Source organism: Mobula hypostoma, chromosome 1 (genome assembly GCF_963921235.1).
Source record: "Mobula hypostoma chromosome 1, sMobHyp1.1, whole genome shotgun sequence".
NCBI lineage: Eukaryota > Metazoa > Chordata > Chondrichthyes > Myliobatiformes > Myliobatidae > Mobula > Mobula hypostoma.
Window position 1 is genome coordinate 37,284,775 of NC_086097.1, and position 72,089 is coordinate 37,356,863.

Genomic DNA, 72,089 nt, shown 5'->3' on the forward strand with positions numbered 1-72,089 from the left:
AACTAGAGATCACGACGGAAAACAAGACGGGGAATATAAGATTAAAATATCAACGAATATGAAAGGAAATCGTCAGAATTCATGGATATATGAATCACGAAAGAAGAATGAACCGGAAGGGGGCCGTAGATAAACTTCGCAAGAAACATAAGTCCCTGGAGCCAAGTCCATCGAGCGATTTCAACTCTTTCCCGTTGGCTGAATTTGTTATTTGCTTCAGTTTCCGCTGTCTTGTTCTGATAAGAATCGTTTTCGGTTCTATCCCACTGAAAGACGCAATCCAAACCCAATCTACCATTCTCAAGGTCTTGGTGCAGGGTCTTCGCCCGAAACGTCGATCAGTCCCTCTTCCTCCACAAATGCATCTTCACCCGCTGCGGACCTCCTGCAGTTTGTGTTCTTGCTCCAGATTCCAAGCACTTGCAGTCTCTCCCCAAACCTGACACAAAATTAATCGGACCCCTTCAACGTAAACTAATTTGTCAAAGGGTCATTACTTACTTTTTACACGTATATTTATGAGTAAATAAGAGTAAAAAAACGAAATGTTCAACCATTCCAATATGATTTACAAATTCATTCGTTCTGAGTTACACTCTTGATTTGCCTAGAGTTCGCAAAGTCCACAATGTAATAATTAATATTAGCAAAATGTTATTATCCTTCTTAATTGAAAACAATCTTGAGTACCCATAGATTTATGGAGAAAGAGACATCCTATTAGCTACGACTTTCTCTCCCGGAAAGTCAGGGAAATTTAATTTCAGCTGATTGACAGTTTCCATAGAAACGACCAGGTCTTAATCTGTCTGGACCCACCCTCGGGAAAATTTGACCAATCACTAGTAGAGAGGACGATCCGATCCTACAGCAGAGTAGGTCGCCGTCACGTTGAAAACACACAGATCCATCCTGGGAGATAGTCATCTGCATGGGGGGGAAAACCTGATCGGCTAAATTTAGCCGAGAAAAGAGCGCTTTAGGGCGTAACTTGGGAGGGTGGGGGGGGGAAAGGAGAATCATGTCTTCCGCTTCCAGCGAAGTCACCAGCACACTTGAGGTTAAAGAGGAGAACGGCAGCCTGCAGCCAAAGATCAATGTATTGGGCTCTCCAGCCACTCTGGAGCCTGAAGTAAATGCACTGTCTGCAAGCCCGGAGATTACCGAGCAGGTTCCCGTTGAACTTTTAAGCAACCCCGCGTCCGCTCTGACTTTCTCCCCGGAGCAAGTGGCGTGCGTGTGCGAGGCTCTGCAGCAAGGAGGGAACCTAGATCGCTTAGCCCAGTTTCTCTGGTCTCTGCCTCCCAGCGATCTGCTACGTGGCAACGAAAGCATCCTAAAAGCACGGGCTTTGGTGGCCTTCCACCAGCACAGATACAAAGAACTCTACAGCATTCTGGAAAGCCACAACTTCGACGCGTCGTGCCACACTTCGCTGCAGGACCTGTGGTACAAAGCCCGGTACACAGAAGCCGAGAAGGTCCGGGGCCGGCCTTTGGGGGCCGTGGACAAGTACAGACTGCGCAGGAAGTTCCCCTTGCCCCGCACCATATGGGACGGCGAGGAGAGGGTCTACTGCTTCAAGGAGAAGTCACGCAACGCGCTCAAGGAGCTGTACAAGCAGAATCGCTACCCTTCGCCAGCAGAGAAGCGCAACTTAGCAAAGATCACGGGGCTCTCTCTCACCCAGGTCAGCAACTGGTTCAAAAACAGGCGCCAGCGGGACCGAAACCCGTCGGAAACGCAGTCGAAAAGGTGAGGCAGCAAAACTTTCCCAACTTTTCCCAGTCAGGGGGCGCTTCCTAAATGCCACAAAATGGCGCTTATCTTGTCCATTATTTCCTACCTCAAAGTTACAAAGGATCACGCCGAAGGATCGTTGGTGGTGTGCAGTGTGCCTCGGCACTACCCCAGTCTTTATCCCCGGCCCAGCCTGCGGGCCAGTGGGCAGTGCGGGGCCGCCACCGCTGCCTCCGAGAGGAGGGCTGCACACGAACTGTTAAGGGAAGTGTTCTGCTTAAAAAAAAGAGCAGGGAGAACAAAGAGGTCATTCGTTTGTTGTGTGTTATTCTGATTTTCTTCCTCAAAGACAGAAAGCACCGAGTGTGTGTCCACGCCGGTTATTTTGGGTGTTTTTGAAGCTGCTTTGCAGCATGGCCGGGCTCTTGGCTTTGTTTTGAAACCTGAGTCTTTCCCATTCGGCTCGAATTTCAGCCGAGTTCACTTCTCGGCAGCAAGTTTGCTGCTTATTCTTCCATCGAACTCTTCCTGCACCAACTCGCACCTCTAGGGTGCTTCTCCCTTTTCCACTGTTAGATGGGGGATTGAGCTGATTCTTATCTGTTTACCCCTTTTTTTTCTTTGGGGGTGGGTGGGTGGGGGATCTAATGCAGTGTGGCGGATTCGTTTTTCCCTGCTGCATGAAGTTGTCGAAATGCTTTTGTATTTGAGGGGTGAGTGCGCACCTGGCGGAGGTAGTGTCGAGCGACAAGTTCGAACTGTATTCTTTTCAAGTGGTGATGTAAGAAACTGCTGCTGGGCATTAGTAAAGTAAACGAGGTAAAGCACGCCTTTGTACTCGATCAGTGCAGCCTTCAGTTGTATAGGAAAAGTCAAATTCCACAAGTAAGGAACCGGGCTTCTGACTCATCACCCACTATTGTCTCCTATTTTTTATTGCTTTTTCACAAGGTACCTGGTGCTAAACAGGCACACATGGACGCTTACGTGAATCGTCGGTACGATTTGGTAAAGAACTACTCAGTTGCAACTTTATTACGTTGTAAGACCTAAAGGTCATAGGAGTCTTTACTGAGTTGCACTGTCGGGGTTGTTTGATCGCGATGGCTGGAGGAAGAAAGCCGCCGCTTCGAAGGGAGCGCTTGAAGTATTCTAAGGTGGTATTTATAGTGCAAACTGCAAGTCCGAAAGGAGGACTCTGCTAAAACGTAAAGATTAAATGGATAATGGAGCATTGGGGATTCAACAGTGATCGCGCATCTTTACAATTGTGTTTTCAACAGACATTTGATTTACTAAATATTTTTAATAATGTTAACTGAAAAGACGAATCCGTAACATAATAAGAATTTGCTAGAAACATACCAAGGAACAGGAAGCATTCCTAAAGAATGTTTGTTTACAGGGTAATTTGTGGTCTTCAAATCATGAAAGTCAGTTGAAAGCTTCTGTACGCCCGTAATGACATAGGTTGTTCTATTTATCACTGTGCACCCGATGAAGAATAATAGTTCCAAATCTTCATAAAATAACCCGACAAACCAAATATCTGGAAAGCAAATTCAAGCTGAAACATAAATGTAAATTTCTGGTCCGACAATGGTGTATGATGCCCTCCGAACAAAACATTGTATCATGATTAACTGTAAAAATAGAAGCAGGCGTTGTTGCTCTTTACCAACTATCAAATACTTTAACTTTTTGAGACATTTGTTCTTGGTGCATCTCCTAAAATTAATGAAGATCTAGTGGATAATTATCAAAGGTTGAGAACTATTGGTGCAGGTATTAATTTGCATGGTTTGTTTTAATAGTCTTGTTATTTATTTTTAAAGGGATAAATACAACCATAGGAAGTGCATATCTATTGGTATTAGTTTTAGCTACTGTCATATTTTACATACTGGGAAAGTAAACGAGGAATCCAGTTTACCAGGAACATGAATGGTACCTGCTGATTAGCAGGTGGGAAGGAGGGGTCTCTCTCCTATGGTATAACATGGAAAAAAAATCATCCTGCTGCCCCTTTTGAAGAATGATCCAATCATTCCCATTTCTCTCAGTATTTCCCTGCAGGTTTGTGTAACCCCTGGGTACTTAACAATTTCACATGTTAGCAATTTTAGAATGTACCCACCATCCTGTCAGGAAATATATTCTAAATCCTAGCCATTCAAGGCACGAAGCCTTTTTGTTTATCACCTCAAGTCCTTTTTCCCGGTTACTTGAAATCCAGTTGTCTGTCTTACATACTTTGAAATCAGTCTAAGTGATTGCTAATGGTTGTCAATGATTCATTATTTTAGACACCCATAAGAACTACAGTGAGCCTTTCTGCTCTATAGTGGAAATATTCACCTTTTCTAGAAAGCTGCATAACCAACGTTCTTCATGTATTGAGCTCTGCACCATCCTTTTCATACTTCCTGCTGTTTTGTCTATAATCATTCACAATTGTGCAGACGTATTTTCAGAGTAACTTCCTGGTCATTGTGCTTCGTTGTCTCTGCCTCGTAGCTGGAGCCCGGGGCTTCAGTTTTGACATCCCACTTTCGTAGCTGGAGCCTAAGTGCTAAAGGTTTGCTATGTCATCGGAGATATTGCCTGCCTTTTAAACAAACTGAAGCCCCAGCTGCGGCTTAGGTAATGCTAAAGGTGAGAAGTTTAGTTGTCACCAGTGTCGCGCGCAAACTTTATTCCTTCCTCAACATTTACTCGAAGTTCGATCATTTGGGTTAAGAAACTCCAGGACATTTATGTTGTTATTGTGGGTGTTCATTGCAAGTAAATTGACTGCAATACACAAACTGTAATGAATCTTAGCATACTGTGAATACTATTGGATAGTTGAAGGCGGTTCCATTGAAAACTACTACCGGTTATGTCGTGTGCGGTTCACCTCCTGTGTGCTCTGCAGGGCAGCTGGACATCTGACCAACCTCCCACCGCACTGCAGGAGCTCAGGTTGGAGTTGGCCATGGCTTTGAAATTGAATGTCTCTGAATCACAGAAATAATTAAAAGTTCAAAACCTTTGGTAGTTGTTAAAAGTACATCAGTTCTATAATTGTGTGGGGAGTGAATCTTTAGGATCTGTCACCTGAGGCCCAGTCACTGCTTACAGCGATTCAACTTTTTGGAATGACTGTAGCCAAATTTCCAGAAGAATGCGCCTGGGAGACTACAAGAAGTGCAGCTGTGGGAGTCATGGTGGGCTGAGGTTGGGGTACTCTATAATTGGGGCGTTAAGGTAGCATAGCTGCTGGTGCGAAGCTTAAGGCATTGGAGTTCAATTCTGGTGTCCATCTGTATGGAGTTTGTATACTCTCCCCGGGACGCGTGGGTTTCCTCTGAGTGCTCTGATTTCCTTCCATAGTCCAAAGACGTACCAGTTAGTCATTGTAAATTGTCCTGTGATCAGGCTAGTGTTAAATAAGTAGGTTGCTGGGTGATGCAGCTCACTGGGCTGGGAAGACTGTGCTCTACCTTTAAATAAAATAAAAGTTGTATCACTCACTGAGAATGAATCTAACTACAGCCTCAGTTATTTATACATTCAGAGAAAGCTGGCATTTATCTACTTTCCCTCAGCCTCAAATGATGGCTTTGCTGATTATTCCAGAAAGCAGTTAAGAGACAACCACTCAGGTGTATCTGCAGTCACATGTAGTTCATACCAGCTTTGCATAGCATATTTTCAAGTCCTGAAAGATGTCAGTGAACCAAATAGGTTGTAGTGTCCCAGAGCCTTTCTCCTGGATACAGTTGTTCCAAAAAGTTGTATCATTTGTAAGCCATGACTAGGCCTCAGGTGACAGATCCTAAGGACCCACTCCCTATACAATTCAGACACTGATGTACTTTTAACCTCTCACTACCATAAAAGGCTTTGAACTTCTAAATATTTCTTGAGATTCAGAGATGTTCAAAGTGATCAAAGTAATTTGTGAACATAAATTTATTTTAAATGTCTGTGCAGGTAAATGAACTTAATTATAAAACACAAATAAAGAAAGATATACTCCATACCTGGTGTAAAGTTGAGGGGCTGGTTGTGAACTTCCTCAGTTTTATGATCACTATTACAGATGTCCTTATTCCAGATTTATGAAATAGTGTTAGTTTATATTTGAGCAACCAAGATGGGACTCAAGACTCTTGTAGCTGTATGTTAGTCCAATAACTGAACCACAATGCTTTCATGCCCCAGCACCACCCGTTTTTGTAACTTCTGTATACCTACACACGGCATATATACACCAAAGTATCTGTGTCCTGTGTATTCTTGTACATTTCTCTGTATCAATTTAAGTAAAGAGTTATTGTCAATCGTATTATCTTTATTATTAGTTGAAACGCATTATTTCCCAAGTCCAGTGTAAACTGAATTACGGTTGATTCTTTTCCACCTCTGGAGCCATGTTAGCAGAAAGCAGAAAGTCTTTATCCCATCATTCGGAAGTTGTTGAAGCATTGCTCATAGGATTTAATAATTAATGCTCTAAATCTCCGGATGACCTAGCCTCTCCTTTAGCCCAGTATGTTGGAAAATCACTTTATGGTAAATTTAAAACAATGTTTATTCTGATATTTGTTGAAGTGTACATTTCAAACAGATACCCTCATTATGTGGCGTATGAGATCTTTTTCTATATATAATGTATTTTTAGTGGATTTGAGTGATCCTCTGTCCTATCTAGTTATTAAAATTAAAGTTCAATTTCATTTTTAGGACCACTTGAAGGTGAAATTGATAATTTATATATTTATTTTGGGATCAGATATTATATAAAATGAAGTTGCCACTGTCCAATCCATCTGAAGAAATGAACCTGTCCAACATCCGTATTCATCCACACCCCACAAGCCATGTTCATGCATCACATTTGCTCACATATTATTGAGCAGAAATTTTAGGTGGTCACTACCAGTTTAGCTTTAGAAGTTCGATGCATGTCATTTGCAAATATGCTATCGTGCTAATGTTCTGCACTTGTAGGACAAAGGATTAAAATACTATCCAACCCTATTATGCCAAATGAAATATTCTTAAAGAATAGCTTTAAAATATTGTTCTCCTGTAATAAAGATTAATAACATAGCATGAGTAATTCTCATCTTGTTTTACAGTGAGTCAGATGGTAATCACAGCACTGAGGATGAATCCACCAAGGGTCAAGATGACATGTCACCTCGGCCACTATCCAATCCATCTGAAGGAATGAACCAATCCAATATCCATATTCATCCAGAAGGCATGTGCATGCATCACATTGGGGAACTGAAGCCCTCCCAGAGTTCCTCTGGCATACTACTGAATGGAAACCTAGTAACTTCAAATGGATCTCCCGTTTTTTACAATGGAGGTTCTTTCATTCAAGGACCCACTGGCGTCCTTGTAAATGGCCTGTCATTAGGAAATGCCCAAGCAATAAGTTTAAGTCCAGTAGCAACCACTCCAAGTGTGCTGGTTAATAATATTTCAAATGGTAAGTGATTAAAAGAATTGCTGTTCTTCAAATAAGATCATTTAAAAACTAGTCAGAAATGGCATCCTGTTCGATTATGACTTTCCAATCCAAATTAATGTGTACTCTTCCCAGGCTCTGTTAATGGCACAGAAATTAAAACTGAAAATGTACACATCGTTCCCTCTCAAGAAGAGGCACCTTCGGGTTCTACAGAAGTGAACCAAGGCCCGACGCAAGTAAGCCAGTACAGCCTTGTGCAGCTCCAGAACTCGGAGAGTAATATCCACTTGGTTAATGGAAATGTTGGGATCCCTTCACTGCAGCTGCCTGCTGTCTCTGCTACTTCATCTCAAGGCAAGTTGCACTCGCAGTTCCTTTTCTCTGATCTAGACAATGTCTATATATTTTGAACTCTTAACTCTTAAAAATGAATAGTTTGATTGCATAATGCTAAATGCAATGTATTGATAAAATTGACATAGCACTTTGTGGAGGTGGCACTATTGAGCTGAAAAGCATCATGTCTGACAAGTGTAGGCCTTATTCATTCTTTAACAGCTGACCAGCTGCATGCAAACATCATCAGCTTACTTAACTGGATTGGTATTTGGACATGTATATTGTGGAAAAATCCTTTTGAATCTTTGAGCAACTGTTTTGTAACTTTCACCTACAAAACAAAAATGCATCATGGAATTTAACTTTGCAATATAAAATTTCCAACAACAAAAAAAAAAGAAACATATGCCTGACCTGTGCTGGAAATGTGATGAGTGCAGTATTTGCATAGTGAATACCAACTGCTATACAAAAAAAAATTGGCAGCATTGCTGTTATCCAGTATGGTTCAGTCACTGAACAAGGTCACTGGGTGGAAGTCACAAGGCATTGGCAAAACCTGATTCCCTTTGGAAAATTGTCTTTACATCTTGTTCTGTTCTTTACCATTAAACTTCTATTGCTGTGGCTCTTTATGTTTTTAGAGCAGACCAAGTTTCCTTGTCTGACCTTAGATCAGAATTGAATGCACCAATAACCTTATCAAAGGTATCTGGAATCCTCTCCAGGATCTATCAGAATAAGCCCATTCTGTTCTGCATACTGGTAATGTGTAGAAAGCAAATACTCACTGCCTATTGGTTTTGTTGCTGATGACAACCTTGATTTTGGTACCTGCTTTCTGATTTATTTTATTAATCAATGAGAAGTAAGTGTCATCCATAATTTTTCTTGGAAACGAGCCATGTCATTTACAGGCAGAGCGCTAAAATGAAAGTTAAACAACTGAGCATGCACTGTTCTGTGTCTGTATTTGTTAAAACTTGGTTCCAGGCACAGAAATCCAATAACATAAGCCAAGTGTCATTTTATGGACTTAGGGGCATGAAGGATTATGTGGAGAAGACAGGAGATTGGGATTGAGATGGAAATGAATCAGCCATGGGGAAATAACAGAGCAGACTTGATAGGGCAAACGCCTATATCTTATGGTCTTACTTTGTTTAGTTCAACATGAAGGAATTGTCTTAAGAGAAATATAATCATGTACATTCACAAAACCTGCCTGTTATCAGTTTAAAAATCCAAGAAATATTTAAAAGAGCATTGAATTAAAATAATCATATTATTACTGGACATTAGCAACTTTTTCCAATGTGCAGTTGGAACCGCTTTAAATATCTGCCAGATGAATAAGTTCAAATGGATGCCAATCAATTGGAAAGGTGTAGTTGAGGGTAAGATGGACCAAACTCATAACAGTCTAGTATCACTCAAATTATGATAGTCATCTTGACTAACTTGTTAGTCTTCCAGGTACCAGAATAGATTCCTGCTCTCGGCGTTAATTTTTTTTTTCATTTCTAGCTTGAGCTGTACCAATGGTGTTAGTAATAATTCAAAACAGGACGGATGTTGCATGAACTGATCCAGCAACTTTTCCAGCCCTTGAGGCATGAATAAGGGAATTTCCCCTCCTATTTGAAATTAACATTCAATTTAAAATTTTACTCCTTTATAGCTTTTTATTTCTTTTTGTATTTCTAACCATTCTTCCCAACAAGTAGTTTTATTGATTTTTGAAATCTAAGGATAAGCATCTATTTAAGATGATCAATTTTGTTCTTCCTTTCCCCACTCACTTTACAGGTACTTTTTCCACCTCCAAAAGAGGTTCCTAGGAATAGAGGTAAATAGTTCACTGAAAGTGGCATTACAGGTAGACAGGTTAGTGAAGGATGTGATAGGTGCACTGGCCTTCGTCGCTCAGAGAAGTGAGTATAGGAGTTGGGTCATCGCATTGCAATTGCACAAGCCATTGGTGAGGCTGTGCTTTGAGTGCTGTGTACAGTTTTGTGGTCACCCTGTAATAGGAAAGATGACTGTTGTCTCTCCTCTCATTGTGGAAGGAGTGGCATCTGTCTTTCCTTTATTAGAGGGAGAGAGCGAGCCAGTGGGATGTTGAAATATTGGAGTGAACAATTAGTTTTTGATTGACTGTAGACCATGGTCTCTCTTTGGAGTCTTTGCTTTTGCTTGGGTGGTGTGAATGCTGATGTTTATACTGGAATAAGTGGGGGGTGTGGTTGATGCTGCTTGTGCATGGGAGGGAGGAGGGAGGGCTTTGGGGGCCTTACTTTTTTTCTGTCATTCACTCTTGGAGTTTTTCTTCTGTTTCGAGGATGTCTGTGAAGAGTAAGAATTTCGGGTTGTATATTGTATACATTCTCTGATGTTAAATGGAACCATTGAAAGAGTGCAAATAATATAATGAGAATATTCTCAGGAGTCTGAGTTGCAAGGAGAGGTTAGGCAAGCGAGGGCTTTATTCCTTTGAATGTAAGAGAAAGAGGGGCAACCTTAAAGAATATATTTATGAGGGGCATAGACTGAGTGTGTGCACATAGTCTTCCCAGGGAAAGGGAATTAAAAATTAGAGGACGTAAGTATAATGTGAGATGGGAAAGAATTAAAAGAAACCTGAAGGGCAACTTCCTCACGAAGAAGATGGTGCACATATGGAACTAACTGCTAAGGAAAGTTGTTGAGACAGGTCCAATAGCAACATGTAAAAGGCATTTGGACGAGTATATGGATAAGAATGGTTTAGAGCAGGGGTTCCCATCCTGGTATCTGTGGATCCGTCAGTTAATGGTAGGGGTCCATGACGTAAAAAAGGTTGGTAACCCTGATACAGGCTAAATGGTGGCAAATTGGACCAGCTTTGCTGGGTATCTTGGTTGGCATGGACAAGTTGGGCGTTTGGGTCTGTTTCCATGCTGTATAATTCCAGAAAGATGGGCTTTATTTGTCACAGGTACATCGAATCACACAGTGAAATGTGTGTGATCAAATCAAATTAGAGCAGATTGTGCTCAGGGCAGCCTGCAACTTACTAACCCTAACCGAACACCTTTGCAATGTGGGAGGAAACTGGAGCACCCAGAGGAAACCCGCGCGGTCACGGTGAGAATCTATAAATGCCTTACAGGCAGCGGCAGGAATTAGACCATAAGACCATAAGACAAAGGAGCAGAAGTAGGCCATTCGGCCCATTGAGTCTGCTCCGCCATTTTATCATGAGCTCATCCATTTTATCCTATTTAGTCTCACTGCCCCGCCTTCTCACCATAACCTTTGATGCCCTGGCTACTCAGATACCTATCAATCTCTGCTTTAAATACACCCAATGACTTGGCCTCCACTGCTGCCCATGGCAACAAATTCCATAGATTCATCACCTTCTGACTAAAAAAATTTTTTCGCATTTCTGTTCTGAAGGGGCGCCCTTCAATCCTGAAGTCATACCCTCTCGTACTAGACTCCCCCATCATGGGAAACAACTTTGCCACATCCACTCTGTCCGTGCCTTTTAACATTCGAAATGTTTCTATGAGGTCTCCCCTCATTCTTCTAAACTCCAAGGAATACAGTCCAAGAGCGGACAAATGTTCCTCATATGTTAACCCTCTCATTCCCGGAATCATTCTAGTGAATCTTCTCTGTACCCTGTCTAACGTCAGCACATCCTTTCTTAAATAAGGAGACCAGAACTGCCCACAGTACTCCAAGTGAGGTCTCACCAGCGCCTTATAGAGCCTCAACATCACATCCCTGCTCCTATACTCATTCCTCTAGAAATGAATGCCAACATTGCATTCCCCTTCTTCACTACCGATTCAACCTGGAGGTTAACTTTAAGGGAATCCTGTACGAGGACTCCCAAGTCCCGTTGCATCTCAGAACTTTGAATTCTTTCCCCATTTAAATAATAGTCTGCCAAAGTGCATAACCATACACTTTCCAACATTGTACTTCATTTGCCACTTCTCTGCCCATTCTTCCAATCTATCCAAATCTCTCTGCAGACTCTCCGTTTCCTCAGCACTACTGGCCCCTCCACCTATCTTCGTATCGTCAGCAAACTTAGCCACAAAGCCATCTGTTCCATAATCCAAATCGTTGATGTGCAATGTAAAAAGAAGCGGCCCCAACACTGATCCCTGTGGAACACCACTGGTAACCGGCAGCCAACCAGAATAGGATCCCTTTATTCCCACTCTCTGTTTCCTGCCAATCAGCCAACGCTCTATCCACGTATGTAACTTTCCTGTAATTCCATGGGCTCTTATCTTGTTAAGCAGCCTCATGTGTGGCACCTTGTCAAAGGCCTTCTGAAAATCCAAATATACAACATCCACTGCATCTCCCTTGTCTAGCCTACTGGTAATTTCCTCAAAAAATTGTAATAGGTTTGTCAGGCAGGATTTTCCTTTAAGGAATCCATACTGAGTTCTGCCTATCTTGTCATATGCCTCCAGGTACTCTGTAACCTCATCCTTGACAATCGACTCCAACAACTTCCCAACCACCGACGTCAAGCTAACAGGTCTATAATTTCCTTTTTGCTTCCTTGCCCCCTTCTTAAATAGCGGAGTGACATTTGCAATCTTTCAGTCTTCCAGAACCATGCCAAAATCTATCGACTTTTGAAAGATCATCGTTAATGCCTCCGCAATCTCCACAGCTACTTCCTTCAGAACACGAGGGTGCATTCCATCTTGTCCAGGAGATTTATCGACCTTTAGCCTATTCAGCTTCCTGAGTACTTTCTCTGTCGTAATTGTGACTGCGCACACTTCTCTTCCCTGCCACCCTTGAGTGTCCGGTATCCTGCTGTCTTCCTCAGTGAAGACTGATGTAAAATACTTGTTCAGTTCCTCTGCCATCTCCTCATCTCCCATTACAATTTCTCCAGTATCATTTTCTATCGGTCCTATATCTACTCTCACCTGTCTTTTACTCTTTATATACTTGAAAAAGCTTTTAGTATCCTCTTTGATATTATTTGCTAGTTTCCTTTCATAGTTAATCTTTTCTCTCTTAATGACCTTCTTGGTTTCCTTTTGTAAGGTTTTAAAGACTTCCCAATCCTCTGTCTTCCCACTAATTTTTGCTTCCTTGTATGCCCTCTCCTTAGCTTTAACTTTGGCTTTGACTTCTCTTGTCAACCACGGTTGCATCCTTTTTACACTCGAAAATTTCTTCTTTTTTGGAATATACCTGTCTTGCACATTCCTCATTTCTCGCATAAACTCCAGCCACTGCTGCTCTGCCGTCTTTCCCGCCAGTGTCTCTTTCCAGTCAACTTTGGCCAGTTCCTCTCTCATGCCACTGTAGTTTCCTTTACTCCACTGAAACACCGACACATCAGATTTTGGCTTCTCTTTTTCTAATTTCACAGTGAACTCAATCATGTTATGATCACTGCCTCCTAAGAATTGATCCCCACTTGGTGATCGCTGGTGCTGTAAAGCAATTATGCTAACCATTGTACTACCGTGCCACCCTTCAGTGACTTGAGCATTACAGGAAAATACTGTTTTCTATTTAACATGTCTATGAGTTGGATGAAGACTATTTAGCAGTCTTCTCAAGGGACGTTAGGTCTTTACAAAAGATTCTGTTGTCACCCTCCTTCCTTCTGTCCTATCTCTCCTAGTTCCCTTTTCCTTGATGTACGATCTTGTCCTCTGTCTTAACTTTACAATAATCCTGTTTGCTTTCCAGCATAAAATGCCCTATTTCCACTCTCCTCATATATTTGAAGGCATCATCCAGATAATTTGTCATCTCCAGGCTCAACCATTAAAATGTTTCTGCTTTGTCTCCAGTTCTCTGCAAACTGCAGCTCCTCTAAAGAATAACTTGTCTTTATCAAACATACATTCAGTTGCATTCGCTGTCAAACACTTCTTCATTGGCATTATTCCCAATGTCCTAGTTTTGCAAAATATACACGTTTTAGAAATATGCTTAGATTCATTTATCACAGACGTGATTTGACTTGCCTTGCTCACCAGACCAGGACTATTCAGTACTATCTATACCCTAGCATCCCTCTTCCTCTAACCCCACCCTCTCACCACCCCACACTCAGGACATGTGTGTTGAAGTCATTAATTTATAAGATGAAGACCATTTATTCAGTTGGTATTGCCCAGTTCAACCTTGTTTCTGCATTACCACCAGACCAATTTCTTCTCCATCTCCCTTCGAGCCTCTACTATGAGCCTCTGTCCATTGCAAACCTGTGGCACACCTGTGTCCATCCCAATCATATATCACTGAACTGTTCATTATTCAATTTCTCTTCCTGGCCTCTGGGCCTGCCAATATTTTGAATGATTCTCTCAGATCTCTTTTTCCAAATCTACCAGCATCATCATCCTCAAAGAAAGGAACTGACTCCTCCTCCTTCTGGTTTCACCTATCAACTTGTGTTGCTCTCTCCCCGCCTCAACTTTTCTTCTCCAGTCCTGCCGAAGACTCTCGGCTCGAAATGTCGACTGAACTCTTTTCCATAGATGCTGCCTGGTCTGCTGAGTTCCTCCAGCATTTTGTGTGTGTTGCTCGGATTTCCAGCATCTGCAGATTTCCTCTTGTTTGTGACTCCTCCGTCCTTGGAGGTTGGGTGTGGTGGTAGTGTTGGTGGCAGGTGGAGTGCAGTATGTCCTGTATGTCAATGTCGTTAGTTGTTCAAGTTCTCATCTCACAAATCTCTACTAGTGTTTCCCCCAGCACCATCGTTCAATCACTCAATTTTGGTTTAGTCAGACTCTGAAACAAATGTAAATTTAATAACAAAGTACAATCTGTGTGGTGAACTATTCTTCTTTGCATTTCTTGAGACCTTGCAGTTGCTGAAAATCCAGAGTGACGCACACACAATGCTGGAGGAACTCGACAGTGTACCAGCATCTAAGAAGAGGAATAAACAGTTGACATTTATCTCAATGAAACGTCAACTGTTTATTCTTCTCCATAGATGTTGCATGACCTGCTGAATTCCTCCAGCATTTTGTGTGTATTACTTTGGATTTTTTGATCTGTCTCATACCTTTGACATGACCATCTGCTTCAATCTGAAATTTATTCTGATTCCACTCTTACCTTTTTAGTGATTCCATGAACCCCCCCCGCATTGTCATAGTTGCTGCTTCTGAAGTCTCCTAGCAATTAGACTACACTTGCTTACCTTCTCCCATGCGAGCTCTTGCATTCTTTCTCTGAAGCTCTACACACAATCCACCCCACCACCAGCTGTATTAATTTTTCTGGTATTTGTCTTGTGAATCCACTTAATCAGTGTCTATTTATGGATTCCCTGTAGCTTCACCCAAGTAAATCTTCACCTATGTAAGTAGTGCAGAAGGAGAGGAAAAAAATAATAAGGTAGTGCGTACGGATTTATCGTACATCAGATGGATTCATTGTCCAACTGATGGTAGAGGGGAAGAAGCTGTTCCTAAATTGGTGAGTGCATGTCTTCATGCTCCTGTACCTCCTCCTTGATGGTAGGGATGAGAAGAGGGCATGTCCCAGGTGATGGGGGTCCTTAATGGTGGAAGGCGCCTTTTTGAGGAATTGCCTTTTGAGGATGTCCTTGTTGATGGGGTGGCCTGATGGAGTTGGCTGAGTTTGCAACTCTCTATAGCTTTTTTCAATCCTTGCATCCTCTATCCCCGATGGTGATGCAACCAGTTAGAGTGTTCTCCACAGTACATCTGTAGAAGTTTGCTAGAAACTGAAATTTGTGAAAGAGACTGAAACATTTACCTTTAGGTCCCAAGTTAAACTCCATTCCTTCTGAATCAGTTCCATCCTGCCCTTTGGATGCTGTGTGAAGAAAATTGTTAACAATCTCAATCCATTGTCTCAGCTGAGCTGAGGATCTCTTTTACCAGTCATTCCCATCGCACACTAATTTCCCTGTGACCCATTCCATCATGTATACCCATGAAAGCTACATGGTTCTTCCACTTGTCACCTTCACTAGGTGTAACACAGAAACACCAGAAGTATATATTTAGGAGAAAACTGGAAAACCCGTTTAATTAGGAACAATGTGCAAACTTCCACATAGAAAATGCAGGAGATCAGAATTCACCAGAGTTATTGAGCTGGCGAGGAAGGTACACAACTATCTTTTACCACTATATAAAAATGTACGTTCATTTTTTTATTGATTTAGTTCTTAATTTTGCTTCTTTTTTTTTTAATCTTGACTGTATCCTTTCATTTCACATGGACAGTCAAAAACAAATGGAATGAAGTGGGAATAGAGGGAGAATGAAAAGCCTACACAAAAAAATTCAGTCACCGTTTCTAAAACTATTCACTCAGTCCTTTTATTTGTTAATACCTTTCTACTTCCAATTATTTTTATGTCAAGTTAACTACAGTACTGAAAGTAGTTTAGGAAATGAAGACATGGATGGGGGGGCCAGCAAGCAAGGGAGTTTCCCTGTAGTACTACAGGACAATAAGACATAGAAGAAGTAGTAGGCCATTCAGCCCATTGACTCTGCTCAGCAATTCAATCATGGCAAATTTATTTTCCTTCTAAACCCCTTTCTCCTGTTCTCACCCCATAACCTTTGCCATTAAAACCTATCAACCTCTGTTGAAATATACCCAAGGACTTGGGCTCCACAGCCATCTGTGGCAACGAATTCCACAGATTCAACAAACCTGCTGGAAAAGCCTTCCTTATTTCTTTTATAAAGGGACATCCTTCTAATCTGAGGCTGTGCCCTCTCCCATCATCTCCATGTCCACACTGTCTAGGCCTTTCATATTTGGTAGGTTTCAACGAGACACCCCCCCCCCCCCCCCGCCGTTCAAGTACAGAAAGATAAAACACTCCTCATGTGTCATCCAGGGATCATTCCAGTAAATCTTCTGAATCTGTTCCAATGCCAGCACATCCTTTCCTAGATATGGGCCCAAAGCTGCTGTAATATTTTAAATGTGGTCTGACCAACGCCTTATAAAGCCTCAGCATTACATTTTTACTTTTATATTCTAATCCTCTTGAAATGAATGTTAACAGTGCATTTGCATTCCTTACTACAGACTCAACATGAAAGTTAATCTTCAGGGAGTTCCGCACTAGGACTCATAGCCTCTTTGCACCTCTGATTTCTGAACTGTATCCACATTTAGAAAGTAATTACTACTTTATTCCTTCTACCAAAGTGCATAACCATAGACTTCCCCAGACTGCAATCCAGCTACTACTTCTTTACCCATCTCCTAATCTGTTTCAAGTTCTACTGCAGGCCTCCTGCTTTCTCAACACTGCCTGCTCCTCCATCTTTCTTTGTATCATCCACAAACCTGGCCACAAAGCCATCAATTCTGAGATAAGAACGTAAGACATAGGAGCAGAACTAGGCCATTCAGCCCATTGAGTCAGCTTCACCATTCCATCATATCCTGAAGTTATTACCCTTGAGCTCCTTCCTTCCTAACTCCTTGTATCCTTTTTTTCCACGACCTCCTTTTTCTACCCGTGTCGTTGGTACCAATATGTACCATGACTTCTGGCTGCTCACCCTCCCTTTTCAGGATATTGCAGACGCGTTCAGAAACTTAATGGACCCTGACACCTGATGGGGCAAACTACCATCTGTTTTTCCTTTTCATATCCACAGAATCACCTTTGTGTCCCCCTAACTATAGAGTCCCCTATTACTGCTCCCATCCTCATCTGTTCCCTACCCTTCTGAGCCACAGGGCCGTACTCAGTGCCAGAGGCACAGCCGCCATTGCTACCCCCAGGTAGGTCACCCCCCCCCCGCCAACGGTACTCAAAATGGAGTACTTATTGCCATCAGATCATTAACATATAACATGAAAATAACTGACCCTCTCAGAACACCACTCGTCACCAGAAAGCCCGCTTTATTCCCTTTCTTTGCCTTCTACCAGTCAGCCAATCTTCTGTTCATGCTAGTACCTTCCCTGCAAAACCATGGCCTCTTATCTTGTTTAACAGTCTCATGTGTGGCGCCTTGTCAAAGTCCTTCTGAAAGTCCATATAAACAACATTTACTGACTTTCCTTTGTCAATCCTGTCTGTTATTTCCTCAAAGAATTCCATAAGATTTGACAGGCAAGATTTCCCCTTAAGCGAATCATACCTGATTTATCTTGCACCTCAGAGTACCCTAAAACCTCATCCTTAATAGTAGATTCCCCAAGTACCCAAAAACCTCATTCTTAAAAATGGAAACAACAGGAATTCTGCAGATGCTGGAAATTCAAGCAACACACATCAAAGTTGCTGGTGAACGCAGCAGGCCAGGCAGCATCTATAGGAAGAGGCGCAGTCGACGTTTCAGGCCGAGACCCTTCGTCAGGACTAACTGAAGGAAGAGTGAGTAAGCGATTTGAAAGCTGGAGGGGGAGGGGGAGATGCAAAATGATAGAAGAAGACAGGAGGGGGAGGGATGGAGCCGAGAGCTGGACAGGTGATAGGCAGAAGGGGATACGAGAGGATCATGGGACAGGAGGTCCCATTAACTTTGCCTCCAACTTTCACCCTGCCCTCAAGTTTACCTGGTCCATTTCCGACACCTCCCTCCCCTTTCTAGATCTTTCTGTCTCTGTCTCTGGAGACAGCTTATCCACTGATGTCTACTATAAGCCTACTGACTCTCACAGCTATCTGGACTATTCCTCTTCTCACCCTGTCTCTTGCAAAAACGCCATCCCCTTCTCGCAATTCCTCCGTCTCCGCCGCATCTGCTCTCAGGATGAGGCTTTTCATTCTAGGACGAGGGAGATGTCTTCATTTTTTTAAAGAAAGGAGCTTCCCTTCCTCCACTATCAACTCTGCTCTTAAACGCATCTCCCCCATTTCACGTACATCTGCTCTCACTCCATCCTCCCACCACCCCACTAGGAATAGGGTTCCCCTGGTCCTCACCTACCACCCCACCAGCCTCCGGGTCCAACATATTATTCTCCGTAACTTCCGCCACCTCCAACAGGATCCCACCACTAAGCATATCTTTCCCTCCCCCCCCTCTCTGCATTCCGCAGGGATCGCTCCCTACACAACTCCCTTGTCCATTCGTCCCCCCCATCCCTCCCCACTGATCTCCCTCCTGGCACTTATCCGTGTAAGCGGAACAGGTGCTACACATGCCCTTACACTTCCTCCCTTACCACCATTCAGGGCCCCAAACAGTCCTTCCAGGTGAGGCATCACTTCACCTGTGAGTCGACTGGGGTGATATACTGCGTCCGGTGCTCCCAATGTGGCCTTTTATATATTGGTGAGACGCGACGCAGACTGGGAGACCGCTTTGCTGAACATCTACGCTCTGTCTGCCAGAGAAAGCAGGATCTCCCAGTGGCCACACATTTTAATTCCACATCCCATTCCCATTCTGACATGTCTATCCACGGCCTCCTCTACTGTAAAGATGAAGCCACACTCAGGTTGGAGGAACAACACCTTATATTCCGTATGGGTAGCCTCCAACCTGATGGCATGAACATTGACTTCTCTAACTTCCGCTAGGCCCCACCTCCCCCTCGTACCCCATCTGTTACTCTTTTTTATGCACACATTCTTTCTCTCACTCTCCTTTTTCTCCCTCTGTCCCTCTGAATATACCTCTTGCCCATCCTCTGGGTCACCCCCCCCCCGTCTTTCTTCCCGGACCTCCTGTCCCATGATCCTCTCGTATCCCCTTCTGCCTATCACCTGTCCAGCTCTCGGCTCCATCCCTCCCCCTCCTGTCTTCTTCTATCATTTTGCATCTCCCCCTCCCCCTCCAGCTTTCAAATCCCTTACTCACTGTTCCTTCAGTTAGTCCTGACGAAGGGTCTCGGCCTGAAACATCGACTGCGCCTCTTCCTATAGATGCTGCCTGGCCTGCTGCGTTCACCAGCAACTTTGATGTGTGTTTCTTAAAAATGGAATCTAGTTTCTTGCCAACCACTGAAGTCAGGCTAACTGGCATATAATTTCCTGAGTTTTGCCTACACCCTCCCCCTTCTTGAAGAGTGGAGTGACATTTGCGATTTACTGCTGATACTAGTAGTAAAGAGTGAGGTGACAAACTAAGACGCTGCAGCCCCACCATTAGTGAGAGAATGCAATTACAATGTGAGAAATTCACAGGAAGATTTTCCATTTCATCATTAATGGAATAGTTGACATAGAACAGGGTGCCACGATAACGTGGCGGTTAACGCAATGCTTTTACATCGTTGGAGTTAAGAGTTCAATTCCGGCATCCTCTGTAAGGAGTTTGTAGATCCTTCCCTTAACCGCATAGGTTTCTTCCCACCGTCCAATGGCATGGCGGTTAGTAGGTTAATTGGTTAAATAAGTGGGTTGCTGGGCAGTGCAATTAGTTAGGCCGGAAGGACCTGTTCCATGCTGCATCTCTAAAGAAACAGTGTCATGTGACAATAGTCAATAACGTTGCAATGGGAGTATGTAAGCCTGGAAATTTGATAACGCAGTACTGCTTTCTTTAGTAGACACCTCTGGGTCAAAGTGAAACTGTTCTGGGTTGGTTTACGTCAATCAGAAATTTGGCTGTACATCTCCCAGAACCATTTACTGCCGCATTACCTGAAGCATTGGGCGGCATGATAGTGTGACGGTTGGTGTAATGCTTTATAGCACGAGCGACCCGGGTGTAATCTGCACTCTTTCAGGAGTTTGCATGTTCTCTCACATTCAGGTAGTAAATTGGATGAGATAATGGCAACTTGGGAGAGGCCAGAGAGTTGTAGTAGATGGTTTCCTCTCTGACTGGAGGTCCATGGCTAGTGGAGTGTTGCAGGCATCGGTGCTGGGATCTGGATGATAACGTGGTTAACTGAATCAGCAAATTTGCAGGTAGACAGGGTCATAGAGAAAGCTTTTGGCACATTGGCCTTCATAAATCAAAATATTGAGTAAAGAAGACTAGAATGTTGAAATTGTACAAGACATTGGTGAGTTCTAATTTGGAGTATTGTGTGCATTCTTGGCCATTTACCTGCAGGAAAGATGTAAATAAGGTTGGAAGAGTACAGAGAAAATTTACAAGGATGTTGCCGGGTCTGGAGGAACTGAGTTATTAAGACTTTATCCCTTTAAACGTAGCAGATTAAGAGAAGATGTTGCAGGGACAAAGCTGAGGATGAACCCAAGTGCAGGACGCAGGCGCGGAAGCAGAGACATGAGGCGTTAGCACCGCTGCGAACGGGGAACCGGTATCCAGGAGAGTCTTTACACAGAGACAAGGTTTACGTAGAGTATCCAGGAAATGATGCGGAGCTTAGAACTAACAGTCCCAAGGAATCGGGAAACAAGGTTTACTCACATTAGAGTTGACCAACAAACTGGCAAAGCATGGCTGTGCTGCCCGAGTTCTATCCTATGTTCGCTAACGGGAACCAGGTGTGTTGTAATTAGTGGAACTGGGAATGACTGGAAATCAGACGAGGGGATTAAGGCCCAATTAAGGAGGTAATAGCAAGATGGGGAATTGCCAGACAGGACCATGACAGTACTCCCTCCACCCCCCAGGCGATCATCCAGGCTTGTCCGGATGGTCCCGGTGGATGTCTTAGATGAGGGAGGGGTCCAGAATGAAGGAGCAGGGAACCCAGGAATGCTCCTCTGAGCCGTACCCTTCCCAGTCGAACAGGTATTCGAGCCCCCTGCCCCGACGGCACACATCTAGTAGCTGCCAGATGGTGTAGGCCGGGTGGTTGTCGACGAATCGGGCGGGTGGAGGGGTTTCGGCCAGAGAACACAAGGAGCTGACGGAAAGTGGTTTTAATTGGGAAACATGAAAAGTAGGGTGGATGCGCATTGATCTAGGTACTGCTGTGGGGTTGATAATACTTTCGACCTTGAAAGGTCCCAGGAAGCAAGGGGTGAGTTTCTTAGGCTTGTTTTTGAGAGGGATGTCTTTGGATGAAAGCCACACCATCTGCCCAGCTCGATACTCAAGCGCAGGAGTTCAGTGTCGATCGGCAGTCGTTCTATTGCAATCGGCTGATCTCAGCAGGGCCGTGTGTGTGTCCTCCCAAACCTTGCGGCACCGATCGATATGGGCCTGAACAGATGGCACCACAATCTCCTCTTCTTGCACGGGGAACAGCGGGGGTTGGTACCCAAGGGAGCACTCGAAGGGGACCTTCCGATGGCAGTACAAACCAGAGAGTTGTGGGCGTACTTAACCCACGCGAGGTGATCACTCCAGGTAAATGGGTTGTTGGTTGTAATACAACGTAGCGTCGCCTCCAAGTCCTGGTTGACCTGTTCTGTTTGCCCATTCGTCTGTGGGTGGAAGCCGGATGACAGGCTGACCGAGGCACCTAAGGCTTCACAGAAGGCCTTCCATACCTGCGAGATGAATTGGGACCTCGATCGGAGACGATATCCACGGGGATTCCGTGGAGGTGGAAGACGTGACGGATGAGAAGGTCTGCGGTTTCCTGAGCAGAAGGGAGTTTAGGGAGGGCTACAAAGTTTAGTGTGTTGGGACCTCTGGTGCACCGTCTTGGAGAACTGGTCTACCACAGTCAGTACGGTGGTGTTTCCATGTGAAGGGGGTAGACCAGTGACAAATCTAGGGCGATGTGTGACCAAGGACGACCAGGGACAGGTAGGGGATGAAGTAAACCCGCAGGTGGCCGATGGGAGGCTTTTCCACGGGCACAGACGGAACATGCAGAGACATAGGAAAGGGTATCCGTCGCCAGGGTCCGATCACTCCTGGGGTGGCAGGCGAACCGAGATGTGTACCCCCACCGGAGAACCTGAGATCTGACGGAATCAGGCACAAACAGGCGATCGACAGGTCCATTGCCAGGGTCAGGGTCATCCAGTTGGGCTTCCTTTATTGTGGACTCAATCTCCCAAGTGAGGGTTGCCACCACACAGGACGGTGGGAGGATAGTCTGTGGGCTGCAAGTGTCCTCCTTGGAGTCGTATTGGCGGGAGAGCGCATCCGGCTTCCCATTCCTGGACCCTGGATGGTACATGAGGGAAAACTTGAGCCATCCAAAAAATAATGCCCAATGGGCCTGGTGGGAGTTCAAACATTTGGCGGTCTGAATATATCCCAGGTTCTTATGATCAGTCCAAACAATAAATGGGTGTTCTGCCCCCTCTAGCCAGTGCCTCCACTCCTCCAATGCTAGCTTGACTGCCGCGCCAGTAGTTCCCGATTCCCCACGTCATAATTCCACTCAGCGGGGGACAGTCGGTGAGAAATGAAGGCACAGGGATGAAGCTTTTCGTCCAGATTTGATCATTGGGACAGGACTGCTCCTACCTCGGAATCGGAGGTGTCAACCTCAACAATGAATTGACGGGAGGGGTCCAGTTGGACCAGGATGGGAGCGGTTGTGAACCGCCTCTTCAGGTCAGTGAATGCCGAATCAGCCTCGGAGTCCCAACAAAAAGGTGTGGTAGGCGAGGTAAGTCGGGTAAGGGGTGCTGCCACCCAGCTGTAATCCCTGATAAATCAGCGTTAAAAGTTTGCAAACCCCAAAAAACGCTGAAGTTGCTTGCGGGTTGTGGGTCTGGGCCATTCCACTGCCCGGATCGTCTCGAGATCTGCCCTCACCTGCCTGCTCACAATGATGTCGCCCAGGAAGCTGGCCAAAGGGATGTGGAACTCACATTTCTCCACCTTCACAAATACCTTGTTCTCCCACAGTCTCTGGAGGACTAGACGGACATGGTGAATGTGTTTCTGGGGGCTGCTAGAAAATATTAAGGTATCATCTAGGTAGGCAAACAGGAAGTGATTAATAAAGTCCCTCAGTACATCATTGATGAGGGCTTGAAAAACGGCGGGGGCATTGGTGAGGCCAAACGGCATGACCAAGTATTCGAGGTGGCCCTGAGGTGTATTAAAGGCCGACTTCCACTCGTCTCCATCCCTCATCCTGACTAGATTGTAGGCACTACGAAAGTCCAACTTCGAGAAGATGGTGGCTCCGTGAAGCGGTTCAAATGCCGAGTTAATGAGGAGTAGTGGGTACTTATTTTTAAACTGTTATATTGTTTAGGCCTCGGTAATCAATACAGGGACAAAGCAACCCATCCTCCTTCTCTACGAAGAAGAAACCGGCGCCCACCAGGGAGGATGAAGCTCGAATAATGCCCGCCACGAGGGACTCACTGATGTATTTCTCCATGGCCTCTCTCTCTGGTCGGGATAAGTTATAAAGACGACTGGTGGGTAACTAGGCCCCGGGGAGAAGGTTGATAGCACAATCATACGGGTGGTGTGGAGGCAGGGAAAGAGCCCATTGTTTGCTGAATACCTGTCCCAGGTCATGGTATTCTCATAGTCATAGTCATACTTTATTAATCCCGGGGGAACTAAGGACAAGTCGAAGGGTTCCAAGTCAGGCAGGGTCACGGTAGCCTCCCTAGGGGATGGAGCCGACCGCAGACAGGTGGTGTGGCAAAACGGGCTCCAGCTGGCTATCCTCCTGGTAGACCAGTCGAAGTAGGGGTTGTGATGGTTCAGCCAGGGATATGCTAGAACTACAGGGGCTTGAGGGGAATGGATGAGATTAAATTGTACCTCCTCTCAATGGTTTCCGGACAGAATCAAGGTCAGGGGTGGCGTACAGTGGGTAACCCGGGCCAGCAGTTTCCTGTCCAGCGCCCAGGCCTCTAGAGGGGTACTTAATGGCTCCCGAGGTATTCTGGCCCGGGAGGCTATGTCCTCGTCCAACAGATTTCCCTCGGCTCCAGAATCCACCAAGGCAGATACGGACAGGGACTGTCGTTGATAGTTCACGGCAGCCGGGATCTGCATCCGGGTCTGGGGGACTGAAGGGAGTGTTGCCTGGCTCACCAGAGTCCCCCTTTCTACTGGTGAGTCCCCCACTTTAGGCCGCAGAGGACAGGTATCCCGGAAATGTCCAGGCTGGCCGCAATAGTAACAATCCCCAGCTCTCCACCTCCGAAGTCGTTCGGCTGGTGAGAGACGGTTCCGTCCCAGCTGCATCGGTTCCTCCCCCAGGGTAGTGGGGACGGTCGGAGCAGGAGCTATAATTGGAGCGGCTGGGGAACGGAGGCTGGCTGAAGATGATAAAGTGGGACGTGGGCTGACCCGAGGGACTGGTCTTTTCTCTTAGACGCTCTTGAAGTCGATTATCGAGCCTGGTGGCTAGAGAGATCAGAGAGTCCAGGCTGTCCACGTCATCCCTCGCTGCCAGTTCATCTTTTATCTTATCTGAGAGGCCTTGCCTTGTCATTCCACCCAGAGTCGGCTGCTAATGTTCAGAACTCGATGGAGTATTTTGCTACGCTTCGCAAACCCTGGTAGAGAGTTAGCAAGCGCTTAGCGGCGTCCTTACTGTGAATGGGCTGTTCAAAGACCTTCCTCATTTCAGAGACGAAGGAGGGGAAAGAGGAACAGACCTCTGGACGGTTGTCCCAGATCGCGGTGGCCTATGCTAAGGCATCCCCTCGTAACAGGCCCATGATGTATGCAATCTCTGATCTGTCCGAGTTGTACGTACGTGGCTGTTGCTCAAAGACCAAAGGACATTGTAATAAGAAGGCCCAGCACTTCCCTAGGTCCCCAGCATAGGGTTCCAGTTCATTCTGTTGCAAGGACGAGGCTGAGGACAAACCCAAGTGCAGGACACAGACGTGGAGGCAGAGTCGTGAGGCGTTAGCACCGATGCGAACGGGTAACCAGTATCCAGGAGAGTCTTTACACGGAGACAAGGTTTATGTAGAGTATCCAGGAAATGATGCGGAGCTTAGAACTGACAGTCCCAAGGAATCAGGAAACCAGTTTTATTCACACTAGAGTCAACCAACAAACTGGCAAAGTATGGCTGTGTCACCGGAGTTTTATCCTATGTTCACTAATGGGAACCAGGTATGCTGTAATTAGTGAAACTGGGAATGACTGGAAATCAGACGAGGGGATTAAGGCCCAATAAGGAGGTAATAGCAAGATGGGGAATTGCCAGTCGGGACCATGACAGGAGACTTGACAGAAGTATAAAAATTATGAGGGGTGTAGATAGGGTAAATGCAACCAGGCTTTTTCCACTGAGGTTGGGTGGGACTCCAACCAGAGGTCATGGGTTAGGGGTGAAGAGTGATAAGTTTAAGGGGAACATGAAGGGAAACATCTCCACTCAGAGGGTTGTGAGAGTGTGGAACAAGCTGCCAGCACAAGTGGTGCATGCAAGCTCGATTTCAACATTTAAGAGAAGTTTGGATAGGTACATGGATAGTAGGTGTATAGAGGACTATGGCCCCAGTGCAGGTTGATAGTAGTTGGGAGTTTAAATAGTTCGGCATGGACTAGATGAGTCAAAGGGATTATTCCTGTGCTATACTTCTCTATGACTCTATTCCAAAAACGTATCGGTTAATAGGTTAATTGTCACATGGGTGTAATTGGGTGATGCAGTCTTGTTGGACCAGAAAGTCCTGTTACTGTGCTATATATCTAAGAAGAAGAAATAGTTTTGTTCTCTGTGCAATCTTCCTGTTGATGAGTAATTTGGTTAGTGTTGTGCTGTGAATACCTGCTGGGAAGTTTAGATTAATAAATTTGCAATAATTTTCAGGTAGTCCAGGATCTCTTAAGGTCTATCCTTCCTAGCACCTCTCAGTTTCCTACACTCCAAGGAAAAAATCTTATATCCAACCTCTCCCAAAACACAGTCCCTAGCAACATCTTCATAAATCTTTTCTGCAATCCTTCCAGTTTAATAACATCTTTTGTATGGCAGGGTGACCAGAACTGTACGCAGTACTCCAAGTGAAGCCTCATTGGTGTCTTTTAGAATTGCACCATAATTTGTATACTCAATACCCTGACTGACAGTGATGACTCTTTAAAAAGTTTTGAGGGATCTTGAAAGACAGACACTGCATTTCATTCCATCATTTTAGATTTTAATTCTGTTGCACTTTAATTCAATTTTAATTTCGAGCTCCTGCTCAGTAACCAGCCGTTCCAACCCAACAAGCCCAAGCCACATAATTACAACCATGTGATCCATTAACCGCGTAAACCGTACGTCTTTGGAATGTGGAAGGAAACTGGATCACCTGTAAGAAACGCACGTGGTCATGGGGAGACTGTACAAACTCCTTACTGACAGCGGTGGGAATTGAAAACCGGTTGCTGCCACTGGGATATGACGTGCTGATCACTGCACTACCGTGCCACACACTGAGAATTATCATCGAGGTACAACGTAGAAATTTTCCCTTTGGCTACATAGTCTCAACACCGGCCATCAAACTAAGTTACACAAAGTTACATTAAGCCTTTTTCTTAATTTTTCCCCACATCCCCATCAACTTTCCCAGATTCCTTCACTCATTGGGGGTAATATACAATGGTGAGCCAATATGAAACAGGAGCAGTGGGAGGCAATGTACGAGGGGAATGTGCAAACTTGATGCAGATGGTGCCCAAGGTCAGGATTGAGCCCGGGTCTCTGGCTCTGCAAGGGCAGCAGCTCTACCACTGTGCCACCATTCAGCTCCAAACATTCAGAGGTTAACTTGTCACGTGTACATCACACCATACAGTGAAAAACGTTGTCTGGAATGTCCTGGAGGCAGTTTGCAAGAGTCGCCATATGCTTCTTGTGCCAACTTATTAACTCATTGACTAATCCGTGCATCTTTGGAGCGTAGGAAGGAATTGGAGCACCCAAAGGAAACAATGCGGTCATGGGTAGAATGTACAAATTCCTTACCAGCAGCAGTGGCAATGAAACCCCAATCTTCTGATTGCTGGCACCATGAAGCGTTACGGTATCATGCCACTTTATTTGATTGTTTATTTGTATTCATTTTCAGTATTGCTTCTAACGCAGGTTACATTTCAGTTTTTTGTTTTATAGAACATAGAACAGCACAGTACAGGCTCCTAGACCCATGGTGTTGTGCCCTTCCCTAATCAAATACTTTCTCATAGCATCTGCTCCTATCGCACCTATCCCTGTCCAAAACTAGGCTGAAGGTCAGGGAGTTGTGGTCACTGTCTCCAAATTGCTCGTCCACCAATAATTTGGCACTTGACCAGGTTCACTAAACTAACTTGCAGCAGTTCCTCAAAAATGCTTGCATCGTCTGTGCAATACGTGTCATGGATGACAGTAGCATTTGATGAAAGTGGATTTTCCTGTTATAGTACAGCCTTTGTTTGTGCTAAAATTGTGACAGCAGGGATTTAACCTGGCAAAAACAAAATTGTCAAGTATGATTGAGTGGGGTAGAAAGGATGCAACTATGGTATTGTATTGGGGGAAACATCTACAGAACAGCCACTAAATACACAGCCTCTGTGTTTATTTGTATTTCTACTGGCTTGGGGTTTTCAGTAGTTTCGAGTTCGCTATGTCCTGCAGAAGTAAATGCAATGCTAATGTTGGAAAACATAATTAACAATTACTGTGTATAACAGTATGTCTTTTTAATGTGGAATGAAATAAACAATAGATTTTAAACTGGTAAGTTTCTGCTTTTAACAATGCAATTGCATTCGGTAATTTTAAAAAGTTGATTGTAACCCAAACTTTTAAAATTTGTTTCTGGGAATGCTTTGAATCATTTTATTGTTATTTTGTATATATGAGCATTTTATACTCCCGTCCAGTTTAGGGGAAAAAAAAAACTGATTATATAGAAATAATTATGGCAACAACATTGTACGTTCTCATAAATCAGTACAATGTTTACAGTTTAAATAGGGTGCCTCGTGTATATGTTTTTACAGTGGGTTGTTATTACGTGCACACTTCAATATGATTTACGCTTTATCCTGTTTTACAGGAAACATTTTGATAACAAATACATCTGAGGGAGGAACATTCCTCAGTGGCACTGCAGCCAGTCTTCAGCAAGGTAAGGTTTTCTTGGCTGCCACACTCCCTCCAAATGCAGTGATGTGTGCATTACCTAATTCAGGACAGGCTGTACCTCCAGTCAAGCAAGAAACAGTGGATGGGGGCCTAATCTTTTCACAATTGATGTCTGTGAATGGAAATAATCAATTGAATGTTAATACTTCTACTGGGAGTCAAGCTGTTTCAGCACTACAAACTCAGTCGTCGCCTCTAGTAAACACAGGCCTTTCTCATAGCCTGCCTTTGACGACTTCAAATCTACTGAATACATCAAATACCTTAAGCTTCAGCCTCACAGTGAGTCTCCCACTGTCGACAACTGCATCTCTAAATTGTGATCAGCATTTGCCATCTACTGAAACAAATGTCGTTCCTGTGTCAATGGCCAACAACGAGTATGCTACACTCCAGAACTGCAATCTGCTCTCACACTCCGGCCAAGAGACTGTAACAGAATCTAATACTGGAGCTTCTAACATGCGAGATAAACCCAGAAACCCCATTCCTGAGGAGGCACATGTATTCAGTAGTGGGCACGTGTCAGTACTTCACCCCCCTGTGAAAGAAAACTACTTGGTAGTCTTGGAGAACAAACCTAGTAACCACCTGACAGTGATGGACTCTAAATCCAAATATGTTGTAAATGATGTAGTTAATAATGTCTGCAAAGAATTAGAAACGGAAGAAAAAGAACTAGCAAAACTTCAAAATGTTCCCATGGATGAAGATATCGGTGATTTATAACACTCTACACATATGCGGCTAACTTTTGCAGATTAAACTTTTCAATAGTTTCCGTCCTTGCATTTTAAGCCATCCTAATACAGAAGTGTTTTTGATAGCAAACTTTATGTGCTTCATAATTTAAAAAAAACTTGCAGATTGATTGAGATAACTGAAGATTGTCTGTTACACATTTTTACTGGAGTCTTGAGAATTCTTAGTTTTAAGCTGGTATTTATTTTTCCAAAGTATAAAGATGGCAAAAAAAACTCATCTAGTCAGTGGAATATAGTTTGGTTATTGTTTTCAAAGTACATGTCTAATATTATTATTTTTGAATCTTATCAGTTGTTTTATATGCATGGTTTGATATCAACCTGCCATCAGCAAATGTTAACACTATTTTCAGCATTTCCAATGCACTGTCCACAAACTGACACATATAATGGAAAAAAAAGCAGTTTGTTCCTCCTCAGACAAATGTTTAAAGAAATACTCTTCAAATGTAATTTATTCTCTGCATATTTTCAAACAGCTTTTTTAAAGACAGTACCAAAATCATATAGGAAACATTTTTGACATTTTTTAATATGACTATTAACTGACAATCAATATCAAAACTAGAACTATAACTAGAACTACCATGACAGTATAAAAACTTATCTTTAAATATCCTGGAGTCTAATAAAAACTGTGAAAATTGACAGGAAGTTTGCCTTTCCTGCTCACCAACCTGCCCAAAATACTAATGCAGGTGGGATGTGTAGTAAAGATGAATATCTCAAATTGGTACAATCCATGAAAAAAGCACTACAAGGAAACTTTATTTTTTATTAACTTTTATGTGCATGTGACTAGTTCAATTAACTACTTGAATCTTGGCCAGGGATATCATGTTTTATGGTGTTTCTGTACATTGATTTGAGTCCCTTAACACATATTCACTGGGATTACTCAAAGCTGTCATACTATTAATATCAAAATTAAAAGTAAAATGACTTTAATATCTTTGTGCTTTACAATGTACCCCTTTATCTCTTTTGTTCCAGTACAGTACCTTTCTGTTTCATTGATGTGATGCACAACTGGCATCAAAATTCACTCCTAATTTGAGTCAATTCTGGCTCACTACCAGCATACAATCAGTGGCTGATTTATTAGGCATACCTGTTAGGTACACTAACATGATCTGCTGCTGTAGCCCATCCACTTCAAGGTTTGATAGGTTGTGTTTTTAGAGATGCTGTTCTGCACACCACTGCTGTAACATGTAGTTATCTGAATTACTGTCAGCGTGAACCAGTCTGACCATTCTCCTCTTACTTCTCTCAATCATTGAGGCATTTTCGCCCACAGAACTGTAAACTAGAGACTGTCAGATGTGAAAATCCCAGGAAATCAGAAATTTTGGAGATACTCAAATCACCCCATCAGACATTAACCATGGTTAAAGTTACTTAGATCACACTTCATCCTCATTCTGATGTTTGGTCTGAACAACACTGAACCTCTTGACCATTTCATTTCTGTATTGAGTTGCTGCCATATGGTTGGCTGAGTAGGTATTTGCATTAACTAGCAGGTGTACCTTGTAAAATGGCCACTGACTCTATATTGGATTCTGTTGCATTTTAAGTCATTTTTTAACATTTTCAAACATTTGTCTTTGATTATACAGGGAGCTTAAATGTATAACCATATATAACAATCGATTACACACAGGTTAGCAAATAAATTGCACTGTTAGGTTGTAATTAATCAAGATTTCAGATTATGCCCACAATGGGGTTATGTTTTCATAGTTTATATTATCTTCCCCAGTCATTAACTGCTACAGCATTGCAGTTTTCCTGTCTGAAGTTAAGGTAGTCACAGAGCCAACAAGATAGGTCAAGGTATCACTCTTGTTGATTTGTAAGTCTTCAGTTATGTTAACAGCCAACAAAATGTAAATATAACATTTCTATATCAGTAAAATAATACTGTAGGTATATACAGTGACATTAATCTTATGGTGAACACCTTCAGCTATGGTCAGCGAGTTTAATGAAATCCTTTTCAACTGTTTGAAATGCTGTTACTTTGCAACCTAACTACCATTCAGAGAAACACTTTAATTTATTATCAATTTCTACCAGGCAATCTAATCCCATTTCAAAAATTCAACAGGCATGGTACTAAATTCAATTGTAATTCATACTATTCAGTATGCATACTTGTTTCTTGCAAATTTAAACTTGGGAAAGTTTGTTGCTGTTAGATTTTTAAATCTAAGAAATCAAATTGTTGGTACAGACCCTCATGTTTTCCAATTACTTGAACTTCTCCCCGAACCTGTGTGCCTTATGACGTTTTTAAAAAGTGTAAACACATATTTTCTGTTTGTGAAATGGAAATTCTGTAACTCTTTATATATGCATTTTAAATTTATGCAAATATGTTCATTATCTTAATATGCCTTCTTGCATTCAGTGCCTCTTTGGTTTTAAATATATTTCAAGAATGTTAGGCATCTGAAAACCTGTCTAACTCATTGAAAAAAGAAAAAAAAAACGATTGTTCTCCAAGCAGAATTGAATTGTAGTCAAGTATGATTTTTTTTTTGATATGTGAAGCCTGCCTGTATGTTGAGACAATCTTCATATTATTTGGATAAGCGTATTTTTATATGAGCATAAAAGTTTCCCAGAGGAAATGACAATGTCAGCAGGAGGTTTGAACAAAGATTTTAATGATGCTCACCTTAAGATTTGTTTTAAAATTTAAAACCTCTTTCAAAGCATCAATTATTTTTTTAAAAATCCTTTCCAAAAAAGGACTGTTTTGCAGATAGTTTAAGGAGGAATCTTGGGAAAAAAAGACACTCCATATTTCTTCTACGATAATAAGTATTGGGTTTGTGTACTCCAACATCAACATAACAGCTAGTAAAATAATATGGCCTGATTTACCGTAAATCCTCGTCACCTCTTTTCAATTCATCTTTTGAACTGCTGACCTTTGAACATGTAAGGTATGAGACAGTGCATTATTTATACTTTATATTTTTTTAACTCTTATTCTAAACGGTTCTTGCAAAATAACATTTTGATGATCCTTAAAATAATTATTGGGGTGTGAAGTGATGTGTATTACTGTGTCACCTCCTTATTTGACTGCACATGAAGAAAAGTAATGTCTTTTCGATATCTAGGAATTTGTTAGTTAATGTTTTGTAGCTTACTCTTGGGTACTAATTTAAAGGGAAGGTTTAATTAGCCATTGCAAGTTATATACTTTGATTTCAAGTCTGTTTTACTGTACGGTAGATTTGGCATGAAACTTTATAAACTTTTTAAATTGTATAAACATAGACATAATCAAACCAGTGTGAGGTATATGGATAGCTAAAACATCTATACTGCACTAACTTCTTGGTGATGGTACATTGAGCATGTATTCGTGTTTTGTGTTCACCCTTATTATACCAAAGATATTTTAAATGATAGTTTTGACATATAATCTGGTTTGTCTATACTGTTATATGACCTTTGTTTATATCCTGAAATGATTTGAACTTATTTTTCTAAACCCTATACTCAATGAACTTTATATTTATACATTTTGTATTGTCCTTTGTTTTAATTTATTGCATTTCATGAATGTTTTTGAACTTGTGTATGAATTCAGAACTTGGGTCAGGTTATTGGCTGGTTGATTTAACTTTTGCATAGCCAGCAATTATCATCATAGTAGCTTCCCATCTCATTTGTTAACATGACAACGAAAGACCTCCTTTCAGAGCAAGGTGGCATATACTTTGTCTTCAGGGCATGAAGGGTTAACGGGGAGAAGGCGGGAGATTGAGCTACAAGGGGCATGGATCAGCCATGATGAAATGGCGGAGCAGACTCGATGGGCCGAATGGCCTAATTCTGCACCTGTAGCTTATGGTCTTAAAACTTTGTTGTCATCAGAAACCTTGTGGTGTTTTCATTTGGGTTGGAAGCCCCAGCTATAGAGTACATTACCCACCCCTACAAATGTATAAATGTAGGTTGGTTTGTGGGTAGTCGGGATGAGCTAGAGCTTTTGCAGTGCAGCTTTCTTTGTGCTGCATCAAACAGTGGGCCATACACACTGCTGCTGGGTCTGCAGCAGTTGTAAAGCCTCACTCACCACTGGTGCACTGGGGGTGATGTATGGAGCTACTGCTGTGATTTTAAGTTAACAGAACACCATGCAGGGATTGAATCAGATAGTTTGTCTCAGTATTGTACTAAATATTCAGCCACTGACCTGATGGTAATGAAGAGGAGAATTATTAAATCATTGTAGAACCGTGTTGTATCCAAAGCTATGAATATGTGATCTCTCTGATATCTTAATTACGTAGTGAGATTGAATAAGCCAATTCTTTTGTAGTGGCTGTCACTTAGGTATGTTTAGGTTCTATTGAGGGGCGTTTCCCCCTCAGGAGCAAACTGCAGGAGTTTAACACACAGAGGAAGAAGTTGTTCCTTGTACACCATGACTTGCTGTTACTTTGCAGGTAATGGGGTAGTAGCTGATACAAAACCCTAAATTCCATTAGAATTTGTTTTAGAGCTGACGGAAATGTCAGCTCAAGAGTCCGGTGCCTTTAAAATTTTCAATTACACAAAATATTGTTGGAATATTGTACTTCCCAGCACAATAACTTCCTTCATTCTCCAAAAAAGCACCAGAATCAACCTTGGATCTGTGAATAAATGCCTCTCTTCCCCTGATCTTCCAATATCAAAAATATTCTGATACAGTATTTAGTTGGAAACTGTCACAACTCAGTGGCTTGTCTGGTTCCTGGCAAGTCAGGTGAAAACATTCTTTCCTTCTGTTGCAGAATGGTTTTCAGCTTCAGAGTCATAAAATGATAAGCTGATGAGCTGAGGTTAGGTGAGATGTTACATTTTGTGTATGAACCTAACCTCAATGAGGGAGTAGTCAGTCAGTTCCTAAAAATGCATTGATAATTAAAATATTTTAATAATATATGTGGTCTCCAATTCAGTCTGTTTGCATTATTAACAACAACTAGCTTGATATCTCAGGACTTGAGGAAACCCAGCAACTGAAAGGAAACGACTGGTTTGAGAGGAAGCTAAGAATGATTACCCTGATTGGAGAGAATGTGGCTGGTGTCTCTTACTTGGGGCTAATGTCTCAGATTAGGAGAAATTTCTTCACCTGACAGTATTGTGAATCTTTTAAATTATTTACCACGAAGGAAAAGTATATGCAAGAGATTAATAAATTCTTGGATATCAAGGGAATTGCGGGGTAGCGAGTGAAAGTGAATTTGTGGTAGAAGATCACTCTTTATCTCACTGAATGTCAAATGTTACATTTAAATCACATAGCCAATTCCATTTTCTAGCAATCTTACATAAATGCTTCCAGCTCTGCCTGTGAGCTATGAAAACTCTGCACCATCCCCAGCCACGTCACCAACCTGTGTCAGATTGTCTGCTCTAGATTGCTTCCTGGAATCCAAGCCTGTCAATCAGGCTGATTTCAGGTGGCGAACATGTTAAATCCAAGAAATGCAGACTTATGTTTGAGCTCCAGTGCATGTGGGGGCCGCATGGATTTCTGCCTTTCCTGTTTGGAATCCCATATCCGTGCCTATGTAATCCATTTCTACCAACAGCCATCCCAAAAGCTTTTGAGATGGTTGCCCATTTTACAACTTTGTAAAAATAAACAAAGGACTCTCAGAAAGAACCTGTTCAGTGTCATTACACTGATAAATAAGCTGGCTTTTATCACTACTTGCTTTCCATGAAGTTCTCACCTGCATCTCCTCCATTTCATGCATGTCTACCCTCCCCCCATGCTCTTCACCCCAACGTAACAGGGATAAAGTCCCTCTTGTCTTCATTTACCACCCCACAAGCCCACAGCTCCAAGGGGATCGTACCATCAGACACCACTACTCTGCTTTCTGCAAGGATTACTCTGTCCCTTGTCCACTTGTCCTTCCTCACCTTTCTCCCTCTTGGCACTTAATTCTGCAACCATGCAAAGTTTTAGTCCTGCCCCTACATTTCCTCCCTCACCACCACTCAGAGCCCTAAGCAGCCCTTCCAGCTGAGACAGTGCTTCACCCACCGGCATCATTTACTGCATCCAGTGAGGCCTCCTCAACATCAGTGACACCCGACACAGACTGAAGGACCACCTCGTCGAGCACCTTCTTTCAATACGCTACAACAGCCAGGATCTCCCATAGCCAACTATTTCAATTCCACTTCCCATTCCCATACTGACACATCTGCCCACAGCATCCTCTTCTGCCACAATGAGGCCAAGCGCAGGATGGAGCAACAACTCCGGATGTTCCATCTTGGTAGTCTGCAAGCTGACAGTATCTAACTTTCAGTGAATAGGACAGGTGTTATAGAAATGAAATTCTAAAATGTGATTGACAGCTTTCTAAAATTGAATATTATGATGTGTCAACCATTTTACACACATTCTAATTATAATGTGCATTTTTAATTCACCGATCAGGCACACAGGTTATAATGCAAAGAATGTATTTGTGGTAGCATTCCTCACCATTCCGGTAACTGGGGTCAATACTGTCTTGGTGGAGTTTGCACATACCCCCATGAATGTGTGGGATTTCCTTTGCATATGCTGGTTAGCTCTTCCATTTGCAAGAGTTGCAGGTTGGTAGATTAATTAGCCACTGTAAATTGCTCTAATATAATTGGTGGGGGTGCTTGATGCATGGAAAATAACATGGGATTATTGTACATTGGGCTGAAGGCTCAGTATCTGTGTTGTATAACTATGAAAAGTAGAGAATGAATTGTTAAAGGCTATTCAGGTAATATTTCAATTGACAGACAATTAAAGATTGGCAATTTTCATTTATTTTGGAGTTGTATAGTCTACAAACTTCATTACAGGTACTGAATTGGTAGAGGGACAAAGTACATACAAACACTTAATCTGGCTGATTTTTATATTGATGTGTCATTCTGAACAAGTGAAAAATTGGTACAAGATTTTATTTTTGACAGCTGTCCAAAGACAACTCAACAAACTAGACAGGAGCACTCTGGCCCTACAGAATACTCAGCAACTGCTGTCACTTGCCCTGGGCCAACCCTGGTTTGCTTCTTTCCACTTTTAACACTTGCTTCCACCTTTTTTGCACAGTGGAGTTGCCTTCCTGTTCTGAGCTGCCACTTTACATTTGTGTCATGCTGACTTCTCACCAGCGCCATTCAAATGAGGGATTGTCATTAAAAAAGATCAATCTTTCCCAATATACAATGATACTAGTCTCCAAAATACTTCCTTTATATGTGTTCAATATCAAAATAAACAACCAGCTCTAGTGTGAGATTTTTGTTTAATTTTTTCAATTAGAGATTGAAAACTGTAAAAGTGTGTTATCAATTACATTGGGCTAAAAGTTTCAATCCCTGCCTCCGTGCTGCCTAACCTCTTAAGCCTTGCTGTGTTACTGGCAATTTCCATGTTTTCTATCCCAGTTCCCCTGCCTGGGAGATGTCCCAAAGTGATTCAGAGTCTCCAGTGAGTTACACAGATGACTGGGGTTCTTGCTTTTCTTGTTTCATCTTAGTTCTCTTTGCCCCATAGTCAAGAGAGTACGAGGGAGTGGATGTGAGGACAGGCAGCACATTGGCCAGTGCTCTTTGGGACGGGAGGAGTTTTCCCAAGTATTTGGTAAGCAGGGAAAATATGTTTAAGAGTCTTGTTGAAAAGTTCATGCATTCTTCCAAAGTCACAGTTATTCTTAAATGTAAACAGCAAATCTTACTTATTACAACACAAAAAGTGGTCTCGTGGCCCTCAGGACCATGCCAACTCCTAGCAGAGCAACCTCATCAGTCCCATTAACTCCACTTAAATTCTTTTGCTGCTTATCTTCACTGAGAGATCATCTATAGCCACCAACTAACCTAGCCCAACATGTTTTGGAGGGAACTAGAACACCCAGTGGAGGACATGTAAACACCACCCAGATTACCCATGGGCAGATCATTCGAACTCGGGTCCCCAGAACTGAGTGGCAATGGCAATAACTGCTGTAGCGCCATGTTGTCCTTGAAATACATAACTAGGTGGAGAACGTCATGATGATGTCTTATACTTGGTCATAAGGCTGTTTGGAAGCAGGCTAATCAGCCCACCTAGTCCATACTACCATCAGCCACCCATTTACACTGGCCCTTCCCTAATTCCATTGTCCATTCATTCTTTAATCTCCCTCCAAATTCTGCCATTCCATCTACACACTTGGGGCACTTTGCAGTGGCCAATTAAACCATCAACATACACGCAGGTGTTGGGCACAGCATTGTGGGCTGAAGGGCCTTTACTGTGCTGTAGGTTTTCTATGTTTCTGTGTCTTTGGGACATCGGAGGAAAGTGGAGCACCCTCAGAAAACCCACAAGATCACGAGGAGAATAGCAACTTCCCACAGGCAGCACACAAAGTCCAGAATGAACCCGGGTCTTAGACACAATGAGATAACGGCTGGGCCAGCTACATCACTCAATAAAAGAGTCTTAAGTTCTTACAGTTTTACAATGACTTAAAACAGAAAATCCATTGACTTTAACTGAAGGTGCAGAGATGAATATGACCAGCCATTGATGGCATTGTATATTTTACGGTACCTCTAGTGACCAATGTGTAACTTCTGCCCCGTTACCTCTTGGCAGTAAATGTATGGCAGAATGCATCATAAGAGATGAGCAATTTACATCGGGAGATTTGAGAACAGGTCCACTTCCAGTGTGTGTGAGCTCTGTCACAACAGACATTCCTGTGACTCTCCAGATTTGCTTGTTGAAGGCTCTAGGAACAGATATTGTTGCAGTGGCTGCTTTACCACAGTAGCAGCCTCAGCTTATGCCCTGAAGGATCGCAAGATTTGCTAAATGCAGAAGTTTCCATGTATATTAGATCTGCCAGAAGAAAGATGATTTCTTCATGTCTCCAGAGTGCAGGGCTGCCTCCAGTTAAGGTCACTGCTCTGGCGTCCTTGCAGTTCTTCTAATAACTCATCCCTCAGTTTCAGGGCTTCCTGCCAATAGTGGTGAGTGATTGCCCCTGGGGTTGATTAGTTTAGTCTAGCAAAGGGGTGGAGTGTTTCTAAAGGCCTTGATTAAGATGATGTGTATTGTACTGAAACCAAATATGGCAGAAGCCCTTATGTAAGCTGAAGAATCTTTCTAGGCAACTTAATGAATGCTGCAGGTAGCTAATTGATTTCATCATGTAAATATAATGAGGACAAGTTATTTCCAAAATAACCAGGCCCCACCTCAAAAATTTTCCTTCCTTTAATCAACCAGGAATCTTGCAGTGCAGTTAGGTAGCTAGAAATGTAACTCTTATTTAGTACATCATTCACACTGTTTTGGAAATGTAAGTACCAAAAGGAATAAATGACATTTATTTATCATTCTCATAAAGATTAGGAAGTGAAATGCAAAACCACAGTCAAGCACACAAAATAAAAATTGGTTGGCTCTATAAACTGGTAGCCAATGCATAATTTTCTGGTAGGGCATGGACAATTCCATTGTTATCCAATTCCTTTAAAGTGATGCAGTAGCAGATCTGCTAATGTTCTGGATCTACTGGATAGAGCAGTCCACAAGGCAAAATTTTTTATTTCGTTCAGAACTGTATACTGTGTGATTATGGAGTTGATATACTCATAAGTGAAAGCAACATTCAGACCTGTAAATATACTGGCCATTCATTTCAAGGGTAGAGATCATTTACAATTTCAGGCTTTAAAGAGACATATAGTAAGACCCAAAGAGAAGAGCACTCTTCTTCACACTCCTTTGCACTGGTATGCTTATAAAACTACTTCCTTCGACTTACTAAGGGATTTATTATTGGAGATAAACAAATGGAACATTTTGCAGAAAAATATTAAAAGAAATAAACCAAGTCTATTCTGTTTTTACTCACCTGGATCCCAAAAATCACCAACTTTTAATTATCCTTGGCTACCATTTACAACTTGTAAAATTGTTTAGATGTTAGTAGGCCATACATCAACTGTGCCATGCAAAGGTCAAAACATGGAAGCAGCTAAATTTCACAGCCATAGGAGATTAACTAGTGTAGGCAATAGCTGTAATCACCAAATAAACAAACAAATAAATAAATAAGTAATTTGCTGTATGCAAATGATTGAGTTTCCATCTCAAAATCCTATATAATTTTCCATCTTGAAGTTAGTTTTATATATATCCTACTTTTGGAAGTGATCTTAAAATGTCACTATTCTGGAAGACAAGATGTATCAAGGCTTAAAAGTTCTGAAGAAGACATGAGAGGCTATGAAGCAGGGGGTCCATGGACCCCTTGCTTAATGGTATTGGTCCATGGCTTTAGAGAGTTTGGGAACCCCTGCTATAAAGAGATATACGTATATTATGTGAGCATGCATTGATCTGAAAAATGAAGCAAACTGTTGGAAAAGTGTGAAATTGACTATTTTGGTAAAAAACAGGAAAAGGCATAATATGATTGGATACAGAGATTGCACAGTTCTTAGATACACCTGCTGGCTGTATTGGTGAATGATTTGGAAATATCTAATACGTACTGAGGGAAGTTAATGGAAAGTTATCACGTATTACTCAAAGAATTGAATACAACATTATGGAGGTGATTTATCAGTTATTTCAGGCACTGATATCTTGCTCACTTTAGGTCGCACCTGGAAATTCCAGTTGGCGGATCATTTCCCTCCACGCCGCTCTGACATATTGGGAAATCGTGTACTCGGCAGGTTACAGCAGTGGTTTGCCTTTGCCTTCTGCCGGGTGAGTTTAAAGAGGACATCACCTCTTGCAGTGGATGACCAGGACGTCTAAGTGCTTTATCGTGCTCTTAGCGCTCCATGATGCCTGCTGGCCTGCCTCCTTGACCGTTGGACCATCAATCGGTGTCCTCTGCTCCATCTGCCAGGGCCAGACTTCACATGCTGGGACAGGCAGATCCTCTACTCACCGAGGGTCCGATACCCATCGGCTGCCCTCACCTGGTTTGGCCCGACTACCAAGACAGTTTACCGGGGTATTGCCATTGCGCATGCTACAGCAACTTGGAGCAACAAGTGAGAGCTGAGCGCCAGGTGGGGACCAAAGGTGGATGAGCTATCCTGAAAAGGGTACGGCAGGCCCCCTCACCAGAGGTGCTACCCCTCTCTAGACACCCCATACACCCCCACACATACAGTGTAGAGTACTGGTTTTCAAATTTTAGGAAGAAGGTTAATGCATTGGAAACAGTTTAAAGAGGATTTAATAGATTATTACCTGAAATAGTCAAGTTGTTTTATTGGAGAAAGTCGCACAGGCTAGATTTCCATCAGTTAGAGTTTAGGAGAGTGAGAGTTGTTTTAAAAACATTAAATGTAGAGGTGAGGTGAATTTTGTTTCCTCAGTAGGTTGTGAGACTAAAGAATTCTTCCTCAAAGAGTTGTGGAAGTAGTCTCTGTTAAGGCAGGGGTTGAGAGGTTACTGATTAGAAAGGAAGTGAAGGTTACCGCTGGTAAATGGGCAGGGAGAGTTGAAGTTACAATCAGATCAGATGATGCTTTCCAATGATGGAGGTGGATGTGAGGGACTTGAGGGCCTATCTCTATTCCTAATTCTTCTTGTTGGTATTTTTTTAAACCTGTCCACACGTAGCTGAATATTTCATTATAAATGTATTTACTTGTTTCTTTTTCTATTCTGTCCCAAAGTTGTTGTTACCTGGACAACCCTGTCACAGGAATTTACTTCAATCTCTCCAGCACTTCCTATTATCTAAAATGTTCATATTTTCTCACTTTTTCAGTTTCTGCAAAGGGTCTTTGATCCAGAATGTTGGTTCTTTTTCTCTCCCATGAACGCTGCCTGACCTGATAAAAGTTTCTGGCATTTTCACATTATTTCTTAGCAGAATCCTCTACATATATAAACTTAGTGGACATTTTAGTGGGTGCACCTGCTTGTTAATGCATGTATCTAATCAGCCAATCATGTGACAGCAGCTCAATGCATAAAAGCATGCAGATATGGTCAAGAGGTTTTTTTTTGTTGTTCAGACAAACATCAGAATGGAGAAGAAATGTGATCTAAGTGACTTTGACCATAGAATGAATGTTGGTACCAGACAGGGTGGTTTGAGTATCTCAGAAACTGCTGATCTCCTGGGGTTTTCATTCATAACAATCTCTAGAGTTTACAAAGAATGGTGCAAAACACACAAAAAAAATCCTGTGAGCGACAGTTCTGTGGGCAAAAGTTCATGAGAGAAGTCAGAAGGGAATGGAAAAATCTAGTTCAAGGTGACAGTAACTCAAATAACCAGGTGTTAGAATAGTGGTGTGCAGAAGAGTGTCTCTGAAGGCACAACACGTTGAAGCTTGAAATGGTTGGGCTACAGTAGCAGAAGATCACAAATATACAGTAGACTTAGTGGCCATGATATTAGGACAGGAGGTGTTCCAACTGATTCGACCACCCTGTTGTACTGGGCTCCACATTCTCACCACTGTCTAGGAAAAGACCATAAGACATAGGAGCAGAATTAGGCCATTTGGCCCATTGAGTCTGATCCACCATTCAATCATGGCTGATCCTTTTCCCCCTCCTGAGCCCCATTCCCCAGCCTTCTCCGCTTAACCTTTGATGCCATGTCCAATCAAGAACATATCAAGCTCTGCCTTATATGTACCTGAAGACCTGGCCTCCACAGTCGCCTGTAGTAACAGATTCCACAAATTCGCCACCCTCTGGCTAAAGAAATTTTCCCGCATCTCTGTTTTAAATGGGCACCTCTCTATCCTGAGGCTGTGCCCTCTTGTCTTAGCCTCCCCTACCATGGGAAACATCCTTTCCACATCTACTTTGTCTAGGCCTTTCAACATTTGAAAGATTTCAATGAGATCTCCCCTCATCTTTCTAAATTTCAGTGAGGACAGACCTAGAGCTATCAAACATTCCTTGTATGATAACCCTTTCATTCCTGGAACCATCCATGTGAACCTCCTCTGAACTCTCTCCAATGCCAATACATCTTTTGAATTGAATTAAATTAACTTTATTACTTACATCCTTCATATACATGAGTACAAATCTTTACGTTATGTCTCTGTTCAAGAGTGCAATGATAGTAATTTATAATAAATATGTACAATAGGATAGTCATAACATAGAATTACAGTTGTGTCAACATGAATTAAGAAGTTTGATGGCCTAGTGGAAGAAGTTGTCCCGGAGCCTGTTGGTCCTGGCTTTTATGCTGCAGTACCGTTTCCCGGATGGTAGCAGCTGGAACAGTTTATGGTTGGGGTGACTCAGTCTCCAATGATCCTTTGGGTCCTTTTTACACACCTGTCTTTGTAAATATCCTGAATAGTGGGAAGATCACATCTACAGATGCACTGGGCTGTCCTCTCCACTCTCTGCAGAGTCCTGTGATTGTGGGAAGTACAGTTCCCATACCAGGCAGTGATGCAGCCAGTCAGGATGCTCTCAATTGTGCCCCTATAGAAAGTTCTTAGAATGTGGGGGGCCATACCAAACAACTTAAACCATCAGAGGTAAAAGAGGCGCTCTTGTGCCTTTTTCACCACAAGCCAGTATGTACAGACCACGTGAGATCCTCGGTGATGTTTATGCCAAGGAATTTAAAGTTGTTCACCCTCTCAACCCCAGATCCATTGATGTCTATAGTCTATTCCTCCCGTAATCCACAACCAGCTCCGTTGTTTTTGCGACATTGAGGGAGAGGTTATTTTCTTGACACTACTGTGTCAGGGTGATAACTTCTCTGTAGGCTGCCTCATTATTATTTGAGATTGGGCCAATCAGTGTGGTGTCGTCAGAAAATTTAATTAGCTGATTGGAGCTGTGGGTGGTGACACAGTCATGGGTCTACCGAGAGTAAAGGAGGGGGCTAAGTACACAGCCCTCAGTGTCACCTGTGTTGAAGGTCAGTGAGCAGAGGTGAAGGGAGCCCACTCTTACCACCTGCTGGCGATCTGACAGGAAGTCCAGGATCCAGCTACACACGGCAGGGTGAAGGCCAAGATCTCTCAGCTTCTTGTTGAGCCTGGAGGGAATTGTGGCGTTGAATGCTGAACTGTATCCTGGAGGGAATTATGGTGTTGAATGCTGAACAGCATTCTCACATCAGCATCCCTCTTCTCCAAGTGTGTAAGGACGGTGTGTAGAGGATGGTTCTCGGATGAGGAGCCCCAAACTGTTCCCAATACTCAAGGTGAGGCCCCAGCAGTGCCTTATAAAGCCTCAGCATCACATTGCTGCTCTTGTGTTCTACACCTCTTGGGAAAAAGTTTCCTTTCCCAATTTTGTCTTCAATTTCTTGGTGATTATGTTTAGCATCTTGATTTATTCAACCTAAAAGTGAAAACAGTGACATGGAAATTCTAACATTTGAAGGGGTACTTTCATGCAGTACACATTGCAATTTTATCAGAATTCATGAACTTCCAGGTTTTTGTGTGTCTGTGCCATGGGCTGATGAAAAGCCATGCATGGTGTAGGTAAACACCATGTAGCACACATCTGGCCCCAAGTGTCTGCGTGGAAAAGGCCTCAGACTTTAATGCATGCCTTTAACAGGGGGTTGGGACTTTCCTCTGCATTAGGCTGAGGTTGCAGGACAAGTTGAAGAATAGTTTAACAAAGAAAAAGAGCTCCAGCAAAGAATAATATAACCAGGAAGCCTGTTGCACAGATTGCATCCCAGCTCTCAATCCTTTGCCTTGTTGGTCACAGTAAAGCTGCATTAAAGCTTGACGTGTTTTAGTTATCAAGCTATAAGAATATAAGAGTGGGTGTGGAGGAGGTTTCCAAGAAAACTCATGACAGAAGTGCTTATGAGGAAAGAGCAGCAAGGTTGAGATTGTTAAGATCAGAGGAGGCAAAGAGGAGATTTAATGCAAGCAGCCTGCCCTGGTCCAACCAAGTAGATGCCACAGCCAAGATAGCTCTCGAGGTGAAGGAGCCATTAGGAGGTGGTGACCATAATATGATAAGTTTTATTCTACAATTTGAGAGGGAGAAGGGAAGATCGGAAGTATCAGTATTACAGTTGAACAAAGGGGACTATGGACCCATGAGGGAGGAGCTGGCCAAAGTTGACTGGAAAGATACCCTAGCAGGGATGACAGTGGAACAACAATGGCAGGTATTTCTGGGAATAATACAGAAGGTGCAGGATCAGTTCGTTCCAAAGAGGAAGAAAGACTCTAAGAGGAGTAAGGGGTGACCGTGGATGACAAGGGAAGTCAAGGACAGTATAAAAATAAAAGAGAGGAAGTATAAAATAGCAAGGATGAGTGGAAAGCCAGAGGATTGGGAGACTTTTAAGGAGCAACAGAATATAACTAAAAAGGCAATATGGGGGTGAAAGATGAGGTACAAAGGTAAGCTAGCCAAGAATATAAAGGAGGATAGTAAAAGCTTCTTTAGGTATGTGAAGAAGAAAAAATTAGTTAAGACCAAAGTTGGGCCCTTGAAGACAGAAACGGGTGAAATTATTATGAGGAACAAGGAAATGGCAGACGAGCTGAACAGGTACTTTGGATCTGTCTTCACTGGGGAAGACACAAACAATCTCCCAGATGTAATGGTAGCCAGAGGACCTAGGGTAACAGAGGAACTGAGGGAAATTCGCATCAGGCAGAAAATGGTGTTGGGTAAACTGATGGGACTGAAGGCTGATAAATCCCCAGGGCCTGATGGTCTGCATCCCAGGGTACTTAAGGAGGTGGCTCTAGAAATCGTGGACGCATTGGTAATCAGTTTACTTTACTTTTACTTTTACTTTTACTTTTAGTTTATACATTATTGCCGCCAAAGAATTGATACTAGAATGTACAATCATCATAGCGATATTTGATTCTGCGCTTCTCGCTCCCTGGGTTACAAATTGATAGTAAATATTAAAAGTTTAAATTATAAATCATAAATAGAAAATAGAAAAATGGAAAGTAAGGTAGTGCAAAAAAAAAACCGAGAGGCAGGTCCGGATATTTGGAGGGTATGGCCCAGATCCGGGTCAGGATCCGTTCAGCAGTCTTATCACAGTTGGAAAGAAGCGGTTCCCAAATCTGGCCATACAAGAGTTCAAGCTCCTGAGCCTTCTCCCAGAGGGAAGAGGGACAAAAGTGTGTTGGCTGGGTGGGTCGTGTCCTTGATTATCCTGGCAGCACTGCTCCGACAGCGTGCGGTGTAAAGTGAGTCCATGGACGGAAGATTGGTTTGTGTGATGTGCTGCGCCGTGTTCACAATCTTCTGCAGCTTCTTCCGGTCTCAGACAGGACAACTTCCATACCAGGTTGTGATGCACCCTAGAAGAATGCTTTCTACGGTGCTTCTATAAAAATTAGTGAGGGTTTTAGGGGACAGGCCAAATTTCCTTAGCTTTCTCAGAAAGTGAAGGTGCTGGTGGGCTTTCTTGGCAGTGGACTGTACTTGGTTGGACCAAGTCAGGTCATTTGTGATATTGACCCCAAGGAACTTAAAGCTTTTGACCTGTTCCACTTGCGCACCACCGATGTAAATTGAGTCGTGCGGTCTGCTACTCCTTCTGAAGTCAACAACCAATTCCTTTGTCTTGCTGACGTTGAGGGATAGGTTATTGTCTTCGCACCATGCCACCAGGTTCTTAATTTCCTCCCTGTACTCAAATTCATCATTACCCGAGATACAGCCTACAATTGTTGTGTCGTCAACAAACTTATATATTGAGTTCGATGGAAACTTGGCTACACAGTCTTGGGTGTACAGTGAGCACAGCAGGGGGCTGAGTACACAGCCTTGTGGGGCACCGGTGCTCAGAGTGATTGTAGAGGAGAGCTTGTCCCCTATTTTTACAGCCTGGGTCCTGTCTGTGAGGAAGTTGAAGATCCAGCTGCAGATCTGAGTGCTAAGGCCCAGGTTCCGGAGCTTAGGAATCAGTTTATTTGGAATGATGGTATTAAAGGCAGAGCTGTAGTCAATGAAAAGGAGCCTTACGTATGCGTCTTTATTCTCCAGGTGTTCTAAGGAGGAATGTAGGGCCAGAGAGATGGCACCTGCCATTGACCTGTTGCTCTGGTAGGTGAATTGCAAAGTGTCGAGGTTAGAGTCCCCGGCTATAACAATTTTCCAATCTTCTATAGATTCAGGATCAGTTCCTGCGGATTGGAGGGTAGCTAATGTTATCCCACTTTTTAAGAAAGGAGGGAGAGAGAAAACAGGCAATTATAGACCAGTTAGTCTGACATCAGTGGTGGGGAAGATGCTGGAATCAATTATAAAAGATGAAATAGCGGCATATTTGGATAGCAGTGGCAGGATAGGTCCGAGTCAACATGGATTTACGAAGGGGATATCATGCTTGACTAATCTGGAATTTTTTGAGGATGTAACTATGAAAAATGGACATGGGAAAGCCAGTGGATGTAGTGTACCTGGACTTTCAGAAAGCCTTTGATAAGGTCCCACATAGGAGGTTAGTGTGCAAAATTAGAGCAAATGGTATTGGGGGTAGGGTACTGACATGGATAGAAAATTGGTTGGCAGACAGGAAACAAAGAGTAGGGATTAATGGGTCCTTTTCAGAATTGCAGGCAGTGACTAGTGGGGTACTGCAAGGCTCGGTGCTGGGACTGCAGCTATTTACAATATACATTAATGATTTAGATAAAGGGATTAAAAGTAACATTAGCAAATTTGCAGATGACACAAAGCTGGGGGGTAGTGTGAAATGTGAGGAGGATGTTATGAGAATGCAGGGTGACTTGGACAGGTTCGGTGAGTGGGCAGATGCATGGCAGATGCAATTTAATGTGGATAAATGTGAGTTTATCCACTTTGGTGGCAAGAACAGGAAGGCAGATTAGTATCTGAATGGTGTCAAGTTAGGAAAAGGGGAAGTTGCAATGAGGTTTTGGTGTCCTTGTTCATCAGTCACTGAAAGTAAGCATGCAGGTACAGCAGGCAGTGAAGAAAGCTAATGGCATGTTGGCCTTCATAACAAGGGGAGTTGAGTATAGGAGCAAAGAGGTCCTTCTGCAGTTGTACAGGGCCCTGGTGAGTATTGTGTACAGTTTTGGTCTCCAAATTTGAGGAAGGACCTTCTAGCTATTGGGGGAGTGCAGTGTAGGTTCACGAGGTTAATTCCCAGGATGGCGGGACTGTCATATGTTGAAAGATTGGAGCGACTGGGGTTGTATACACTGGAATTTAGAAGGATGAGAGGGGATCTGATTGAAACATATAAGATTATTAAGGGATTGGACAGGCTAGAGGCAGGAAGCATGTTCCTGATGTTGGGGGAGTCCAGAACCAGAGGCCACAGTTTAAGAATAAGGGGTAGACCATTTAGAACGGAGTTGAGGAAAAACTTTTTCACACAGAGGGTTGTGGTTCTGTGGAATGCTCTGCCTCAGAAGGCAGTAGAGGCCAATTCTCTGGATTATTTCAAGAAAGAGTTAGATAGAGCTCTTAAAGATAGCGGAGTGAAGGGATATGGGGAGAAGGCAGGAAAAGGGTACTGATTGTGGATGATCAGCCATGATCACAGTGAATGGTGGTGCTGGCTCGAAGGGCTGAATAGCCTACTCCTGCACCTATAGTCTATTGTCTATTGTCTCCAATCAATCCCTGCACTTTTTTTAGGAGGCTAAAGAAATTCGGCATGGCCCCATTGACTCTTACCACTTTTTACTGATGCACCATAGAAGGCATCTTATCTGGATGTATTAGCACAAAGACAAGAAAATCTGCAGATGCTGGAAATCCAAGCGACACATACAAAATACTGGAAGAACTCAGCAGGCCAGGCAGCATCTATGGAAAAGAGTAAACGATTGACGTTTTGGGCCAAAACATTAACTATTCATTCTCTTCCATAGCTGCTGCCTGGCCTGCTGAGCTCCTCCAGCATTTTGTGTGTGTTGCTATCTGGATGTATAGTCAATTGCTCTGTATGTCACTACAAAAAACTGCAGAGATTTTGTGGACACAGCTCAAAATATAATGGAAACTACCCTCCCCTCCATGGACTCTATCTATACTTTGTGTTGCCTCAGTAAAACAGCCAGCATAATCCACCCATCCCAGACATTCTCTCTCCTCTTCTATAGGGCAGAAGATACAAAAGCCTAAAAGCATGTACCACCACACTTAAGCACAGCTTTGATCCTAATGATATAAACCATTGAATGGTTCCCCAGTATGATAAGAAGGAAATAAGCCAGAGCGAAGGAAATTATAGCCCAGCTAGCCTGACTATAGTGGTTGGAAAGATGTTGGAGTCTATTATTGAGGATGAGGTTTTGGGGCACTTAGGTACAAAGTCAGCATGGTTTTCTAAAGGGGAAATCATGTCTGACAAATCTGATGGAATTCTTTGAGGAAGTAACAGACAGGCTAGATGAAGGAGAGTCAGTGGATGTTGTTTATTTGGATGTTCAGGAGACCTTTGACAGGGTGCTGCACACGAAGCTGCTTAAGAAGGTAGGAGCCCATGGTATCACAGGAAAGATACTAGCATGGACAGAAGATTGGCTGACTGACTGAAGGCTAAGAGTGGGATTGAAGGGGGCCTTTTCTGGTTGGCTGCCAGTGGCTAGTGCTGTTCCAACAGAGTTTTGGGACCTCCTCTTTTCACTTTATATGTCAATGATTTAGATGATGGAATTAATGGCTTTGTGGCCAAATTTGCAGACGATATGAAGATGGGTGGAGGGCCAGGAAGTGTTGAGGAAACAGGGAGTCATCAGAAGGATTTGGACAGATTGGGAGAATGGGTGAAGAAGTGCAGATGGAATGTAGTGTAGGGAAGTGTATGGTTATATACTTCGGTAGAAGGAAAAAAGACAAACTATTTTCTAAATGAGGAGAAAATTCAAAAATCAGAGGTGCAGAGGGACTTGGGAGTCCTCGTGAAGGATTCCTTAAGGGTTAACTTGCAGATTGAGTTGGTGGAAAGAAAGGCAAAGGGAATGTTAGAATCCATTTCAAGAGGACTAGAATATAAAATCAAAGATGTCATGCTGAGGCTTTATAAGGTATTTGTCAGACCATATTTGGAGTATTCTGAGTAGTTCAGGGCCACTTATCTAAGAAAAGATGTGCCGACATTGGAGAGGGTCCAAAGGAGGTATATGAGAATTTTCCCAGGAATGAAAAGGTTAACAAATGAGGAGCATTTCATGGATTTGGGCAAATAAAAGGCATTTCACTGAAGAATGAGGGGGGATCTCATTGAATGCTATCAAATATTGAAAGACCTAGACAGAGTGAATGTGGAGAGCAAGTTTCCTATAGTGGGGGAGTCTAGTAGCAGAGGTACATCCTCAAAATTGAGGGACGTCCATTTAGAACAAAGATGGGGAAGTATTTCTTAAGTCAGAGGGTGGTGGATCTGTGCAATTTATTGCCACTGACAGCTGTGTAGGCCAAGTTACTGGGTATACTTAAGGCAGAGGTTGATAGGTTCTTGATTAATCAGGGCATCAAAGGTTACGAGGAAAGGCAGGAGAATGGGGTTGAGAGTATAATAAATCAGCCATGATGGAATGGTGGAGCAGACTCGATGGGCTGAAGAGCCTAATTCTGTACCTATGTCTTATGGATAAGATAGATCCTTGACTTCACAATCTATCTTGTTGTGTTTATTGCATTTTCTCTGTAACTGCAACATTTTATTCTGCTTTGTTACTGTTTTGCCTTGTTCTGCCTCAATACACTGTGTAATCACATGACCTGTATACACAGTGTGTAAGATAAGCTTTTCACTGTATCATGTGTCAATGATAAACCAATTCCAATTCCAATCCAACGTAAGATCACAAGGAAGTTTAAAGGGGTAAATAGCAGAGAGGAAGAAAAGTAACAATACATAGATTTCTGGTGAAGGGTGAATGGATAAAAGAAGAGGAAAAGAGTTTCACCAGAGTGTGCTTTCGTGCCCTGCAAGGTTTAAACCGGATCTGGAAACCCATTTGATGTACAGCACCAGAGGCATTGGAAGTGGGATTAGTCTAGATTGCTCTCTTTCTGTTAACATGGATGTATTGAGTCAAATGGCTTCATTTCAAAGTTCAAAGTAACATTTATTATCAAAGTATGTATAAATTATACAACCTTGCGATTTGTCTTCTTACAGGCAGCCACAAAGGAAGAAGCCCAAAAGAAGCCAATGTGAAAAAGACCAACACCCAATGCACAGAGAGAGAGAGAGAACACAAATCACATAAACGATAAAAGCAAGCAACAGCATTCAGAATGAAATTGAGTCCATGGACGCAAAGCCCAGAGTAGGCCCATAGCCTCAGTGTCAGATCATCACACAACGGGACAAATCGTCACAAAGCTCGTGGATACAGAGCCTGGAGCGGCAATTTGCCACGCTGTGTGGTGCCTTTAATTTGGTTCCTGACAAACAATGCCTATTAAATATTTGTATTACTCTCCTTATGGAAAACAGTCGTTTAGCAGCAAGAAGTGGAACTCTCTGGAGCAAGCTCCCACATAGGCACCATTACTGACATTTACTCATGTAATACATCTTTCACATATAGACCAAAGTGGATGAGCCTAGGTTTGTTTTCTTTTCCTGTCATAAAGTTTCTTGTTTCCACGCATCCATAGTAAAACTGCATTCTGCCTTTGCAGTAAAGCATATAAGAAGTTCCTTATCACATAATCAGTAATGCAGTGTGATTGATCTGTTTTGAAAAGGTCAAAGTGAGTTCCACAATGAGCCTCCCTTTAAAAATCAGCTACATAGAACTATCATTGATGCCAATATTTATGTAGTGAGCTTGTTAAGCACCATCAGTCCAAACCATAGACTAGAAAGGACTTGGGCTTGGAACCCACATGTGCCAAAGTGACCAGCAATGAACTGAAATGCTGGTGGCGGCTGAGCCAACTTTCTGTGCAACTGAGCAGTGATGCTTTTTCTGACAATATGCTGGTCCTGCTTGAGTATATGATGCCTTCAAAAATGAAGGTGATCACAAAAGTACAAAATCAATATATTGCAGGTGCTGAAAATCTGGTGAAAATGGAAAATGCTGGAGATATTTGATAGGTCTGTATCAGGAGAAAAAGAATTGACAATCTGGGTAGCAATCTGATGAAAAATCATCAATTTGACATACTGGACCATTTATCACTGTAGAAGGTCAGTGGTCTCAGACAGAACCACTGATGTTTAAATCTTAAAACTGTCCCAAGATCCTGTGCAAGCACAGTCAAATATAGTAGTTGTGGGCTTGCTGATACATTCTGAACTCGAAATCTATTCATTCATCCTTCACCTTAACTCCATGTAGAATTCAGAGCACAGACAATCTTACAGGTAATGGGGTGCTGTCTGTTGTAAATTGCACCTAGTCAGATCAGCTGTATGATTGAAGTCCCCATTGCTGTCAATACAAATTGTAAAGGTTTTATTTAGGAAACAAGCTACATTTTTACAATGGCTTTAATTATTTTTCAATGTCATTAATTTTCTTATTTATTATTTTTTAAATTACATACTACTAGTTACATATTATATATTAATTACTAATTACATATTACTAGTTTTTAAATGTCTCTGCCAAAAGTTCCTATAGAAGTTTGTTGGGCAGGACTTTCTCTCCGAGCCACTGACATCTTGAAATCTACATCTTGCAAATTCGGCCTTTTACAATCATGAGTAATCAAGAACGCTGGCAAAGATTCCAGCAAACATTATGGGCTTTGAAAAAGCCACTGAGATCTGAAAAATATCCAGGAGAGTGGAGAATAAAACAAAGAAAATTTTAATGTTTCCATTAGTAAACATAATTTTGAGCTTCTTGTGTTGTAATAGTGTTCTCCTGTTGTTTCATTCTGACATTAATGTGAGTGTGTTGTAATAGCTACCTCCAGTTATTTAAAGTTCGGAGCTTCATACAGGATTTTGGTGCTGGCACCAACACTGAGACCTAGTTGGAATCAATGATGTCAGTAACTGGATGCATCCATCATTGATCTAAAGAAGTGGGAACTGCAAGAGATTTATCAGTGCTTGCTGACAAAGGCTAGATATACAGTCAAGAGAAAAGAGTCCTCCTTCCTAGCCTCCTCTATTGTACTCACAAAAAAGGGAAAGACAAACAAATGAAACTAGAGAAAATAAAATGGACTGAAACCAAAAGAAACAAAGAGGCAGATGGCAAAGGGTGAAGGGTGGCACAGTAGAAAAACTGTCACTACAGTGCTTCACATCATCGGCTGTAAGATACAAGGGGTGATTGATAAGTTCGTGGCCTAAGGTAGACGGAGTCAATTTTAGAAAATCTAGCACATTTATTTTTCAACATAGTCCCCTCCTACATTTACACACTTAGTCCAGCGGTCGTGAAGGATACGGATCCCTTCTTTGTAGAAGTCGGCATCTTGGATCTCCAGAAGTGGTCCACAGCAGGGGTGATTGATAAGTTCATGGCCTAAGGTAGAAAGAGATGAGTTATACAGCTCTCATTACATGCACATGCAGTTCAACTCTTTGAGTGATTATGCAGAAAGTTTGAAGTTAATAACTCACCTCCTTCTCCCTTAGGCCACGAACTTATCAATCACCCCTGCTGTGGACCACTTTTGGAGGTCCAAGACGCCGACTTCTACAAAGAAGGGACCCGTATGCTCCATGACTGCTGGACTAAGTATGTAAATGTAGGAGGGGACTATGTTGAAAAATAAATGTGCTAGGTTTTCTAAAATTGACTCCTTCTACCTTAGGCCACGAACACATCAATCACCCCTCATAGGTTTCAATTCCTGCCATTGTCCGTAGATTCTCCCTAAGACTCTGCATGGGTTTTCTCTGGGTGCTCTGGTTTCTTCTCTCATTCCAAAGGCATTCAGTTAGGGTTTGTAAGTTGTGGGCATGTTATGCTGGCACTAGAAACATGACAGCACTTGCACAAACCTCGCTGATTTGATTTGACACAAACAACATATTTCACAGTATGTTTTGATGTATATATGACAAATAAAGCTAAAACTAGAGTTAAATCTGTGAAAGGGTGTAAGAAACTCAAGCAGTCTTGAGATTTTGTAATACATGGGCAGATCATGACATTCTGAAAGCTTTACCACTCATTTAAATCTCTTAAATTTTCTTGCTGCCCTCAAGTGGGAGGACTTACCTTTTCTAATTCATTCAAAAAATATTCCTGAGTGAGAACTGGTGACATTGAAAACGCAGATACTGGAATCTGCAGTAATAAACAATCTGCTGGAAGAACTCATGGTCCTCGTGCAGCTTTTGACCTAAAATGTCAACAGTTCCTTTCCTTCCACAGATACGTCTTGACCTGCGGAGATCTTCCAGCAGATTGTTTGTTGCTCCTGAATGAATAAACCTGAAAGTTCCGGATCAGAGCAGTTTCTATCTTAACAAAGATGCAATTGATTTAAGAATGCACATACTCAGATGTTAACATGATCTCATCGGAACATGGCAAAAACCATGCCACGCTATCCAGGAGTCAATAATTACACATCAAAGTTGGTAAGCCCACATAACATAGAACATTACAGCTCAGTACAGGCCCTGTGGCCCACGATGTTGTGCAAACTTATTAACGAAATCTAAGATCAATCTAATGATTCCTTCCTGCATAGCCCTCCATTTTCCTATCATCCATGTGCCAAACTAAGAGTTTCTTAAATACCTCGAACATATCTGCCTCCTTCATCACCCTTAGTTATGCACTCATAACTCTGTGTGTAAAAAATCCCAGTGGAAAAATACTATAACTAAGTAAAATGATGAATCTACATTTGGGAATAAAATTAAATATTAAAATACATTGTTCAAATTTAGAGCCAGAAACTAAACTGATGGAGGAATTCAGTAGGTCAGGCAGCATCTATGGACACTGAGCATGATTCATGATGGTGAATTGATTATGGGGAGCAAGGACATGGCAGACCAATTGAATAGTTACTTTGATTCTGTCTTCACTAAGCAGGACATAAATAATCTTCCAGAAATAGTAGGGGACAGAGGGTCCAGTGAGATGGAGGAACTGAGCGAAATACATGTTAGTAGGGAAGTGGTGTTAGGTAAATTGAAGGGATTGAAGGCAGATAAATCCCCAGGGCCAGATGGTCTGCATCCTAGAGTGCTTAAAGAAGGAGCCCAAGAAATAGTGGATGCATTAGTGATAATTTTTCAAAACCTGTTAGATTCTGGACTAGTTCCTGAGGATTGGAGGGTGGCTAATGTAACCCCACTTTTTAAAAAAGGAGGGAGAGAGAAACTGGGGAATTATAGACCGGTTAGCCTAACGTCGGTGGTGGGGAAACTGCTGGAGTCAGTTATCAAGAATGTGATAACAGCACATTTGGAGAGCGGTGAAATGATCGGACAAAGTCAGCATGGATTTGTGAAAGGAAAATCATGTCTGACGAATCTCATAGAATTTTTTGAGGATGTAACTAGTAGAGTGGATGGGGAGAACCAGTGGATGTGGTATATTTGGATTTTCAAAAGGCTTTTGACAAGGTCCCACACAGGAGATTAGTGTGCAAACTTAAAGCACACGGTATTGGGGGTAAGGTATTGGTGTGGGTGGAGAATTGGTTAGCAGACAGGAAGCAAAGAGTGGGAATAAACGGGACCTTTTCAGAATGGCAGGCGGTGACTAGTGGGGCACCGCAAGACTCAGTGCTGGGACCCCAGTTATTTACAATATATATTAATGACTTGGATGAGGGAATTAAATGCAGCATCTCCAAGTTTGCGGATGACACGAAGCTGGGCGGCAGTGTTAGCTGTGAGGAGGATGCTAAGAGGATGCAGGGTGACTTGGATAGGTTGGGTGAGTGGGCAAATTCATGGCAGATGCAATTTAATGTGGATAAATGTGAAGTTATCCACTTTGGTGGCAAAAATAGGAAAACAGATTATTATCTGAATGGTGGCCGATTAGGAAAAGGGGAGGCGCAACAAGACCTGGGTGTCATTATACACCAGTCATTGAAAGTGGGCATGCAGGTACAGCAGGCGGTGAAAAAGGCGAATGGTATGCTGGCATTTATAGCGAGAGGATTCGAGTACAGGAGCAGGGAGGTACTACTGCAGTTGTACAATGCCTTGGTGAGACCACACCTGGAGCATTGTGTGCAGTTTTGGTCCCCTAATCTAAGGAAAGACATCTTTGCCATAGAGGGAGTACAAAGAAGGTTCACCAGATTGATTCCTGGGATGGCGGGACTTTCATATGAAGAAAGACTGGATGAATTGGGCTTGTACTCGTTGGAATTTAGAAGATTGAGGGGGGATCTGATTGAAACGTATAAGATCCTAAAGGGATTGGACAGGCTAGATGCAGGAAGATTGTTCCCGATGTTGGGGAAGTCCAGAACGAGGGGTCACAGTTTGAGGATAGAGGGGAAGCCTTTTAGGACCGAGATTAGGAAAAACTTCTTCACACAGAGAGTGGTGAATCTGTGGAATTCTCTGCCACAGGAAACTGTTGAGGCCAGTTCATTGGCTATATTTAAGAGGGAGTTAGATATGGCCCTTGTGGCTACGGGGGTCAGGGGGTATGGAGGGAAGGCTGGGGCGGGGTTCTGAATTGGATGATCAGCCATGATCATAATAAATGGCGGTGCAGGCTCGAAGGGCCGAATGGCCTACTCCTGCACCTATTTTCTATGTTTCTATGTTTCTATGATAGAAGTTTTGGGTCGAACCGAATATCAGGATAAATTTAGCTAAGGGGTAGCACCTAACTTTGCATTGTAGGTAGATTTAAGTCACCACCATCAGTTTTTGGATAAATTTTATGAATACAAATCTTACAACTTTTGAAAGTTCTGTGTTTTCAAGACTGCTTGAGCTTCTTAAAACACCGTGGGTTTTGGACAATGACCAAAAGTGGCCCAATGAAATCAATCTTGTGAATACAGTTGAGTAACGTGAACACTTTCAGGGAAGTATTCCAGGCTGTTAGCAAAGAACGCCGAAAAGCCATGGTGGGACAGAGGGATATCACAAGGCCAGACCCAAAAGAATGAGAAATGATGCAGAATCCTAGAAATAAAGAAAAGCGCAGAGATGATAAAGAACAAAGCAATGGAACAACTGTGGATAAGAAAAAAGGTTTCTTGGAACTGAAGCCTTAAGGTCATCAATGAAATGTCCAGATTCACCGAGTAAGTTAAATTGGAAGGATAGGATATGGGCAACAGAATTTTAGACCCAATGCAATTCGTGAGAGCAGAAGTTAAGAGACCATTAAACAATCACACATAATGCTGTCAGAGCTCAGCAGGTCAGGCAGCATCTACGGAAGTGAATAAACGGTTGATGTTTCGGGCCGAGACCCTTCTTCAGGACTGGAAAGGAAAGGCAGAATAAAAAGCTGGGGGGAGGACAAGAAGGACAAGCTAGAATGTGATAGGTGAAGTCAAGTGTGTGGAGGAGGGGTGATAAAGCAGGAAGCTGGAAGGTGATGTGGAAAAGGCAAAGGGCAGGAGAAGAAGGAATCTGATGGGAGAGGAGAAAGGGAAGGACGAGGGGCACCAGGGGTACATGATAGGCAACTGGGGAGAAGAGATAAGAGAGCAGAATGGGAGAAGTGAAGAAGAGGGAAAGGGAGGGGGGAAATTACAAAATTGATGTTCATACCATCAGGTTGGAGGCTGCCCAGAAGGAATACGACTGTTAAGCATTAAGCAGACTGTTGGAAAAGTGAGAGCCTCAAAGTGTCAAAGACACAGATAGGTCTGTTGGGATAGTGGTGGCAGGTGAGACTGGAATTAGGAATGCATTTTAATGATGGCTTGTATGTAAAACAGAGAGTTCAGCTGATGGTCAAATACCAAAATTGTGCACCGTCAGCATGAGCAAGCTGTTGTAAAGATGATGAAGTCAAAGTCTACGTTTTTGGTGGAGACAAACCAAAGGCTTTGGTTTTGCTGATGTAATTTGAAAGAGGTTATTGTTCGTCCAGAACTGGGGAGACTCAGATCGCTGTACAGTCATTCAGTATAGATCCTCTAAGCATAGGAAGGAACAGGTTCAACAGAAACATTCCCAGGGGCACGGGAAAACACCAGATTAAAAAAACTATGGGTGAGAGAGGGGAGAGGAGTTCTGGAAAGAATGTTCAAAAGGATACAAATGTCAAAGGTAAAAGGGGATAGGTTAAAATAAAGTTTATTTTATTATGAACCATGTCACACCCATAGCTCATTAGATAAAATCTATAGATGTATAAAAAGGAGGAGCTGAGAAATCACTGAGAGAAATGGACTCACCAGCTACTAGCCAAGTGCAATATTATTAAGTTATCCAGGCTGTGTCAGTGAATGACTAGTGGAGTAGATGAATAGTCTGAGATTTATGTCAATGGCTTAATGGAGAGGCATAGAGTCACAGAGTAATACAGCATAAAAACAGGCCCTTTGCCCCAACTTGTACTTGCTTGACCAAGACGCCAACCTAAGCTAGTCCCATTTCACCTGTATTGCCAGAGGAGAGTGACGGAGGAAAACTGGGGAATACAAACACAAGAGATTCTGTAGAAGCTGAACACCCAGCAGGGGTTGCCAACCCTTTTTATGCCATGGACCCCTGCCATTAACCAAGGGGTTAACTAGTTAAGCAACCTCATTTGTGGCACCTTGCCAGAGGTCTTCTGAAAATCCAAGTACACAACATCAACCAACTCTCCTTTGTCTATCCTTCAAAGAATTCCTATAGGTTAGTCAGGCAAGATTTTCCCTTAAGGAAACCACGCTGACTATGGCCTTATTTTATTAAAGTTGCTGGTGAATGCAGCAGGCCAGGCAGCATCTGTAGGAAGAAGTGCAGTCGACGTTTCAGGCCGAGACCCTTCGTCAGGACTGTTAGCACCTCTTCCTACAGATGCTGCCTGGCCTGCTGCATTCACCAGCAACTTTGATGTGTGTTGCTTGAATTTCCAGCATCTGCAGAATTCCTGTTGTTTGCCTTATTTTATTATGCACTTCCAAGTACCCCAAAACCACTTTCTTAACAATCGACTCCAACATCTTTCCAACCACTGAAGTCAGACTAACTGGCCTATCATTTCCTTTTGTAACTCTTGCTCCGGCTAGTGGCTTAATATAGGGGATGATAGCCCCCCCGGCCCAGCCAAACTTAAGAAATCTCACTTGGGTGGATGCTGCATGATGCGTCCTATTACAAAGCAGTACCACAAAATAACAAACAGTACACAGTATGCGATTAAACGATTGAGCTTTATAATTCTTAATTTGACTGTATGGTTAGTAAAGAAACCAAAAAAAGAAAAGGGGTCCATTCTCATGAAACAGTCTAATGCACAATGTTGGAGCTCACTGATAAGGCCGTTCGCCCACCATCAACCTCCTCCCATCGTCGCTGACCTTCTGACCTTCGGACCCAGCAGGCTATCTCCCATGGTAATTTGTAGACCACATCCTTACTATGGTTTGGGGGTCTGTATACAATTCCCAAGAGGGTCTTTTACTCTTGCAGTTCTTTAGTTTTACTCACAGTGATTCAACATCTTCTAATCCTATTGTCACCTCTTTCTAAGGATTGAAGTCATTTTTTACCAACAGAGCCATCCCACCCCCTTTCCCTATCTGCCTGTCCTTTAATTACAACTTTAAGCTCCCAACTATAATCTTTCAGCCACGATTCAGTGATGCCCACAACATCATACATGCCAATCTCTAACTGTGCTACAAGTTCATCTACCTTATTCCGTATACTCCACGCAATCAAATATAACATCTTCAGTCCTGTATTCTTCCTTTTCCATTTCATCCACTTTTACACTGCAACTTGTCCTGTTGACTGTAACTTTGCCCTATCATCAGCACCTCCTTGCTAGCAATCTCATAATACACTGCCTCTGTAAACCAACAGCCTCATCCTCACAGCATTCAAGCCCTGCCCACAACTGTCAAGCATCCTTCAATGATTCAAGTCTAGTCTGGAATTGCCACTTCACCCACGAGGTGGCTTTCCGGAGATCATACCTGGACCTCTTGTAACTTTCTTGGTTGCCAGGTTTGAATGCCTCTCATCTTTCTGTCAGCAGATTGCAGGTCTCATGGTTCATTCAGGGCTTCTGGTTGGGGAAGACTCTGAATGACTTTGTGGGACATCCTCACCTACAACTGTTCTAGTATATTCCGTGACAACCACGGTGTATTCATTCAGATGCACAGCTGAATCCTTGACCACAGCCCAGTCCACTGACTCAAAGCAATCCTGTGGCTGCCCTTCTGGCTCCTGTGACCACTTCCTTGTTGTTATATCTCTGGATCTTTGCTCCTTAGTCTGTGCCTGTATTTAATTGCATCCTAATGGGCAGGCGTCTCAGAGAACTGGCTGACATTTAACACAAGTATATTTAAATGCTTCCTAATGCACGCGGATTAAGATAATTCAGAGACACATGGCAATCTAATTATAACTAATTTGTTGGTAATAAAAGGGAATTTTTTCTGCATAAAATGCGTAGTGAGATGGGCAAAATCAAAACAGATTTATAATCCAAACCACAACTAACAAACGTGTTTGTAGAAAACAGGAACAGGACCTTCAGCTTGTCATCTCCCTGGCAATGCACCCCTGGCACCTCCCACACTGTGTGTTAAAATAAAACATGTCCCACAAATCTCTTTTAAACTTTTCCCTTTCACCTCAGATGTTTGTAAGAGACTCAGACTCTCTAATCTAGGCCTCTCATAACTTTATGTTCTTCTGTCAGGTCGCCCTGCGGCCTTTTATATTCCAGCAAGAATAAATGCGGCAAACCCAATCTGCAAAGACGGGTGGTGGAACGGCTGGCCCTCTGGTGTGGTCAGAACAATTTGGAGCAAAATACGCTCAAGACTGTGGAGATGACAATGGACTTCAGGAAGAGCCCCCCAGTACTCCCCCCACTCACTATACTCCACAGTATTGTGTCTGCTGTGGAGACCTTCAGGTTTCTGGGTGTCACAATCTCCCAGGACCTGAAGTGGACACCCAACGCAGACACTGTTATCAAAAAGGCTCAGCAGAGGTTGTATTTCCTACGTCAACTCAGGAAGTACAACCTGCCTCAGGAGCTGCTGATTCAATTCTATTCAGGAATAATCCAGTCTGTTCTCTGTTCAGAACTGTCCATCACTGTCTGGTTTGGATCAGCTACCAAACAAGACAAGAATAGACTCCAAAGAACCGTCAGGGCTGCGGAAAGGATTATTGGTGTGAAGCTGTCTTCGATCCAGGACTTACATGCATCTAGAGTCAGGAAGCGAGGAAGCAGCATCATTGTAGACACATCACCTGTTCCAACTCCTTCCTTCTGGTAGGCACTTTAGATCACTGTATGCCAGGACAAATAGGTACAAGAACAGTTTTTTCCGTATGCCATCAGTCTTATGAACACTTGAATTTTAGTCTATTATAAACCAAGTCCACCTGTACATACACAGGTATACCTCATTGTATATAGTTCACGATTATTTGCACTATTGTTTTGTTTGCTTTTTGATTCTGTACAGCTAGAGCTCAGGGAAACCGGCATCAAATTCCCTGTATGTGTCTACATACTTGGCGATAATAAAGGATTCTGGTTCTGATTCTGACCTTTCTAAGTTCAGGTCTTCTGCAGGTTTGAACCCCAAACTTATGAACAGCCTCTACATACAATCGAGTATCTGGGAGAATGGAGGTGGGGACGGTGAGGTATGGTGATGAACGGATAGTGATGTGTTTTTCTGCTGCAAGGCTGCAGACATCATCGGCGGAGTACTCCAGGTGTGGCCGTGCAGAGTTTTGTTCAACTGCAACACTCAAAGCACCAAATGATGAAGCCAAGCAAGCCATATACCTTCTTTACCACCCCATCTACTTGTGTAGACACTTTCAAAGAGCTATGCAGTTGCACCACGAGATCCCACTGTATATCAACACTTAGAATATTCCTGCCATATACTCCATACGTTCTACCAAAGCATGTTCAAACTTGATATAAAATTACTTGCATCCAAAGTTTTCCTACAATCCATTTCTCAACTTAGATACTGGGGAATTCAGCTGTGCGGTTCCAGTTGCAAGTTTCCTGTTCTTTAAACCTGGTTGTGTAGAGCTCCCAAATGTAGGATGAATGAAAGAAATTTCATGATATTCTACAATTCATTTATTTTAGATTCCACAGTTAGTGTATTAGAATATACAAGAGCATCAGCAGAAAGCAAGGGTTCAAACAATGTCATCAATCCTTAGGATCATAAGACTTTGAAACAGAATTATGCCATTCGACCCATCGAGTCGACTCTGCCATTTGATCAAGACTAATTTATTATCCCAGTTTTCCTGTCCTCTCCCCATAACCTTTGACAGTCTTACTAATCAAGGACATATCAATCTCTGCTTTAAGTATGCCCAATGGCTTGGCCTCCACAGCCACCTGTGGCAATGAATTCCACAGATTCACTACCCTCTGGCTAAGGACATTCCTTCTCTTCTCTGTTCCAAAGGGACATCCTTATATTCTGAGGCTGTGCCCACTGGTCCTAGACTCCACCACTATATTCAATAAGTTTCAAAAGATCCAACCCCCTCCCCACCCTTCTACACTCCAGCAGGTATATCCCCAGAACCATCAAATGTTCCTCATTGTACATTAACCCTTTCATTCCTGGGATCATTCTCATGCGCTTCCTCTGGACCCTCTCCAATTTTTTTTAGCTAGGGGACCCAAAATTTCTCACAGTACAACAAGTGCAATCTGTGCAATGCCTTCTAAAGTCTCAGCATTATATCCTTGCTTTTATATTCTAGTCCTCTCGAAATAATCCTTTGGAATGAAATTCTATATTTGTGGAATACAACAGTTGAATAAATAGACACAACTTAGCTTTGAATAAGGAACTGACAAATTAGTGAAAACAATTGTTAAATATACACATCTGAAAATTATTAACATTTTAAATAACGTAGGTAGGAATTCAATGTTGGGCATTCAGAATATCATAACATTTCAATGCTAAATTCTGCCCACATAGTACTCCTAATATGAGTCACTGCAACTTAATTTATTATGAAAGGACATCGTTCAGTTGTGGCTGTGGTGACTAATATTTTGCTTAAATGGAAACACACTCTAAAGGTAGGTAGTGTGGAAAACTGAAGGCCATACTACTATTTAAAAAAATAATAATTAAAAATAATAAGATTCAACATTGCTTGGTTCTACAGGGGCTCACAAGTTTGCAGCTGAGCCAAAATAAACAGCTGCGGCTGTGTGTTACTACTTCCCTGTCACCTGGCCCTGGTTTCCATAGTAGCATGGCAGCAAGGACAGGTGCAATGGAGTCAGTGGTGCACAGCATGCAGTTTGTGCTCAGACAGCCAATCAACTTCCCTCTGCTGGCCCACAATGGAGCTCAGAAATTCGGGCAACACTGGCCTAACCGGTTCCTTTGTAAACTCCATTGGCCTGGTTTGACTGCTTTCCCCGTGGTCTTGTCTTTATTCTTTCTCAAGTCAATCACTCCTGTACTTGTTCAGTACACATCAAAAATACCTACCTGAAGCTTATGTATGCTATTGAAATTAAAAAGACAGAAGAGTTTCTTAAGATAGTCAGTGTGAGTGAGGAACTTTTCTGACAACTATCCAAGAGCTGATTGTAAATACTGTATTAATGAAAAAAATCAAGAACAGTAATTTTGTCTTTCTTCTTTGGTGGCCCTTGGAGTCAAGGGTGACTTGTTTCAATTGCTGACGTGACTCAAGAGCCAAATATGGGTCGTCATGCTTTCCCACAGGTGGGCAGGAAGGACTTAAAGGGGCAGATTGATAGGTAATTTCTGTGTGATCTGCTCTTCCTGCTGGCTATTCACGACTGAATTTTCTCAGTGCCATCCAGAAAGTTCCATCTCCATTTTGAATGATTTTGGGCAGGAGTCAATAGGGGTATTGCACTCATTGAAGAAGACTTTAAGAGCATCCTTGAATTGTCCCCCATGTTCATTGGGTAATCTCTTGCTTTGATTGAACTCAGAGTATAGAGTCTGTATTGTCACCTGTCCATTGGGCTGACAGAGTGCAATCGGACTACTGATGCTTGGGGTCATTGGCCTGCAACAAAGCACAGATGTGAATTTTGACTTTGACCATCTACATCTCTGTTATGAGCCTGCTAAACGATGCTATGCACAGCATGATCTCAACCCATTGGGACGACAAACCCTGTCTCAGCGCAGTCAGGTGTTAAACAAGGCTGCGTGATGTCCAAAATACATTGTGTAACCTTTTATTGAGAGGGTGCCGAATCTCATCCCCAATAAGTTTTTTGTCTAGATGAAGCTGAATGGGAAACTATTCAATTGGCATTGCCCCCACTGTTAGATCTGACCTCAGTAATACAACAGTGTCCCTCACATGATGCCTCCATATGTACCTGTTTGAAGGCTGAGATCCAAGCCAACATCAAGTTAATCATGGAAGCAAATAAGAGCACAAATCTCTCACATAACATTCACAAGACTAAGGTTTAATGCCAACCTGCCTTCTCTGTAAACAACACCAATCAACAATAAATGCCCACAAAGATCCAAGAAAACATGAAAAATCTTTTATACAGTATCTCAGGAGACAACTGCTAAGGATGGCAGATATTAATGATTAAACTCATCATTGCTTTCACTGCAACCGTGACAACTGTTGGTAGAATTTGAAGCTCAAATTGAAGTTAGTGCATGGAGGAATGTGTGGTGTGTAATATCTTTAGACATTGGTTTAACATTAAAAAAAAATCATATGTGCTAGCCAAGTTTGCGAAGCTACAATCATCAATTCACCTAGAAATGATCATTAACGTAACGTGCTGCAAATTTAACATGATCTTTGGTTGTGAAAGTTTGAGAACCAGAAATAACAAATTTCTGATCAAGGACAGACAGGTTTTCTTCATCGAGCTTCAGATTTATTTATCACATGCACATTGAAACATGCCTGCAGTGTTCAACAGAATACAAGCAGCAATAAACACAGCAAAACTAAACAACAGTAGCAAAACAAGCCCCTTTCTCACTCACACACGGGCAGGCCTTCATCCCCAGGACACGCCACCTCTGGGTCTCTGGTCCTTTGCCCCAATACTCAGCCTCACAGGCATCAGGCCTCCAAACTCCAATCCCTGGCCCGGACCTACAGACTTAGACCATAAGACAAAGGAGCAGAAGTCGGCCATTCGGCCCATCGAGTCTGCTCCACCATTTTATCATGAGCTGATCCATTCTCCCATTTAGTCCCACTCCCCTGCCTTCTCACCATAACCTTTGATGCCCTGGCTACTCAGATACCTATCAATCTCTGCCTTAAATATATCCAATGACTTGAGCTCCACTGCCACCCGCGGCAACAAATTCCACAGATTCACCACCCTCTGGCTAAAAAACATTTCTTTGCATCTCTGTTCTGAATGGGCGCCCTTCAATCATTAAGTCATGCCCTCTCGTACTAGACTCCCCCACCATGGGAAACAACTTTGCCACATCCGCTCTGTCCATGCCTTTCAACATTCGAAATGTTTCTATGAGGTCTCCCCTCATTCTTCTAAACTCCAAGGAGTACAGTCCAAGAGCGGTCAAATGTTCTTCATAGGAACGCTCTGATTCCCAGAATCATTCTAGTGAATCTTCTCTGTACCCTCTCCAATGTCAGCACACCCTTTCTTAAATGAGCCCAAAACTGCACACAGTACACCAGGTGAGGTCTTACCAGTGCCTTATAGAGCCTCAATATCACATCCCTGCTCCTATACTCTATTCCTCTAGAAATGAATGCCAACATTGCATTCGCCTTCTTCACCACCGACTCAACCTGGAGGTTAGCCTTAAGGGTATCATGCACAAGGACTCCCAAATCACGTTGCATCTCAGAACTTTGAATTCTCTCCCCAGTTAAATAATAGTCTGCCCATTTATTTATTCTACCAAAGTGCACAACCATACACTTTCCAACATTGTATTTCATTTGCCAGTTCTCTGCCCATTCTCCCAATCTATCCAAGTCTCTCTGCAGACTCTCTGTCTCCTCAGCACTAATGGCCCTTCCACCTATCTTTGTATCATCAGCAAACTTAGCCACAATGCCATCTATTCCATAATCCAAATTGTTGATGTACAACGTAAAAAGAAGCGGCCCCAACACAGACACCTGTGGAACACCACTGGTAACCGGCAGCCAACCAGAATAGGATCCCTTTATTCCCACTTTCTGTTTCCTGCTTCCTGTTTTTGCTTCCTTGCCCCCTTCTTAAATAGTGGAGTGATATTTGCAATCTTCCAGTCCTCCGGAACCATGCCAGAATCTATCGACTTTTGAAAGATCATTGCTAATGCCCCCGCAATCTCCACAGCTACTTCCTTCAGAACACAAGGGTGCATTCCATCCGGTCTGGGAGATTTATCTACTCTTAGACTATTCAGCTTCCTGAGTACTTTCTCTGTCGTAATTGTGACTGCGCACACTTCTCTTCCCTACCACCCTTGAGTGTCCGGTATACTGCTGATGTCTTCCTCAGTGAAGACTGATGCAAAATACTCACTCAGTTCCTTCGCCATCTCCTTATCCCCCATTACAGTATCTCCAGCATCATTTTCTATCAGTCCTATATCTACTCTCACCTATCTTTCACTCTTTATATACTTGAAAAAGCTTTTAGTATCCTCTTTGATATTATTTGCTAGCTTCCTTTCATAGTTCACCTTTTCCCTCTTAATGACCTTCTTAGTTTGCTTTTGTAAGCTTTTAAAAACTTCCCAATCCTCTGTCTTCCCACTAATTTTTGCTTCCTTGTATGCCCTCTCCTTTGCTTTAACTTTGGCTTTGACTTCTCTTGTCAGCCACGGTTGCATCCTTTTTCCATTCAAAAATTTCTTCTTTTTTGAAATATATCTGTCTTGCACCTTCCTCAGTTCTCGCATAAACTCCAGCCACTGTTGCTCTGTCGTCCTTCCTGCCAGTGTCCCTTTCAAGTCAACTTTGGCCAGTTCCATTCTCATGCCACTGTAATTTCCTTTACTCCGCTGAAATACCGACACATCGGATTTCGGCTTCTCCTTCTCAGATTTCACAGTGAACTCAGTCATGTTATGATCACTGCGTCCTAAGGGTTCCTTCACCTCAATCTCTCTAATCACCTCTGGTTCATTACACAATACCAAATCCAGTACAGCCGATCCCCTAGTGGGCTCAACAACAAGCTGTTTTAAAAAGCCATCTTGTAGACATTCTACAAATTCTCTCTCTTGAGATCCTGTGCTGACCTGATTTTCCCAATCACTCGCATGTTAAAGTCCCCCACAATTATCATAATACTGCCCTTCTGACAAGCCTTTTCTTTTTCCTGTTGTAATTTGTAGTCCACATCACTGCAGCTGTTTGGAGGCCTATAAATAACTGCCATCAGGGTCTTTTTACCCCTGCGATTTCTTAGCTCAACCCATAAAGATTCTGCACCTTCCAATCCTATATCACCTCTTTCTAATGATTCAATATCATTTCTTACCAATACAGCCACGCCATCGCTTCTGCCTACCTGCCTATCCTTCCGATACACCGTATATCCTTGGATGTTCAGCTCCCAGAGACATGCATCCTTTAGCCACGTCTCAGTGACGGCCTCAATATCATACCTGCCAACCTGTAGCTGTATGAAAAGATCATCCACCTTATTCCTTATGCTGCGTGCATTTAAGTATAACACCTTACGTCCCATATTTGGTACTTTTTGCTTTGATTGCACTGCAAATTTATTGCATTGCAACTCATCCCAGTGGCTGCAAATTTGCCCCATCACCTGCTTGTCCTTCCTGACATCTTTACTGCTCACTAGCTTAGATTTATTTCTGTTTTCCCCTCCCTCTGCTCTATCATTCCGGTTCCCATCCCCCTGCCAAATTAGTTTAAACCCTCCCTAACAGCTCTATTAAACCTTCCCGCCAGGATATTGGTCCCCTTTGGGTTCAGGTGTAACCTGTCCATTCTGAACAGGTCATACATGCAGACATTGGGCCTCTAATCTCCGGACAAGCTGACCTTTGACCTTTGGCTTAGTACCTCCGGACTCCTTTGGCCTTCTGCTCCTTGCCAATGATGTCCTCTGATGAAGACAAAATTGAACAAGCACTCAAACAACATTATCTGCATCATGAAGTCAACTAAACTAAAGGAAATGTGATGATACTACCTCTCTCTGTGCTGAAACTAAATTCACTTTTAAGATAAGGTGTTGATAGTCCAGTTATTTTGTTCTTAAATCCCATTAAATCTATATGTAATGTTTAAAGGTTGGGCAACAGATCGGTTATAATCTGCTAAAATTGCCAGCACTTTTCAAAAAAAATAAACTGCTTGTGTTCCTCTAGCCTTTGTATCATCTTGTACTTGTGTAAACCATTTTACAGTAAAAAGAACACAGAAGTATTATTAATATAAAAACAAAGTACAGTTTGAATAGAATAGTTATTTTTTCATCAAAGCATTTGACAACGCAAGTGGTTCATCAGAGCAATTCAAAACTTTTCAAGGTGATGGGATAGCTCAATTCCCTGGAGCGTAGGGAAATGAGGGGAGATTTGATAGAGGTATGCAAAATTCTGAGGGGTATAGATAGGTTCAAAACGTTTTTTTCCACTGAGGCTGGGTGAGACTAGAATTAGAAGTCATGGGTTAAGAGTGAAAGGTGAGATGTCTAAGGGGAACATGGAGAGGAACTTCTTCACTCAGAGGGAGGTAAGAGTGTGGAACAAGCTGCCAGCGGAAGTGGTGGATTTAGGTTTGATTTCAACATTTAGTACATGGATGGGAGAGGTATGGAGGGCTGTGGTCCAGGTGCAGCTCCATGGGATTAAGCAGATTAATAGTTTGACATGGACTAGATGGGCCAAAGGCCTGTTTCTGTGCTGTAGTGTTCTATGACCCTATGACTTCTGGGCCTTGGGTGTGAATTTGGTACTAGCTGCTGCAATGTTAATTCTCCTAGCCACTAGTTATTTAAAATAACTTGAAAAATCCCAATCCAGTTCTCTGCATGCAAAGACAATTAAAAGTGCATTGATAGGATTTCAATAAAATACCATAAGAGCAATAAATAATTTGGAAAAGTTCATGCAAATGAAAGAAACACATCGAGGTTTTTTTTAAAAAATGAAAAATACAAAGCAAAGAGATCCATAGACAAATTGGGGCTAAGTTAGTAATCACAATTTCTTCGATATTGACAGAGGAACTCCTGAGACAAATGATCATAGACAAAAAATCATAAAAAGAAACACCAAATTAATAAAATGTTTATTGGTTTTGAAACTTGTAGAGTCATGCAGACTTTTTTTTTTGTAAGAGCAAAGAGCAGAACAAACTGACTGAGCTTGAATGGCCACATGCCCATCTTGGCATCTGTGGGATCTAAAGTTCTGATGATAGAAAGAATGTAACTGGAGATGTGAAGACAGGAAGAAGAGATATAGCCAAATAAATTGGAAAAGGAATGTGAGAAAAAGGAACTGAAGGCTAGAAATTAAGATAGAGGTGAAATGGAATGAAGCAATGTAAATAACTGAAGCAGTACATAAAAAAGAAAATTTTCCTTCTTAACCAGATACTTAATTTTTGAAAAGAAAAGAATGGTTTATATTCATTAATTTTATTTCTCATACTTCTAACAGATCATTCATCCACAACCATCAATGGTTTTGCTTTCCTATTGATAATTGTTATAACTTTTAGCAAAAAGTATTAATGTGCTTACTGCATTAATATTTTATATACTTGGGAGAAATGTTTGTTTCTAAACAATGGCAAGGGAGCTTATGTAAAGCCCTTTTTGATGTTTGCAGCATCTGCATAAATTTAGTTAGTAAGTAGACTATGAGAAAGTAAGAATTAAGTTGTGCTTAAAGAGACATGCCAGTAAAACCGCTACTGGTTCCATTTTAGTAACGACCTCTTTCTTCATAGTACAATCCTGTCTCATTTTAAATCACCATCAGCCATTAAGCTCTTGCTGCATATTATGGGGCAAATGAAATGAAAGAACAAAGCATTCCACTCTGCCTAACACAGGTCATCTGCCTGTCTAGTCACTAATTATTTTTGGCTTCTTACATTATTTGTTTTTACTTGGTTCTTAGATAAACCTGTTGGAAAAATTAAGTTGCCAGATCTCACAAGTCTCAAGTGGCATATGCTTTAAGTTGAACAGTAAAACGAACCAAACAACAGAGTAGTTTGCTTTACTTTTGTTTATTTCTTGTACCGCATTACATGTGAGCTTGGAAAGCTGCAAAATAAATAAAAGAAGGAACTTATGACTTACTTTACATGCGCCATGTTTCCACTACTAATCTCTCATTCAGAAATTAAGGGTCTGGCATTTATTAGCTTTAATCAACAACCCTTCATCCTACTGTGGAGGATATTGTAGCTCAGCCCAGCCCAAATCCAGATCTGTCCACACTTTTGTGCACTATCCTGGAAAAACATCAGAAGCAGGAAACCTCTGGTTTTTTTTACAGCCGTGAAACACTGTCCTAATACAGCCCTAGATGATATCAGCAAATACAGTACAGAATGAGAGGCAAATTCGGAACCAGTTGCACTATATAACCTAGTTTACCAAAAGTTAAAGAGTTTTTTTATTATTATATAGAGTAGTATGGTCTATTTATTGTTAAATATTGTTAATGTTATTTTATTGAAAGCAGTTACTTAATGAGCAAATGTAATAACAAGTGTTCCCTGTACAGTTTCGATAATGAACAAGGGGGTCATTCAGCTGATTGTATTAGTCCTACCTCTCTACCAGAGCAACTCATTCATTCCAATCTATTTGTCCTTTCTCCATAAATTTGCAAATATTTCTTCACCATATATTTATCCACTTCCCCCTTAAAGGCCTTAATAAAGTAATTCTCCATCGTGTCAATAGGCAACACATCCTACTTATCAGACACCTGTTGTGTAAAAGAAGTTGTTCCTAATTAACACTTTATTTTCTTCCTTTTTATTTTTCTTTTCGTTTTTAATAAGATCAGACAATTTATCATCCTTTTTCTAATATCTCAGAGAAGCTCATATGAAGACAAATAAAAATATTCAGCCAAGTTAAAAATAAAATACTAAGAAATTCCTTAACTCTCAAAGACAATCAAGCAGGTTCTGATCAGTGCTTGCAAATTTTCTCACTGGTCAGTTAACCCACCAACCTTGAAAATTTGCAAACACATCCTGGTTCATTCCGATGGCCTGCATCGACAAAATATTTATTTTGCTTTCTTTTTGCACCATTTTTATGCCACTGTTAAGCCAAAGAACTACACTGTTTACCAGCAGAGGGACATGTGTTTCCTGGTGATTAAGATAAATAATTTCTGGTATAATCACATCCAACAGGCATTGCTGACAGCTTAAGCCTGAGTTAACTGAGGTACAGAACTCAAGAGTGCAGCCAGCACTGGGGTATTTGGGGTTACCAATGGGAGGATGTTTCCTTTACATCTTAGCCATTCAAAGATAAAACTAGACGTTAAAAAAGGGATCTGCAAAGCCAAATATCAACAGTTGATTAATCAGCAACAGAGCATGAAGACAAGAAGTTTCCCAGTGACTCATAATGTTATGATTCACTACCCTCCAAGCTTGGGTAGAAACCATAAGACATAGGAGCAGAATTAGGCCATTCAGCCCATCGAGTCTGTTCCACCATTTCATCAAGGCTGATCCCAGATCCCAAACCCCATATACCTGTCTTCTGGCCGTATCCTTTGATGCCCTAACTGATCAGGAAACTATCAACTTCCACCTTAAATATACCCAAGACATAAACTTCCAATGTATTTCTCTTGTATAAGAGTTGTAACACACTAAATGCATATGTGCCAAAAAACTGTGCAAAGTAATTCTGATGGTGAATGTTGTGGAGACTGCAAGGTAATTATTAATGGTTAACAGTATTTTTAGTCAGCCCTTAATTTAGTAAATTTGTTGTCAGTAATTTTGACACTGTGAGGACGGTCAAATAGTCAACTATATCACTGATGATCCTCCCATGTCCTTCTGCACTCAGTTTTATTTTACATTAAACTAAGACATTGTTTTGCCTTGATTAAACAGTATTTAGCCAAGTTGATTTTTCTTTTCTAGACAACACATACATGAGCAACTTTCTGTGTTATCATCTGGATGACAATGTTATAACAGTACCTGAACAGATCGGCCAAAGTCATGGCTGGGTTCGGAGCAGAGGTCTTCAGTAATACATATCTGCTGTTGGTTCAGTCTGGTAGTTATGTCCTTCAGGTCTTGGTCAACTTGATCAGTGATGGCGCTACTAAGCCATTCCAGGTGGTGTACATCGAAATCCCCACTCAGAGTACATTCTACATAAAGTCTGCTGTCAATGTTGAAGACTCCCAGGGTTATTCCGCCTTGCCTACAAACCATTGCAACTCCATCGCTGGTGGTCTGGCTGATGGTGGGACAAGAAGCAGCCAGGAAGTGTGATGGAGGAGGAGGAGTCTGTCACGTGAATGTATCATGTACCCTCAGAAGGTATAATTCAGTGAACCTGACTATGTCAGGCTGTTACTCTGTGGGACAGCATTACATAATGAGTCAGCAGTTCCTAAAGGATCACAGTGAGGACTTTGGAAGAACATCTGGACTGGGAATAACTTTGCCAAGAGCAATGATGGTTGGTCGGTGTAGTTCTACCTTATTTTTGCTTAATACAGTGGTCCCCAACCAACCAGGCCGCGAGGAAACAATATGATTTGGCGATATGAAGCTGCACCTTTCCTCATTCCCTGTCAC

General features: G+C 42.4%; 1 protein-coding gene across 1 annotated transcript; it reads left to right on the forward strand.

Moving 5' to 3' along the window:
• The first annotated feature begins 1,019 nt into the window (after window positions 1–1,019).
• six4a (SIX homeobox 4a) lies at window positions 1,020–34,133 on the forward strand. The gene is made up of 4 exons (XM_063046503.1): window positions 1,020–1,755; window positions 6,870–7,228; window positions 7,343–7,564; window positions 28,362–34,133. The coding sequence occupies exons 1-4, from the start codon at window positions 1,022–1,024 to the stop codon at window positions 29,177–29,179; spliced, it is 2,133 nt and encodes a 710-aa protein (XP_062902573.1). The 5' UTR covers window positions 1,020–1,021; the 3' UTR covers window positions 29,180–34,133.
• The last annotated feature ends 37,956 nt before the right edge of the window (window positions 34,134–72,089 follow it).

Bases quoted from the DNA above. Each gene is read 5' to 3' on its own strand.
- six4a (XM_063046503.1), top strand. From the start codon at position 1,022: ATGTCTTCCGCTTCCAGCGAAGTCACCAGCACACTTGAGGTTAAAGAG. The intron at 7,229-7,342 runs GTAAGTGATTAA...TACTCTTCCCAG, and splicing joins GGTTAATAATATTTCAAATG to GCTCTGTTAATGGCACAGAA. The intron at 7,565-28,361 runs GCAAGTTGCACT...CCTGTTTTACAG, and splicing joins CTCTGCTACTTCATCTCAAG to GAAACATTTTGATAACAAAT.